The sequence below is a fragment of the Vipera berus genome, assembly GCF_964194415.1.
Source record: "Vipera berus genome assembly, chromosome: Z".
NCBI lineage: Eukaryota > Metazoa > Chordata > Lepidosauria > Squamata > Viperidae > Vipera > Vipera berus.
Window position 1 is genome coordinate 13,884,531 of NC_138205.1, and position 50,660 is coordinate 13,935,190.

At 43.0% G+C, this 50,660-nt stretch overlaps 2 protein-coding genes across 2 annotated transcripts; both read left to right on the forward strand.

Moving 5' to 3' along the window:
• The first annotated feature begins 3,412 nt into the window (after positions 1-3,412).
• Positions 3,413-9,175, forward strand: LOC308678444 (sulfotransferase 1C2-like). The gene is made up of 7 exons (XM_081345645.1): positions 3,413-3,574; positions 4,436-4,561; positions 4,725-4,822; positions 6,331-6,457; positions 7,020-7,114; positions 8,030-8,210; positions 8,813-9,175. The coding sequence occupies exons 1-7, from the start codon at positions 3,418-3,420 to the stop codon at positions 8,923-8,925; spliced, it is 897 nt and encodes a 298-aa protein (XP_081201771.1). The 5' UTR covers positions 3,413-3,417; the 3' UTR covers positions 8,926-9,175.
• A 12,066-nt stretch (positions 9,176-21,241) lies between these two features.
• On the forward strand, positions 21,242-34,850 carry LOC308677011 (uncharacterized protein). The gene is made up of 15 exons (XM_081343113.1): positions 21,242-21,322; positions 26,363-26,387; positions 27,047-27,201; positions 27,869-28,010; positions 28,179-28,363; positions 28,613-28,826; positions 30,427-30,464; positions 31,861-31,893; positions 32,306-32,415; positions 32,953-33,082; positions 33,259-33,369; positions 33,680-33,821; positions 33,924-34,012; positions 34,264-34,408; positions 34,633-34,850. Exons 1-15 carry the CDS (start codon positions 21,310-21,312, stop codon positions 34,670-34,672), a joined length of 1,572 nt encoding a protein of 523 aa, XP_081199239.1. The 5' UTR covers positions 21,242-21,309; the 3' UTR covers positions 34,673-34,850.
• Positions 34,851-50,660: the final 15,810 nt, after the last annotated feature.

Consider the following 50,660-nt stretch of genomic DNA (forward strand, 5'->3'; position numbering starts at 1 on the left):
GTAGCTATGGCCACTTCTCGATGTCTTCTACAGAGGTTGAAACTTTAGGAGAAATTATGGGAAATCCAATTGTGGGTGCTCCAACACCAGAGGTTTTTAATAAGAGAGTGGACAACCATTTGTCTGAAATGGTATGGGGTCTTCTGCTTGAGCGGAAGGTTGGACTTTGAAGTCCTCTAAGGTCCCAATTCTGTTATACTGTTCTATTGTTCCATCCTAAAAGATGGGAGAGCTATGGAAATATTTTGAGCATGCAGGAAAGGTGCAAACTTTGTGTGGAAATATAATTGATTGTTGGTTAGGCTTTTCATAAAGGGACGCGATGGCTCAGTGGGTTAGGACGCTGAGCTTGTCGATCAGAAGGTCGGCAGTTTGGTGGGTCGAATCCCGAGTGCCGCGTAACACAGTGAGCGCCTGTTACTCGTCCCAGCTTCTGCCAACCTAGCAGTTCGAAAGCACGTAAAAATGCAAGTAGAAAAATAGGGACCACTACGGTGGGAAGGTAACAGCGTTCCGTGCGCCTTTGGCATCTAGTCATGCCAGCCACATGACCACGGAGACGTCCTCGGACAAGCGCTGGCTCTTTGGCTTTGAAACGGAGATGAGCACCGGCCCCTAGAGTCGGAAAGGACTAGCACGCATGTGCGGGGGAACCTTTACCTTTACCTTTACCATAGGCTTTTCATAAGTCAGAGGTGAGCAGCCCTCTCTGCTGGTTGAAGGACTCAGTCCCTAGGGCTGTAATATTCTTTTTCTTCCGTTTTTGAGGCTATCCGGTTTTTTTTTTCCCCTTATGGTTTTTAAAAATGGCAAACTAGTTGAGCTTACATTACAGTTTCCATATACTTCCCAACTCCGAATGATGCAATAATATGTTGTTGTAATAACATGTTGCTCAGTCTGGGGAATATGACATGATTTGATCAAACAGGAGTCAAGGTTGATCCTGGATCCAAAAGTTGCCCGTTCTTGGTAGAACCTCTATTGAATGATATTTGGAAATTCCAGTAGAATAAGGGACCCATTCTGTTCACAGAAGTGCTTTTTAATAATAAAAAAAATGTTAGCTCGAAAATGTGCTACTAAGCTCTTTCTGAGTTTTTAGGGTGGTTTTTTTTGCAACCCTGGACTAACCCAGCTCTCCTAAAATGTGATGGAAAATTGGCCTATGCTGTTCAGCCAACAATTATACTAAAACATACTCAACCAAACTAAAATTGCCAATAAATTAAATGTAACCTAGGTGGGGGGGACTTTCTAGACCTCTAAAGAAATAACTATTTATTCATAAGGGAGAAAGAGTCAATAACAAGGTGTGTTTGAGATAAACCAGCAAAGGAAATAAAGGTAGAAATTTGCGTATGTACGTATGAGATTAAAAAGTACATGAGTATCTTGAAAGTTATTGACTTTGGGAGATTAAACATTCCCCACCAGGGTGGAGAAAAAATTTAGAATTAGAATTAGAATATGGGCTGAATATAATGAGACACACAAGGAATTTGTCCCCGGTACAGAAGCTCTCTGTACTTGCAACGCAACAGGGTAATAATAATTAAAATAACATCAATAAGTGAGGACAGTAAAGAAGATAAGAATAATAATAATACTACAGTCATACAACATGGGTAAATATTTGAGATTCAAACTTTTGCTCAATGTCTTGAGAGACTTTCAACATACTAAGGAGACTTTTTTCCACGTTAAACACTGGGTGAGTCACAACACATGCGAGGTAGCTGGTTTGCGTAAGGAAAGTTATTTGCAAGCAATTTACGTTCTTTGCAAATTACAGTTTCACACCTGCTGTGCCTAAAAGGCATTTAATTAATTTCAAAATCAAGTCGGTGACACTTCCACCCCCTAACGTTCCAGTCCCCTAAAACCAGGCTGAAAGTGGCACATTATCATCATTTTGCCAGTTTCACAAGGTGGAGAAAACCCAGAAGACACTATAGGCAATCCTCGCTTAAGGACTGTCCTGTTTAGCAATCATTCAAAGTTACAACACTGCTGAAAAAAGTAACTTTAGGACCAGTCCTTGCACGTATGACCATCGCTGCTGCATCACGGAGTCACGTGTTCACTGTTTGTGCACAGCTGGTTTCTTACAAGCAGAATCCATGGAGAAACGGGCAATAGATGCTAACTGTGGATGTTAAGCGAGGGTTACAGATATAAGAATCCAAAGAGAATCCAGCATCTGGCTGCAGAGATGGAGATCTTAGGCCTGGCACTCCAGACCTCCTTCCCAAACCCCTTTCCCAGGGCTTTTTTTCTCACAGAACGCTCAGAACGGAGTTCCGGCACCTTTTTGGGATGGAACCTTGTAGGGTAGGGCAAGGCGGGTTGTATGACATGTGTGAGTTCTGGCACCTTTTTCTTTTACAAAAAAAGCACTGCCCTTTCCCCTCAGTTTCCCCCTCCTTCCAAAAATCACTGGGAGGAGGAACTTGTGTACTAGGCTGTGACTGGCAGTTCTAGCAGCCAATCGTTTTATTTTAAAAGGAAATGAAAGAGTAGAAGAGATTAGGTATGATGGGTTACCACATTCATCTTAAAAATAGACCATAATACCCTGAATTTAAGACAATTTGCCCCCAAAGGGATGGTTAGTCAGAAAAAACTCTTCTAATACAAACAAAGCACCTGTAGTTTTGAAATCTTGGCTAGCATCGTAGCTCTGAATTTCATAAAGCTGGCTACCCTGTAACTTTGAAAGCATAACAAACTGGAGACAAACTGCTTTGAGTACACACAATGGGAAATACTTGAATGGGAAATAATTTTATAATTTTATGTATGATTGACTTGTGAGGCCGGTGTGTTCTGCAATTAGCTCACATGGTGTAACAAGATGGTGGGTTTGTTGTCACTGTGAGTTGTGGTGGGGGGGGGCACGAAGGGAGGCTCAGCCAATCTCAATGTATACATGGTTGTACTTTGACAATAAAGGTTCATTCATTCTTCTTCAATGTCTTCCTTTATGACTTGAGGAAAAATGTTGTAAAATTACCGAATGAAGGGGAAATGGAGTATCTATGAAATCCAAATGTATGCTGTTTTCCTAAAATTATCCATTTACATGATAACACTACATAATTAAATAAATTAAAAATAACCTAGGCTGAGTTGAATTCAGTGGGCTTTGTCCACCAAATAGGGATGATTGCTAAATGCAAAGAAAGATTTTCCCTTAAATCTGAAACCCATTAAGTCTGAAGTCTGTTAAATCAAGAATTTGACTAGTAATGTAGTTTTCCCAATAACACGAAATCTTACAGTTTGAAGGGATCTTGGAGGTGATCTCGTCCAATACCCTGCTTACAAAGGATCCATTAGGGAACGTTTGAAAGAATTTTTTGTTTTCCTCTGATTTTTTTTGCCTGTCTTGTCCATATGTTATAGCTAACATCCATGGAGCAAGGAAAAGATCCCACGTCAGAGACCCGCCCTAAACTAGGCGAGGTGGAAGGGATTCCCTTACCAAAAAGCACTTGTAATGAATGGGATCAGATCCAGCGCTTCCAAGCCAAGCCAGATGACTTACTTCTTTGTACTTACCCCAAATCAGGTAAGAATCTAGGGGTGAAGTCACGTTCAGTTTGCGAGTATATAGTATCCCAAACTACCTATAAGGTAAAGTAAAGGTAAAGGTTCCCCCGCACATGCGTGCTAGTCGTTTCCGACTCTAGGGGCCGGTGCTCATCTCCGTTTCAAAGCCGAAGAGCCAGCACTTGTCCGAGGATGTCTCCGTGGTCATGTGGCCAGCATGACTAGATGCCAAAGGTGCACGGAACGCTGTTACCTGCCCACCGTAGTGGTCCCTATTTTTCTACTTGCATTTGAACTGCTAGGTTGGCAGAAGCTGGGACGAGTAACAGGCGCTCACTCTGTTACGCGGCACTCGGGATTCGACCCGCCAAACTGCCAACCTTCTGATCGACAAGCTCAGCGTCCTAACCCACTGAGCCACCGCGTCCCTTTTAAGCTACCTATAGAGGAAAGTAAACCCCTCCTGACTTTGGACAGGTCCCATTATTGATCCAGTATAACTCTGCTGGGTTTTCCAAGAAAGTCGGTTCAGCTGCCTGGGATGGCCATTAGATTGTGTAAGAATGATCTTGTATTGTCAGAAAGAATTTAAACTAGTTTAGTGATCCGCTGCAAAATCCAATCCCCAACCTTTCTTCACTGCTGTACAAGTTGAAATAGTTCTTGCGAGGCTTTGCTAAATCTTCCTGACGATGATCAGAGAGGAGGTTTCCAGAGTTGCATAATCCCTGTCCCCATTTCGGGGCTGGCAGAAGTGACGGGAAACCTGCAGAAGGGTGAGTGATAGGAGACTTAAGCTTCTTTTGTGTGGTCCTTCAGGCCTACATCGCTGCTGCCTAGCACAGGATATATGACTGTTGGTCTCTCCCTCTCTCCTTAGGTACCACTTGGATACAAGAGATTGTGGATATGATCCAACAAGAAGGAGACCTGGAGAAATGTCAGAGGGCCTCTGTGCATCATCGACACCCATTCATTGAATGGGCAAGGCCATGCCAAACCTTGGGTAGGTCTAACTAGCCTGCCACTTCCACACAGAAGCCTGGGAGAAGTTGCTAACCAGAGATCCTCAGGCAAACCTGTACAAGTAGCCGGACGTGTCTCAACTATTAATTCAGGTCCAAATACGGATTCTCATCCTTTTTTGTCTTCGGTGTGTCTTGACGCAGGAGTGGACCAAGCTGAAATGATGCCTTCTCCAAGAACCCTCAAGACTCACCTTCCTGTCCAGCTGCTCCCCAAGTCCTTCTGGACCAAGAACTGCAAGGTATTTCTTGTTGCTGCCAAACCTTCTCCAGAAGATCTCAAGATCAAGTTAAATAGGAATGGAGTCATTGACCAACTTCTTACTTACTTCATGTTAGATTTATCTCCTACCTCAAGACAAACATATGTCCTGGTTGCTCCTACCTTAGTCCCCTGCCCAGTGGTGGGATTCAAATAGGTCAACCACCGGTTCTCTGCGTTGAGGCCGCTTCCGGAAGTCCATTGTGGGCCTGGGCAACAAAAAATTAGCTACCGATTCTGCCGAAGGGGGGCGAACCGGCTGAATCCCACCACTGCCCCCGCCCCCCCAAAAAAGTCACATGAAGTAGGTTGGGCTCCTAAGTGGAGTAATTCCTCCACATTCCCATTTGTTTGTGTGAATGGAGTGAAATCCTCCTTGCCGAGATGGTCAGTTGTATACCTTTGGGGAGGGGGAAAATACATCTCTTATCTGCTGTCCCATGGGGAGAGATTTCTTGTCAGGGCTGGATTAAGGCCCATTGATGCCCTAAGCCAGGGGTGGGGAACCTTGGCTCTTTCATGACTTGTGGACTTCAACTCCCAAAATTCCTGAGCCAGCATAGTCCACAAGCCATAAAAGAGCCAAGGTTCCCCACCCCACCCTTAGCAAAGTTCAACAGTGAGCTGCTCGACCCTTCCATTGCTTAGCTGACATTAACACTGTTGAAAACCAGAGTTGAATTTGGCAGTGAAAGAGATAATTAATAATAATAATAATAATAATAATAATAATAATAATAATAATAATAATAATGTTGGAAGGGACCTTGGAGGTCATCTAGTCCAACCCCCTGCTCAGGCAGTAAACCCTTATACCATTTCGGACAAATGGCTGTCCAGTCTCTTCTTAAAAACTTCCAGTGTTGGAGCATTCACAGCTTCTGGAGGCAGGTTGTTCCACTGGTTAATTGTTCTAACCGTCAGGAAATTTCTCCTTAGTTCTAGGTTGCTTCTCTCCTTGATTAGTTTCCATCCGTTGCTTCTTGTCCTGCCTTCGGGCTCTTTGGAGAATAGCTTGACTCCCTCCTCTTTGGGGCAGCCCCTGAGATATTGGAACACTGCTATCATGTCCCCCCTCGTCCTTCTCTTCATTAAACTAGACCAGGGGTAGGCAACCTCGGCTCTTTTATGACTCGTGGACTTCAACTCCCAGAATTCCTGAGCCAGCATGGCTCAGCATGGAAACCTCTCCATTTCTCCTCAGCATGGCCGGCTCAGGAATTCTGGGAGTTGAAGTCCACGAGTCATAAAAGAGCCAAGATTGCCTATCCCTGAACTAGACAGTTAAAGGCAATGGGGAGGAACTCTCTGTGGTGCCGTAAGACATGTAGACTTCAACTCCCAGAATTCCCCAGCCAGAATTCTGGGAGTTGAAGTCCACCTGTCTCAAAGTTGCCAAGGCCTTGAAACGCTCAAGCACGTGCTATTTTTACTTATTGCTTAATCCAGGACTGGTTTGTTTTTTCCTTCCTGCTGTTATTGCCTCAGTTCATTTATATGGCAAGAAATCCCAAGGACTGCCTGGTGTCCTATTTCCATTTCCAAAGAATGAACAAAACGTTACCCCATCCTGGAACATGGGAGGAATATTTGGAGATTTTCATGGCAGGCAAAGGTAAGTCAGCACCCCTTTCTCTCTCTCTCTCTCTCTCTTTTTTTTTTTTTTGAAAAGAACAAGTAATAAGGAGATGGGGAATGTCAGTGAGGTAAAGGGCAGATTCCATGCGGGAAACGATTATTAGGTGCATTATTAGTAAGCCTTACATTAGAAGAAAGTGAATTGCACTAAAGGGAAAATCTCCATCTGCAGCAAAGGCAGGTTGATGATGGCAGAAGCAGTTCTGGAATCCTTGGTGCTCTCTGAGCTTGGTTGTTTTCTTGGAGACATTTCATTACCCAACTAGGTAACTTCATCAGCGGTAGATGGAGTAGGATTTGCAAAATCCTTTTTATCTAGTTTGCAAGAAAACAACCAAGCTCAGAAAGCAACAAGGGCCCCACAGTTCAACCAAGAGCTACACATTTTCGCTTGTAACGGGGGCCATTTTGCAATGTTTTCAGGGTATGAATGGAAGAGCAGGAAGCCCCAAATATTTAAAAACAATGTTGTTGTGCATCTCGCTGGGATCTTGACTCTGAACTAGATGGCTTCCCTTTCTCTGTTCTGTATTTTCCAGTGGCCTGGGGCTCTTGGTACAATCACGTAAAGGATTGGTGGAAAGCAAAAGATACTTACCGTGTCCTGTATCTCTTTTATGAAGACATTAAAAAAGTGAGTTCTGGAAGGAAAGTCTGAATGGAAACAGGATTGGAAAATTACGTTTTTTTTCCTCTGTAGCTCATTCTTCTGCAAGGGGCGAGATGAGATTGTCCTCGCAATTTTATGCAATCCAATGAAAACAACGGGGATCTTAAAAATAAAAGTTCTTTTCCTCTTTATGGGATCCTAGAATTTATTACAATTTTTAAAAGGGTAACAATGATCTCCCCCTTTGGGAACAATGTCCACTTACTTGGAAAATGTTATGAAAATTAACTGGGTGTTAAGAGAGCTTAAGTTAAGATCTGTGCTGCCGTGGCATTATTACGGTCTACTTTTTAAAGTAAGTAGGGTTGTAGCTTTATTTGCTCATTGTTTTCTTCTTCTCATTTTTTTTCCAGATCAATGAGCATTATGTCTTTGGTTGGGACAGGAATTGATCAATTGGCTTGTTGCTTGAGCCTGATGTAGTGGACTGAGAGAGAATGGCTGGGCCAAAGTCACCCAATCAGCTTTCAAGCCTGAGGCGGGACTAGAACTCCATTTCCTAGTGATTGGCCCAAAGACACCCAGCTGACTTTCATGCCTAAGGCGGAACTAGAATTCACAGCCCTCTGGTTTCTAGCTTAACCACTTAACCTTAACCACTAGGTCAAAGTTTGCAATTTGCTCGTTGTGAGTGGTCTTTTTTTTTTTAGCATGAGGACCAGTTGCCAGCAGGTTGCCAACATGTGTTTCTCTTGCCCAGCCAGGAGGCAGCACTGTTGCAAAACAATGGTGGTGAGATCATCAAGGCACACCTTGAATCAGTTTGAGGATTTGGAGGCTGGCCCCCTATACCACCTTTTCTCAAGTCGTTCTCAAAAAAAAGTTCCCTTCTTTTCGGCTTCTCTTTTATCCATCTCTGCTATCCTTCATCTCACACAGGACCCAAAGCGTGAAATCCAGAAGATAATGCAGTTTATAGGGAAGCAATTAGACGTGGCAACTCTAGACAAGATTGTGCATCACACCTCATTCGAAGTCATGAAGCACAACCCCTTGGTTAACCGAGCTAATGCACCACTGTCTGTCATGGACCAGTCCATTTCTCCATTCATGAGAAAAGGTGTGGCTTTCTCCCACTTCCCGGCAAGTCACTAGAACTGAACTGTTTTTAAGTATCCTGCATTGCAAGAAACTTAGAGGAATCCTGGAGAAATACAGGTTTTCTGTGTTTCGGAACATGTGTGTTAGGAACTGGAGTATTCCTCCATGATGATTTATCGGGACCAGACATTATAGGTTATTAAACAGGCCTAGGCCATGACCCCAGGATGCTGCAACCATTGTAAATACATGCCAGATGCCAATTAACTGAATTTTGATCACATGAATGTGGGGGGGGGTGGTGCTGCTGCATCGGTTGTAAGCTGCAAGGATGGGCTATAAGTCACATGCTGTTGTAACTTTGAATGGTCACTAAGTGAATGGTTATATATTGAGGACTACCTATAATGTTCTTCGAAAGGCTGAATTTGCAAAGGCTTCCCACTAGGACATTTTTATTACAGTTATCTCTTGTTGATAACTGCCGTACAGTAAGTTCAGAGGAAATTAATGTCCAGAGTTATTGGTTGGTTGTTGTTGTTTTTTTACCATTTCTAAGGCTCTTGTAGAAAGCATCACTTAAAATTTCCAAGCAGACTATATGGTGTGATTGCCTTACAGGGACGGTCGGTGACTGGAAGTACCACTTCACAGTGGCTCAAAATGAGTGGTTTGATGAAGACTACCGGAAAAAAATATCGGATACTGACTTGACTTTCACTATGGAACTCTAAGGATCCCTCCGATTTTCATTTTGTTTGTTTTTCTGCTATCACAGTCTCCCATGGTTCTCCTCCTGCAGTCTCCACAGTGCTAAAAGTCTGGATGATGAATCTCAGACCATGTTTTCAGGGCCCTCGCTTGTTCTAGTTCTGTAGACTCTGTATTTCATTAAGTAATTAAAAAAGAAACAAACAATGGCCTTAAGCTGGAATTTCTGATCATTCTGGGACTTCAAAAAAATACTCTGATTGCTTCAACTAATTTTGATGAGTTTCATTCTAAACGAAGCCATTGTAGTGAGTCTCTGAGCCACCTCGGATCCGTCTGCAGTGATGTAAAGTTTCATATTGTCTTTTAATGAGGCTGGAAATTTCAGATTCACTCCTTCCAGTGATTTGCACCGCTAAACTGTCACGCTTCCTAGAACGCTTCATGGTTGAAAAATTTACAGAGTAGTGTTTAGGACTCCCCATTCCTTTTCTAGATTATAAGACATCACCAGGACTGCTTTTATGTTTCTTACAAAGCCATAGAAACGCATTTCCAGCCAAAGCATTCCTGCCCCACAAAAACCTTTCAAGGGGCATCAAATTTATTAAAGGCGAACCTGCAGATAGGGAGCAAAAATGAACCAGACCAATTCTGTAAAATTAGGACTACATTCCTTAATAAGAGCCAATATAATGTCATGTTCTTTAATCATCTGAGCACTGAGGTTGGGATGCCATTTCAGTGCTCTCCTGGTGGTCTCTTTTCTTAGCTTCTGGTTCTCTACTCGTAAAGGTTTGTCCTTGGCTGAAGACTAGGTTAAGGTTTTTCTCCCGGTTAGACTTCTCAGTGGCCCACCTTTGCAGCACCGCTTGTGGCCAGTTGATTTGGTAATAACACTCTTCAACCTTGGGGGCATATGGAGGCTCTATTTCTCGTTGAACATCTGTAGTTATCTGAGGTTGAAACACCAGAAGACTATGGTTACTCTTCACAGGCGGTACTTTTGGGTCATATTTTTCTGATTCTTTGGCAAGGACCTCACCTGCATCTTTTGCAGGAATTAGAGGCAACGTTTGGACATCTACACCTGTGGAGAGGTGAAAATCAAGAGAACACAACAATGTCTTAAGACTGCAAGGAAGAAGCCTCCACAATATAGCCCACAATGGAAGCAGCTACTCAACCTTGGCTGATCTTGAAAAGCTAAGCAGAGACAAATCTGGTTAGGTCTTTGACTGGAAACAACCAGGAGATATCAGGTTTGTAGATGAGGCTGGAAAGTCAAAAAAAATATTGAGGGAGACAAAGGGTTTGGGTTAGGGTTGAGTCAGCCTGGGATGAGTTGAATTCAAATGGACAATCTTTTGTCTGGAATGGTATAGGGCACAGGTAGGCAACCTCGGCTCTTTTATGACTCATGGACTTCAACTCCCAGAATTCCTATGCCGACTCAGGAATTCTGGGAGTTGAAGTCCATGAGTCATAAAAGAGCTGAGGTTGCCTACCCCTGGTATAGGGCATGGGTGTCAAACTTGCCGCATCATATGATGTGTCGTGATGTATAGGGACTTTTTTTGCATTGCCGGGTTGGGTGCAGCCTCCATATGATGCAACCGGCCCACAGGCCGGCAGTTTGACACCCCTGGTATAAGAAGACCTTAAGGTCCCTTCCAACTCTGTTGTTCTGTTCTGTTCTGTTCTGTTCTAATGACTCTTTAACCTTTTTAGTAGCGAGGGGAAATGGTTTTGATAATAAAAATGTGATTTTCAGTGGTCTTTTGAATTTGATGTTTATGGATATCAGAAAAATGCCCAATTTTTGTAATTTTCTTTAAAGAAATCAACTGAGGGAAAGATCTGGCATTAAATTTGGTAGGAAACAAAATCCTCTTTGGAAGCAAGTAAGGAAAGATACATGCCAACATTTCCACTAAGATATCGGCAGTTTTAAATTCAAAGCAGAACAATCATCATGGAATGGAAGGACAGACTTCCTTCTGTACAGGCATTTGCCAGATTGTACTGTTTACATCATGGTTTGTTTTTGGTTTTTTTTGTCAGGAAGGCAAAATTCTGTGGCAATGTAGGAAGAAAAGATCTGACCATCTCCCCAGAATGGAACTGGAGGCAATGGAACCCCTTGGGATTATTACACAGAGAAGAACTGCCAGGGTTTTTTGTGGGGGGGAAAAAAAGCAATTTAGTACAAAGTTTAGCTCAGAGTCTAATATACATTTTTCCCCCTGAAATGTTCTGACTACACAATTAGGAGGCTCGAATTAATTAATGACACCTGCATCCCACCACAAAGGTAAAAATATCCATATTCTTATAAAGCAGGCATGGAACACATAAGCCAGGACTGCATATCAACTTCTTGATATCTATATATCTGTATCTGTATCTATATTTATATCTCTATATCTATATCTCTATATCGATAGATGATAGATAGATAGATAGATAGATAGATAGATAGATAGATAGATAGATAGATAGATATAGATATATAGACATATGGGAAGTCTTTTTTTTAAAAAGGCTGATGATGGACATGTATTTATCCCAAGCATGTTTAAACTGAGTAACTGATGACTCAGTCCAAGCTTCCACTACTCTTTTTGTGAAGTCACACTTTCTAACATGACTTTTGAACTTCCCTCCTGTCAGTTTGAGGTTATGCCCCCGTGTTCTTGATTTTTGCTTAATATTGAAAATATTGCCTTCTAGAACCTTATTCATATATTTAAAGGTTTCAATCATGTCCTCCCTTTTCCATCTGTCCTCCAGGCTGTACATATTCAGTTCCTCCAGTCTCTCCTGATAAGTATACAAACAAACAAACAAACACACACACACACACACACACACACACACACACACACACACACACGAGAGAGAGAGAGAGAGAGAGAGAGAGAGAGAGAGAGAGAGAGAGAGAGAGAGAGAGAGAGAGAGAGAGAGAGAGAGAGAGAGAGAGAGGGAGGGAGGGAGGGAGGGAGGGAGGGAGGGAGGGAGGGAGGGAGGGAGGGAGGGAGGGAGAGAGAGAGAGAGAGAGAGAGAGAGAGAGAGAGAGAGAGCATCAGACACATACCAAAGAAGTTATAAGATCACATGCGGATATATGTATATAATTTTTAAAAAAGAATTTTGTCAAAGGAATCAGATTTGCTCATTCACAGTCACAAAATTATTTTAGACAGGTTTGCAAATTACGGGAAGAAACAAAACCAAAACATTCCCAGCACTTCCATTTTTAATGTTTGGCATGAAGCCTGGCCACTGTATATCTGTGTCACGGAAAGCAGCATAATTTATAAACCAGCACATCGCTCATGTCAGATCTGTGGCACATAAAAACAGTGGTTTACAATCCTCCTTTGCTATTTTCTCCTTTCCACAATAGGGGAATAACACCTAATAATTTTCTGCTAATCTCTCAAGCCGCTGGTTCACTGCTTTCATTCTTGACTGCTAACCAAAGAGACATACATACCTACGTTAAAAGATTCCCAAGAGCCATTCCGAGCACTCCAAAGGCCATCCATATGCCTCCAGAAAACAATGGAAAGGCTTTTTTTTTTAAAAAAAAAAAAGCCGTGTGGGAAGGCTAGTAGAGTAGGCAGCTGAGACTTGGCATACTTTGTTGCCAAGACAACTAGAGGTCTTCCACCTGTTGCCTAAGCAACTAGAATTCACCTGAGGATGAAAATGCCATAGTCCATTCAAAGCAGATCTCTTTATTTTAAAAAAAGGGAGCCTTTGGCTAAGCTTTTTCAGATTATGAGCCCATTTCAATATTTTATGCTGTTCCTTTTTTTTTTACTTTAAAGAAAGCTGGTTGCTGTTAAAATGGGGAAGTCACTTTTTTTTTAGCTTTAGTGAAATGGGCAAATAAGGGATACAGTGTCGGCAGGTATGTTTAAAAAAAGGGTAAGATGGTGGCCGTGACATCATGATCTTTGCTTTATTTGCATAAGAAGAGGCGGGGCTTCAATTGCAGCAGCATCTTGATTTTAATTGAATTATTTAACAAGAGGATGGATCCCTCTATTGCAGGGGTGTCAAACTCAATTTCATTGAGGGCCACATCAGCATTGCAGTTGCCCTTGGCGGGGTGGGTGGGCGTGGCCTACTGGGTGGGCGTGGCCAGCTCTACATCATTCGCGTCAAGGGTACCTATGGGGGCCTGGGCAGGAATGGGACAGATCTGAGGGTCTCTGGTTGAAGAAGATGGGACCAGGGCAAGTGCCAAGGCATGGTCCACTGGAGGAGCCTCACTTTTCCTCTCAGGCCTTGGTGGGGAGGTTGGACGGTGGCATGGTGGTCAAATGCCCAGCCCAGCTGTCAAGAACCCACGGCACTAAGCCCAGTTCCACTTCCTCAAGGTGGCGCCCAGCTGCACTTACCTCCTCCTCAAGGCTGCTGCTGCTGTGCTTGCTCTCCTTAGCCAGGTTGCTCATGATGGGTATGAGGGCAAAGTCAAGAGGGAGGCCCACTCCCTCTCCATATGAGGAGACCTGGCTTTGTATCCAAAGCTTCCTTAGCAATAGGATTGGAGACCCCCCAGGATAGGCCAGGAGGAGGGGGCAAGGGGATGGTGAAAGGGCAGCAGGGCAGGACTAAGGCAGGACTTCCCTCAGACCCTCCCTCTCCTTCCTTCCTTCCTTCCTTCCTTCCTTCCTTCCTTCCTTCCTTCCTTCGAGTGGTAGGAAAATATTTGAGATGAGGGAGGGAGAAAAACAGGCAAGAAACGCAGATGAGGAAGTGTCATCCTTCATGAGGAATGAAGAAATGGACCATTGCCTGGAAGTGGCCAGCACATGGCCCTTACCTACTTCACATATCCGGCTTGGTGGGCTCTGGGGGAGGGGATGCCATAAGCAGCGTGAGAGTCGATGTTATCTGCACAATGCTGCCCAGCCCCCAGCCTGCTGGGTTTTGGCAGGCAGTGGGGCACTTTCCTGACAGTGCCGAGAGGCTGAGCCGGGTGGCACGAATCTGGAGAGAAGCGCAATGCTGCCCAGGCCCTAGCCTGCCCAAAGTAGGCAGGATCATATGCTGGCCACTTCCAAGCGATGGTGCATTTCTTCATTCCTCACAAAGGGTGATATCTCCCCAGCGTGTGCCCAAGGGGCAGTGCAGACGCAGCAGGGGCTGGTCCCTCGCTGTTTCCAGACAGCCTCGTGGAGCTAAGACTGAATGTATTTCAGCATAGATGACCACCACAAAATTGTACATTGGCTCCCAACTGGCCTGGGCAGCGGGGGCCGTTCCCTCACTGTTTACAGGATGGCTTTGCGGGCCACATGAAACCACTTCACGGGCTGGATCTGGCCCCCGGGCCTTGTGTTTGACATGTCTGCTCTATTGCAATGTCTTTCTGTGAGATTATAGGAGACAATACAAGGACTACGGTATTGAAATCAACCCTGCTGGAATTTTTTAAAAAGCTCATTCAAAAGTGATTTTAAATATTTCCCAAATGTAGCAAACTTTTGTGTGAGCTTTGAGAGATATTAATATTAATCATAGTTAAAATTATTAGGTTTCATTGAGTTTAGTTCACAGTCTGAAAGGATAGATGCCCACTGTCTCAATATCTCCCTGGCAGCAATGTGTAAAAATTGCAAGGGCGTTCCTGAGACCAATTTATGCCATGTCTCCACCAAATCTTTTTATTTCCCTTAATCTTCACTTAACCTTGCCAAACACAGGCCTTTTTTTCCTGGTCTATCATCCACTTGCATCAAATAACCAGTGCATGTGAGTTTCTGCTTGCTGATTATGGCCTCAAGGGAACAGCCAGCTTTATTACATCCAGTGCTAACTGACTGCAATTCAAGAAACTCAATGGATGATGTCCCATGGTGTCAGTGTTGACTTAGTGTCCCATCCCCAAAACCGTAATTCGAAATTTTACCTTTTTTCTCTGATGAGAAAAAAGCTGACAAAATGTAAGATGACAGGAATTTATTGATTAAGAAAATTCATACAGCTGCCCGACTCAGTCAGTGACTGTGTGGCTTATAAAAATTAAATTGCAGTATAAACGCCAATAAACCCCCACCCACCTCTGTTGACAAAATCAATCAAACCAACCACTTAATGGGCTCCATGTTACCCTGGGGTCCCTAAGCCTATTGCCAAAACCAGGTCTTCAGGGCCTTTTGAAAGAGTCAAGGTAGGAACCAATCTTATTTCCGTGGGGATGATGTTCCACAGGGAGGGAGTCATCACAGAGAAGACCCTTCTTTTTGGTCCCACCGGTTGGAAGAAAAGTCTTCATCATAGTTCCATCCAGTGCTTTTTTTGTAAAAGAAAAAGGTGCCGGAACTCACACATGTCATACAACCTGCCTTGCCTACCCTACAAGGTTCCATCCAAAAAAGGTGCCGGAACTCCGTTCTGAGCGTTCTATGAGAAAAAAAGCCATCTATCATCTATCTATCTATGTATCTATGTATGTATGTATGTATGTATGTATGTATGTATGTATGTATGTATCTATCTATCTATCTATCTATCTATCTATCTATCTATCTATCTATCTATCATCTATCTATCTATCCAGTGCTTTTTTTGTAAAAGAAAAAGGTGCCGGAACTCACACATGTCATACAACCCGCCTTGCCTACCCTACAAGGTTCCATCCAAAAAAGGTGCCGGAACTCCGTTCTGAGCGTTCTATGACAAAAAAAAGCCCTGGTTCCATCCAAGCCGGGGATAAACAACATGGCGACTGCTTTGGGAAGAAGGTTACAGTTTATTGCAGAGGAAAGCCAGACAGGAAGATGGATCCAGAAAAAAACGACTGACCACATGTGGGTAGTGGGATTTTATACCTCCTGGACTCTATCGTTTGGAGTTATTTCCTGTTTCAGGCTTTGTATCTCCTGTGTCACGTATTCTATCTTGAGTCTAGGTGTGACTTTCTAGGAATCTTGCTAGGAATCTTGCTGGTTGTGTGTATGTCCCAGCCCCTGCCTCCCTGAGGCTGGGGGTATGTCTTTGTCTTTCCTAAGCTCCTGGCTCTAACCTTCTTGATGGCTCACATGTGCATGTCTATAGAACTGGTTTTCTGCTTGGGGGGGGGGGAGGAGACCTGAAACTATTAAGAAAACTCAGCATGCTTTCTTGGTTCTTCAATTTCTTTTTAGGAAATATATTTTTCTGCCCTTTTAATATTTCCTTCTCTGGGGAGCTGACTTCCCTCACACCAGATGGACCTTCTTAAGAGAGGGGAACCGTCACGTCCCCTGTCGCCCCGCTCTGGTGGGTTGGATAAATGTAACTGGGAAAAGAGGGACAGAATTATTAACAGAGGGATTTCTGGAACGAGATGCTGGTGGTGCAGCAGCGAGAAAGGAGGCCGATCGACTCAGCTTGCATTGTGCTGGAGTCATCTTCACAGGAGTATTCCAGTATTTGACCGGCTGCCACCAAGAAGAGGGGATCACGTTATTCACCAATGCACCAGAGGGCAGGAGAAGAAACAGTGGTTGGGAACTGATTGTGGGAAGTCAGCTCCCCAGAGAAGGAAATATTAAAAGGGCAGGAAAATATATTTCCTAAAAGGATCTTTAAAAGGCAGAAAAGCATGCCGTTTTTCTTAATAGCCCCAAGTCTTCCTCCCCCAAGCGGAAACCAACTCTATAGAAATGCAGATGTAAACCATTCAGGAAGGTTGAAGCTAAGAAGACTTCAGACTTGTAAAATCTACATACCCCTGCCCAAGGGAGGTGGGCTGGGACAGACAACCAGCAAGAATCCTAGAGTGGCACACCTAGGCTCAGGACAGAATACGTGACAAAGGAAATACAAAGCTTGAAACAGGAAATAACTCCAGACAATAGAGTCCAGGGGGTATAAAAACCCACTACCCACATGTGCTCAGGCCTTCTTTTCCTGTTGGATCCATCTTTCTGTCTGCCTTTCCTCTGCAATAAAAGTACAGCCTTCTTCCCAAAGCAGTTGCCATGTTTATTCCCCACTTGGAGGAACCATGATGGAGACTTTTCTTCCAACATGATCAAAGAGAGAAGCAACCTGGAATTAAGGAGAAACTTCCTGACAGTGAAGACAACCAACCAGTGGAACAGCTTGACTCCAGAAATCGTCACTGGAGGTTTTTAAGAAGAGGCTGGACAGTCACTTGTCTGAGATGGTATAGAGGTCCTCCTGCTTGAGCAGGCGGCTGGACTAGAAGACCTCCAAGGTCCCTTCCAGCTTCTATTCTATTCATCCCAGCAATGCATTTTGCAGTCATCGTTCATGACAAAAACTGTACGTGCCCTTAAAAGCAACCCAAAATACCGCAACGTGCAAAGGCCCAAAATTTCCTGCAACCGATCTCTCAAATTTCTGCCCTGTTGCCTTATTCTCAGGGTTACTATGCCAACGCTCCAGGCCATTCATAAATTGGCAGGGCGCGGTTCAAAACTGGCTGGAGCTGGTTTTAGGGATAGAGAAAGGGAAAGCCTTGTTCCTGGGAGAAACCATTCTGGCGAAGCAGGGAGGGAAGGCTGCAAGTTCCTAAATCTGAAATGTTGGCAAAACAAAGAGAATTGGAGAATTGAGACTGCCGTAGAAAATTATACCTACTCATTTTTGCCCGGGGAGGTTGGTTGCAATATATTAGAATATTAAGCTGCCACACACCAACGTTATTGATGCAGTGAAAACAGGCAGGTTATCATTAGGAGGATAAATCAATTCTTCGCAGTATCCAGGCAGACTAGCTGCCCAAAAGATGAAAATGTTTGTTTAGCGGCCTTTCTCCACTGCATTCCTCCCTTTTTCATCCAAAGCCCAAGCTCGCACGCTTTTGTGACGTCTTGGAAGGCTGTGCGAGTCAATGGGAAAATTTGAACAAGAGGCAGGATATGGATAGGATGCAAAATCTGTCAACCAGAGGGGCCATTTTCTTTTAGCCTATTTCACAGCAGAGTTAATGCTTGTGCAAGTGCACGCATTTCTGTTCATCGGTTCAAATGTGGGATCTAATAAAAAAATATATCAGGATCGGAATCAAGCTGAAAGGGACCTTGGAGGTCTTCTAGTCCAACCCCCTGCTTTACCATTTCAGACAAGTGGCTGTCCAGTCTCTTCTTAAAAACCTCCAGTGATGAAGCACCCACAACTTCTTGGAGGCAAGCTGTTCCACTGGTTAATTGTTCCGAGTGTTAGGAAGTTTCTCCTTAATTCCAGGTTGCTTCTCTCCTTGATTAGTTTCCACCCATTATTTCTTGTCTTGCCTTCCGATGGAAAATAAGTTGACCCCTCTTTTCTTTGTGGCAGCCCCTCAAATATTGGAATGCTGCTATGTCATCCCTAGCCCTTTTCTCTAGACTAGCCATACCTAGTGCCTGCAACTGTTCTTCATACGTTTTAAGTCTTATATTTATTGTACATTCATGTTTTATACCGATGCATCCATTTCTGAATCAGTCTCTCTGTAAAAACAGGCCACTGTGCTAATCCGCAGCATAAATGCTGCTTAAATTCCATGTCATCAATGAAATGAAATGCAAGCAACTCTTGAGGATTGTAGTGGCAGAATGAGAGAAAGGAAGACAAGCCAGATGGCGCAAACTAGCATTTCTTACACATGGGAAACATAGCAAACATAGCCTATCTCGTCATCCTTGAGGAGCTGCTTCAGGGGGTCAGCACTAAAAAGGCCCTGCCTGCTCCAAGCACTCCCCAAACCCTCCAATGTTGAACCCACGTTATGCACGTATAAGCTGATTGAGGTGGATTTGTGGCTTTCTAGGTCAAAACAGCCACTTTCAGTACCAATGAAGGAGAATATTTGTAGCTCAGGGTTGAAATGAAGGGGCCCTTGGTGCTCTCTGAGCTTTCTTCCTTTTTCTTTCTAACGTTTCATTACCCTATTTATTTATTTATTTATTTATTTATTTATTTAATTAGATTTGTATACCGCCCTTTCCCGAAGGACTCAGGGCGGTTTACAGGGTAATTAAAACAAGAAATACAAAAGTTAAAAACGATTAAAAAAATTACAACAGTCCCTGAAAAGGTAAAAGCCCCCAATTAAAATTAAAATTAAAATTGAAACTACTGTAGGTAACATCATCAGTACTGTCAGTTGATATTTTGGTGTCTTGTCTGTCTGGATGGGTGGGGGCGGTCTTAGGGATCCTTTGGTTGGGCTGTTTACTAATGGCTCTGTGGCAGTTTCTTGACTGGGGTATTGCTTGCTTGCTTGCTTGTTGATCTGAAGTTGACCTTGGAGTTAATCTATGCTGACCTGAGTGCTGATTATTGATGGGGAGGTGCCAGAATCTTTTTCTCTTTGGGGCTGGTTGATTGTCTCTTTTGCATATTCTATAAGGTAAAGGTAAAGCTTCCCCCGCACATGTGTGCTAGTTGTTTCTGGTGCTCATCTCCGTTTCAAAGCCGAAGAGCCAGCGCTTGTCCGAGGACGTCTCCGTGGTCATGTGGCCGGCGTGACTAGACACCAAAGGCGCACAGAACGCTGTTACCTTCCCACCGGAGTGGTCCCTATTTTTCTACTTGCATTTTTTTTTACGTGCTTTCGAACTGCTAGGTTGGCAGAAGCTGGGACGAGTAACAGGCGCTCACTCTGTTACGCGGCACTCGGGATTCTATAGATTCTATAGATTTTGTTAAATGTTTACGTGACGTGTCTATTGATGGCTGAATTGTCAGAGTGCCAGGCTTCTAGAAATTCCCTGGCATCTTTGGATTTGGCCTGGTCTAGGATTGTCACATTTCCCCAACTAAAACTAATCTGTCTACATGTTGTGAAATGAAAGAATTTTCGTCATGCCTTTTTGACGGCCAGTTGGTATTCATGGATGCATTCTGCCAGTCTTCTGCCTGTTTGCCCTACCTACACAGTGACTGTTGCAGTTCTTACATCGTATATTGTAGATGACTCCTGTTCCTTTCTTCTGGGGTTGCTGGGTCTTTTGATTTGTTTATAATGATCTGAAGGGCTTTTGTTGGCTTGTGTGCTATGCTGGTTAAGTGGGCTTAGCAAGATCGGGGGGGGGGCTGAGCTGCCAGATTTTTGCCCCAGCGCTGGCTACAGTTTCGGAGCCCTTTTCAGAAGCGGAGCGTGCAAAACTGCACCAGGCAAGAGGCGAAAAAGGGTGGACCGCTCAGCCAGATCTTCTCCCCCTCCTGTCCCGAAAGACGATGGGCCTGAATTGCAGCGATGCCTTTCACGGGGCCTGCCTCTGTCCTCTTAGAAGCGACCGATGCTGGATTCCCAGAACTGAGCAGGGGGTTGGACTAGATGACCTCCAAGGTCCCTTCCAACTTTATTATTATTATTATTATTATTATTATTATTATTATTATTATTATTATTATTATTAAGGAGCCTTGGTGGCGCAGTGGGCTAATGCCTCCTTAAGTAACACCAGCAGGTTCGCATCCCACCAGGCTCAAGGTTGACTCAGCCTTCCATCCTTCCGAGGTAGGTAAAATGAGGACCCAGATTGTTGGGGGCAATAAGCTGACTTTGTAATAATGCCGCTTGGGGGGGCCCAAAAGCCCTAATAAGCAGGCATATACATAGAATGAAGGCTATTGCTAAGCACATTGGTTTGTGCTTAAATTGTAAGCCGCCCTGAGTCTTCGGAGAAGGGCGGGATATAAATGGGATTAAAATAAAAAATAAAATAAATTATTATTATTATTATTATTATTATTATTATTATTATTATTATTATTATTATTATTATTATTATTATTATTATTATTATTAATTATTATTATTATTATTATTATTATTATTATTATTATTATTATTATTATTATTATTCTGCTAAGAACTAGATCCGAAGTGTGCTAACCCCTGCGGTCTATAAATCCGTTTTAAATAACGCTAGATTCCTCTGACATTTAACCCATAGGGTTGCCTTGCAAAAAAAGACGCCACCCCCGGTTCCACCACAGAGGCCCACAGGGACAGCTTCTTTCCCCGATTTCTCCTCATTTCCCCCCCTCCACTTCGTGCTTTGGTTGCGCCCAGGCTGCCGTCGTGATCTCATGCCCACCCAGCAGGTCGGGCTGGCACCATTTCGACTGTGCGGAGGGGGGGAGGAAAGAAGCTGGCTTTCTAAATCTCTTCCCGCTGATGCGGGAAGTCTTATTTCCAAATAAAGAAACTTCGGGTGGGAGCTTGCACGCTCATCAGTGAACGAGAGAGTCTCTCTCTCTCTCTCTCTTTTTTTTTAGAACGCAAGGCAATTGGCCTCATTCAAAGGACTTCCCCTGGTCACCCCTACCCTCTAAGATGGTGCTGCCCAAAAGGAAAGGGGAGGGGCGGGTATATTTGCCGCGAAGGGAGCGGCCGGGACTTGCGGCGAAGGCGACGCGGAGGGAAGGTTGATCGGGAAGCTGCGGCGATGGCGTCCAACGGTGAGAAGGGCAAGAGGAGACTCGATCGGTTTTCCGGAGAGACCGCGAAGGGGATGCCGGGCTCTTACAACCGTTGCAACGGGCGTGCGTGCGTGCGTGCGTGTGTGCGCGCGCGCAGGGTTTTAAGCTTGATTTTAGCAGGGTCAAGTCGCTAGTCCTCGTGGTCACAGGGAACGAGCGATGGGGCACTAGGGCCAATGGGCTTCCGTGGAAGAGGCTTTACCGCAGGGGTGCCAATTCCGGGGGATCCATCGCGGGAGGGAGGAATCGGGGAAAGAGGAAGAGGCGGACGTGCCTCGGATCGGAACCCGGAGCGAAAGAGCCGACGCTTCGTGCTTTCGGGCGAGACTGCCAAGAGAAATCCGCCAGTGAGATTTCAGGGCTTCCGTTGAGGCGGGGCTTTGAGAGAGCGCGCAGGGCGGCCGAGAGGCGAGGCATCGGTCGAGATGAGTCGGAGTCGCGTCTCTGCCCCGTTTATTTTGGGGAGCGGGACAAGCCGCCCCCCTTTTGACAGACGGATGGGGCGGCCAGAGCTCTTGACGGGAGGCTTTGGGCTGGTTTCTAGATCCTAGCCTGTTTTAAAAGAGACCGGGGAAGGGAGGTTGAACGAATTGACTTTCTCCCTGTCCGCGGAAGGCTTTGCCCATCGCCATCGCTCTTAAAACTGCGCCATCCGCTGCGGCCATTTTAGGAAAGCGTGAGAACCCGAGGGGAGGGAGGGAGCGGCAAAAGAGAGAGAGAGAGAGAAACGGGGTTTCCGCGGAACTCTTGAGGGACGGCGACAACCACGCATGCGCGAGACGGAACGTTTGGAGGAAAAAAAAATCGGGGCGAAGCTGGCTTTTTTGAACCACCAGGCAAATCGGGAGCACGCATGCGCTGCCTCGTCTAGCCGCGGGCCCGCGAGTCTGAGTGGGCCGACGGCGCGTGCGCGTAGAAGCCGGGTTTTTTCTTTGTCGCAGTGTTACATCCGGGTTCTTCCTCAACGGTTGCGCCTCATAGTTTAGAGTTAAGAATGCCAGCTCGCCCACGCGCGCCCAAACGGCTGCTCGGCCGCTGAGGGAAGCGCGCGCTACTCCCCGCCCGTCTTCCCTTAAGAGTGGGACTAAAAGGAGCTGCTGGGCTCGGCCCCAATTCCACACACACACACCCCTTCAGCCGAATCTAAATCTGTTCAAGCTCGTAACTGAGCCTTAACAGCTGTTTTCTGCTCTCATGGGTAGGTGAATTATCCCCTCAGTCCTTGTTAAGCTTGTCGCTCATTTTGACAGCGCGGCCTTGGCTCTTCCCCCCCCCCGCTGTTCTTATTATTTGCTTGTTATTTGCCATCGTGGGCTGTTGGATGGGTTTTGTTTTTGTTTTTTTAATGGACCTTTGCACAAGGAGAATTGGAGCACTTAGGAATTGCTTGCTGTCCCAGGCTAGAGCTGAAGGAAGACCTTAATTTAAGTTGAAGTTTATTGAATTTATATACCGCCCTTTCCCCCCCCCCCAGGACTCAGGGCGGTTTACAAGGTATTTAAAAACGTCAACAATACAAAAGTTAAAAACAATTAAAATAATTAAATTTGATCCCTGAAAAATATAAAACCCCAATTAAAAACTCTCAGCCTGGGCCGGAAAGCTCAAAGAGCCAGGTCTTCAGGTCGGGGCAGTCCTAACTTGACTGAATTTGAGAGAAAACACTGTTACGTATGCAAAGGTGGTCTTTTTCACCTACCCCAAAATCCAAAACATCGAATGCAGCGATTGAGGCAAAGCAAAAAAAAAAGCATTTATTAAGGAGGATCAGATATTTTTATATAGGGTACAGAAACAAATGATGGGATACATTAAGTACATGTGAAACATCAGTAAGCGAATGATCAAACAATAAAGACATTGATTATGTATGAGACTTAAACAATAAGAAGACATTGATTCTCATATATTCTACTGACTTGAAATTCTCCCCCCCCCCCATCTGCAATTGGATTCAAGACTTTCTTAGGGATTGGTTACAAAGAGTGAGGGTCGGGTCTGCTTTGTCCACCCCCCTGAAGCTTTGCACCTGCATGCCACAGGGCTGTGTGCTTAGCCCACGGGTCGGCAACCCGCGGCTCCAGAGCCGCATGCGGCTCTTTGAGCCGTCTCCTGCGGCTCCCAGCCGCCTGGTGCGCGCGCACCTCTTCGAACGGGCAGTGGTGCGCGCGCACCTCTCCAAATGGAGAGTGGCACCGCCCGTTTGGAGAGGTGCGCGCGTACCACCGCGCGAACGGGCCGCGGCGTCGCTCTTTGAGGACGCTGCCGCGGCCCGTCTGCAAAGCTGCCGAAAGCGGCAGCTTTGCAGATGGGCCACGGCAGCTTCCTCAAAGAGCGACGCCGCGGCCCGTTCCGAGAGGTGCGCGTGCACCTCCCCGAATGGGCGGAGCTGCGCGCGCACCTCCCCAAACCTTTGGAGAGGTGCGCGCGTACCTCCGCGCGAACGGGCCGCGGCGTCGCTCTTTGAGGACGCTGCCGCGGCCCGTCGGGCAACCGGGAACCGGTTCCATCTCACTTTTTTAAAAAAATGGCAACCGCGTGCGTCCGCGCATGTGCAAAAAACGTTTTGCGCATGCGCAAAACGGTGTTTTGCGCGTGCATGGACACACGCGCGCGGCTCCCAGTTTTTTTAATTTGTGATGGAACTGGTTCCCGGTGGCTCTTTTCCTTTTTTAGGTTGCCGACCCCTGGCTTAGCCCCTACCTGTACTCTTTATACACTTATGATTGTGTATCATCTGACCCATCCACTGCGATAATCAAGTTCGCAGATGATACAACTGTGGTGGGTCTTATTACAGGTGGGGACAGCATATAGGGCGGAGGTACAAAAACTATAACCATATGGTGTAGGAACAACAACTTGCACCTAAACATCGGCAAGACGAAAGAGATGGTGTTAGACTTCCGGAGGAAAAAGGGAGGAACCTGCCCCACTTTACATCGGGGAGGACTGTGTGGAGAGAGTTTCCTCCTTTAAATTTCTGGGAGTTTACCTCTGTGAAGATCTGACCTGGAAAGTTAATACAACCCAGCTGGCTAGAAAGGCCCAACAGAGGCTTCACTTTCTTAGGGTCTTGCGGAAGAACAGGGTAGAACAATGGCTAATGACCCTCTTTTACCGGTCTACTATAGAGAGCGTCCTCTCGTATGGTATTTTGGTTTGGTATGCTGGTCTGACAGCCGCAGATAGGAAAGTATTACAGAGGGTAGTGAGCACAGCACAAGACATTGTGGGCTGTTCCCTGACACCACTGGATGACATCGCCAGGGCTCGTTGCCTTGGAAGAGTGAGGAAGATTCTCAGAGATGACTCACACCCTGGACGGTATCTCTTTACTCTCCTACCATCCGGTAGGAGATATAGGAACATAGCCAGCCATACCAACAGGCTGAAAAATAGCTTTTATCCGTGGGCTGTTAGGCTTTTAAATGGGACATAATCTTATGCAGAATTGACTTGGGAGGCTGGTGTGTGGTGTAGTTGGTTCACATGGTGTGGTAGGATGGAGGGTTTGTTGTCACTGTGTGTTGGGGGGAGAGAGCAGGGGGGGGAGGCTCAGCTAATCTCAATGTACACATGTTGTACTTTGACAATAAAGGTTTATTATTTATTATTACAAGTGGCAGATTTATGAGTGACATACTCCCTGTCCTAGTCAAGTTTGTATCTCAACACTTGCAAGTATATTCAAGGACTTCCAGAATAGATTTGTGTAGTTGCCAAAAAAGGAAGTTCTTGACATACCAAAATGGCCTTGGCTAAGAAGAGAAAAAAACATGTTTTCTTAAAATTATGAGCAGAGGCCTAGATTGCAATTGTTAAAAAATGCTAATATTACCCTTTTAAAAGTCTTAATAATGAAGTCTAACATTCCAGGTAACAGTTTGTTCCCTCAAAGTTCTTAATTCTTACCCCCTCCCCTTCTGGACTGAAAGGATTCTTGAATTTTGCTCCCCCCCCCCAAAAAAAAAGTTCTGCAAATCTGATTAAACTGACCACCAGAATCATCCCCAGCTGTTGCCTAAAACTCAAGCATCCAGATTGGTGTAAAGATGAAAAATATGGTCTCTGAATTTGGAAAGAGACACTAACTTTGCAAAGTTGGCTTTTTCACACATGCATTCCATGAGTCATGGATACTTCAGGCAAAGCAAAAGATGTTATTGAAGATGGAGGGTGGTCAAGTTTTTGTAGGTTACCAAAATGATGCTTTCAGTATATCTGATGTATTAGAAAACAACAGTAGAAGATATGAATTGGACGAGAAATAGTAGAAAGTACTGGTTCTAGGTAACATTTCGTCAGCAACAAATTTATGGGTTACATACATCATTCCTTTTTTGAGTCAGGTTTGTATGTTTTTTAATATTGGCAAGTGTATCCCAAGGATTCCCAGAATATGCTCTCCATTTAATTGCTGAAAGATTGTTTTTTTTTACATTAAAAATATTAGCTTGGTTAAAAAGAAAAAAAACATGGTTTCTGGAACTTCAAAAGGAGGCATGGATGCCATGTTTAAATGCTAATATTGTTAAAAAAAACTAATGAAACCTGAAAATCCAGGTAACAGCTACAACAAAGTTAAATGTGATGTTACAGGGGCAAGCTCTGCTTTTTCACATTTGTGTTGTGCATAATGGGTAGCATTTGAAGTGTAACAATATATTTTATTGTCACATTCTGCAAATCTCATGCCAAGGTGGCAAACAGATTTTAGAATTTTTTTGTGCAATACTGTGAACCAGCACTGGGATACAGCTCTTGAGCATATGTATCTATTCTGAGTAGTGAATGACAGCCATGGACTGCAAAACATTTTCAGTTCTTTGTACAGATGTATGGCCAATGCTATATAACTTGTGACATCTCAGAAATTGAAATAAAACTGGGCATCTTTTGGCCCTGATTCTTGGGGATGCTGTGAAATGTAATACAAATTGGGGATTGCCTTTCACTGTGTTAGGTTCTTAAAATTTGTAAAGTGGATCTGTTTTAATTTTCCCAATTCTCTTGCAGATTATAGCCAGTCAGCAACACAGAGGTAAATAACATTGGAATTAATTTTCTATTTATGAGTAACATGTTTGTTTTATTTTGTTTATCAAAATGTACTACCTATCTCTCTGATATTTTGATATATCATGCATTCAGTAGGCAAGTTTTTTTTCTATAAAAATGTGAAGATTTTGTGGCACTGAATTGTCCAGAAATCTGATTCACAAATTCAGACTTGTATCTTGATTAGCGATTAAACTGTACTAATAACCATAATTCCTTACAAATAGTATGTCTAGCCCAGTTGCACTTAGGGAATGATGCTTAAAATTTCATTTATTTTAGAATATTCATTAAATTGCCTAATGCAATTTGATAACATGATGACCCCATAATGCTAAAGTTTCCAAGGGCTCCTGGAAAGCTATTAACTTGTTCCAACCATAGAGAATATTAAAGCTGTTTTTAAAGTAGAAGAAGTTTAATGTATTGCCTATTTCTGAGTATTTCCAGTAAGTTTTCAGAGTTACACAGCACAATTCCCTCATTTGTGGAGTTATCAGCTATCTTGGAAATGCACCTGCAACCTTTGTAATTTAAAGAGAATACACTAGATATACAGTGAAAAGCAAAAATACAGTCTGAAAGTTCATTGTGGAAATAAGTTCCTTACTTGGCTGATTTTTATCTCTTCCTTTCTACTAGTTATGGGGCCTACCCAACTCCACCCACACAAGGTTATTCTCAACAAACTAGCCAGCCATATGGACAGCAGAGTTATGGTGGCTATGGGCAATCAGCGGATACTTCTGGATATGGCCAAAGTAGTTACAGCTCGTCTTATGGTCAGACGCAGGGCTGTGAGTACAGTAGTCTTATTTTTGAACTTCATAACTGCATAGGAAAATGTGAGAGATCAGCTGAGCTGGGGAAATAAGTGATTCTGGCTTGTTTTTTCCAAGTCAGTTCTATAACACACCAACATATAGACTTGGTTTATAGAGGCAAAAGTATGGATATGACGCTATTGCATCCCATCCCATGATAAAGTTTGGTGATAATTATTGGAATTTCTTTGCTTGTTCACTAAAATTATAGAATTTGATTTGGGATTAGAAAGATGACTGTAAGGTTGTGAGACCTTTGTATTTCCCAACTTGGCAATAGTATCTGTTCATTAAAACATCCGTGTTATGGTTGTGCTGTACTTCAGAAGCAAATGCAGCACCCTTCTGAGTTATTAAAGCAACCATGTCATTTTGCAGGATGATATAGCTATTGTTGGGAGACTGATGCAGCTATGTGGTCTTGGCAACAAATATATCTCTTTAGTGGGTTGTAGGCAGGTGTTGTGTTACATCCTCCTGCATATTCCAAACAAACATACCTTTTGAACCAAATACAAACTCTTGTATTTAATTCAAAGCTGTAAGTAATGGTGGGAAATCCGGCAGCCATTGATAACGACACCAGATTTAATGCTGATTTATTGCTGAACTCCCTCCCCCCTTGTTTTAAACATAATAGCTGGATATGGCACTCAGTCCACACCACAAGCTTATGGCTCATCCACAGGATATGGCAGTAGTCAGACGTCACAGTCATCCTATGCACAGCAATCATCCTATCCCAGCTATTCTCAGCAGCCAACCAGTTCCAGCACTGGAAGGTAAATGGGCTAACTCCTGGGCTTTTTTTTTCCCCTTCCTGTTCAGAGTTGTGGGATGGGTCTGGAGCTGGGAACCTGAAGAATCCTAATAGGATAAAAACATGGGTGTACTTTGAATGAGGCTAGAACGGTATTATTTATGCTTGGTTTTTTGTGTGAAATCTGCAGTTATGGCACCAGTTCCCAAACTTCCAGTTACGGGCAACCCCAAAGCGGGGGTTATGGGCAGCAGTCAAGCTATGGCAGCCAGCAGCAAAGCTCTTACGGGCAGCAACCTTCCTACAACCCACCTCAGAGCTACGGCCAGCAGAGTCAATATGGCAGCAGCAGCACTGGAGGAGGTGGCGGCGGTTGTGAGTAGATTTTTTTTTCTTTTCCCAACTCATTGTCCTTTGATTCACACACCTGGCTTCATCTTGGTTTAAATTTTAGCAAAGGGGAAGTCTAGAGAATATAATGTCTGATTCTGGTGGGATGGAGAGTAGGACCACTGCAAGAATTTTACTCTTCCCTACTCATGTTTTCTTATTGTCGGAAGTCAAAGGTCATGTTATATAATCTTGGTGCGTGGTGTTTTGTTTTGTTTTTTTCCCATTCTCCAGCTGGTGGCTATGGCCAGGATCAGTCCTCCATGAGCGGAAGTGGTAGTGGAGGAGGCTATGGCAGCCAGGATCAAAGTGGATACGGGGGTCAACAGGACCGCAGTCGTGGCAGAGGCAGTGGAGGAGGAAGTGGCGGCGGCGGATATGGTAGAGGTGGCTTTGATCGGAGTGGTGGTAGAGGTGGCAACAGAGGTGGCCGTGGAGGTGGCATGGGGTAGGTGTCTAACAGGTTGTTGTGGTAGAGGGAGTGGGTTTTTAATTTTTTTTCTTAGTATTTGAAAAAAGCTAAGCGTTTCTGGGAGGGTACAAAATTTGAAAAATGAAAACAAGTTTTGGTGGAAAAGGCTGGGAAAACCACCTTGTACACAATTGGTGTGCTTTTTTTTGTACTGGGTGAATTCTTAATGGCTGTCAAAAAGGTATTCTATTACCTGCATGTGAAGGAGTTAAAATTTCTGACAAATCAGTCATCGCAGTAACAAGTTGGTGCATGGGGTGAAATACGGTATTTTCATCTTGTAATCCTACCTGGATTTGTTGACAACCTCAAAGGTGCACTTGATATGAGTATCAGTACCGTTCCTCAAAGGTGAATTATACTTCTCTGTGACACACGTTACAGTCATGTACAAGTACGTAGAGGATTCTCATACTACAAAATACAATACTACTACAATTTTTGCAGAAAGGAGATTGATAATAGGATTGTCCTTCAATTCCACCCCAGTGTAAACCTAATGAGGGGCATGGTTTATATGCTGATAGCAACTTGAGGTTTCTACGATTGTTTCAGCAACATGCTTCTGGGCAAATTGTAAGCCAGCTTTCCTTGGGGTGAATGCTATGGTTTAGCCATGTAATGGCTGTCAAATTGGGTTTAAATGGATGTGTTCATGTTTACTTATTTCTTGTACTTGTGGTTTACGAGTGACCATGTAGTATCCTCAAACTGTTCTTAGGTACTTGTACTGCCTCCTTTTTTTTTTTAAATCAAGGGGTGACTAAAGTTGGTATTTGAAAATAATTGCCAATGATTGCTAAGCAACATTGACCATGTGGGGGTTCTGATTTGGGGGAGACAAGATAGTAGAGAGGTGAGTATAGATATGGGTAGTTGAAGGGTTGTTTGCTTATGAAAAGTTGTTGCTCTGTTAACAATACCTGCTCTGTTAACAAATTCTGCATTTTGTGTGCCACAGGTGTGAAAGTCAATGAACTTTAATCAAATCTCCACCTTCCACATGTTAGTTAAGGGTCTGAGGAAGGGAGAGAGATCTTTAATGCAGGCAGATAATGCAGTGTTTAGAGCTGAGTGATTTAATATTACGAGTATTCTGATGAGAGAATGGGTTTTATACACGCTTTCAAAGCAGATATCTGCACGTAGGATTGTATGCAACAAAGGCTTTGCAAAAACAATAATTTGAGAAAAGTGGCCTAGAAATAACAGTGTGCACGGTATGCAATATTTTAAAAACAAAAGCTTGGTTCACCAGTCATGCCAAGACTAGGAACACCTACAAGGAAAACAACTTTGTCCCCAAAGCTGCATCAGGACGCCACATGTAACGGGTTCAAGATCGGAAGCAAGATTGACTAAACATTAGCAGTTGCAAACCTTTTCAAGGGTATCATGCTTTATTTAAAAAAAAATGCTGAGGGCAAGAAAAAGGTGGAGCAGGTTGTCTTTAGATCTTCAGGAAGAATCAAACATAAGTGTTGGCCAGCATCTTAATGGATATGGTGTAGTTTCTAGCAACAAAACCTTTTTAGCCATGGAAAAAGCATCATTATCTTCTAACTTATCTCCTCAGCGGTGGTGAGCGAGGTGGTGGCTTCAATAAATTTGGTGGTAAGTCCAAAGAGTTCAAAAACTTGAACCACAAAAGTGTATTTCTATTATATTATTTTTCGGAGACTCGTGTTTGTATGCCAAAGAAATGAAAAGCCACCGTTTATCAGATAAAAACCTATGGGAGCACTCCCTGTTGTGGCACATATGCCAAAATGGTTGGTTGTATCTGTGGCGCTGATTTCCACGTTCTGGGTTTTCTACTCAGCCAAGTCCTTCGGGCCAATTTTGGTTGTATGTTATGCAACAAGACTGGAAAAAAATAATGAAACCTAGACTTGTGTTTTGTGGGAGAACACGTGGAAAAATTCACTTCATAAATGTTGGGCTTGTGTGTTGTCCCTTGTTAGAAACACACATGCAAATGTTGGCTTAAAAAGTGTTAATGGAAGTGCATGCAGTCCTGAAGAAACATGGAAAAATGAAGGTTTATGTTACCTTGTTTAAAAAACCACTGGTACAAGAAGGAAATGCGAGGGGCCACTCCCTTCAAACCGGAATGTATAATTTTGTCTGTATGAAACTCTTAAGAGCTCTTCGACAAATAAATGTTTTCATAGGCTTCTATTCTAAAGAAAGTTTGGTTTTAATACGAAGTTACATAAAAGGTGGTTTTTGGTTTTAAGGAACGTTCCCATAGGGTTTGCTGAAAAAGGCTTGGCACAAAAATTTTAAAATGGTCGACATAGGATTGTTAATGCATTTGAGACCAGTGTTGGGCATACGCTTTCAAAAGTAATTATGATTGGATGTGCTGAAAGGTGTCAAAATGTTTCTTAAAGAAATCTGTGTATATAATATGTTAATAGAATGGTTGGTGCGAGTAAAGAACCTGATGGTTTATCAAAACTAAAGATCTAATCTTGTAAAAGGACTTACTCAAAATGCGTTCTGTGGTATAAGGTGGTGTGTCTACTTAACACATAGCTCTTGTGTTCAAGAAAATGAAGTGGAATAGGTTGCAGAATTCTGCCACAGGCCTCATGGTGCTGGAGGTTTAAAAAAATAAACTGATCAAGGGTCAATAAAAGACTCTGGGTAGCAGTGACTAATGTATGCTCTGAAAGTGGAAAAGTAGATTCCTCCGGGTGGTTGTCCCGTACCGTTTTGAGTGTGTCTCTGGAGGCCACGCTCCTCCCTTCAAAGCTGCAAAAATTAGGTTCTATATGTCCTGGCGGAAAGAATGCTTAAACTGGTTATGTAATAATCTCACAATTAAGACATGGTGTGCTTCTGACTGGGCGGGTATGTTTTCCTATATTCTAATCGTGAGGCTGCATATGTTCAACACTGGCCTGTTTCTAATGTGGTCGTGATGGTGATGATGTGAAAAAAAGTGGGGAGCCCACTCTCTGTCTAACTGAATCTTTCCTTCCTTGTTTTCATGTGACAAAAGGACCACGGGACCAAGGCTCACGTCACGATTCTGGTAAGTGGTTGTTTGACTGCTTTGATACTCATGCCACTTAATAATCGAAGCAAAGCTTTGAATTGATGACAAGCATTCTGTCTTAAAGGACTTGCGTTCCTCAAGGCCAGTGAAGCAGTCCTCAAGGATAACTTGAGACTGATGGGCATCTTCAAATTTGCCTTATGACCTCTGGGATGCTTGTGAATAACAAACCATTAAACTAGCTGATTTCAGTTGTGTTAAAAACAAACAACTTTCAACATTAATAATGCAGGATTGGTGATTTGTGGCACTTAGTCAAAGAAAATGTTCACTTCAATAAAAGGGAATCTTGAAATAGATTGAAAATTTGTACAACCCAGAATGGTTTGATACTTAAAGTGTTGTTTGGGATTTATTTTGTTTAAAAGTCTTAATTCTTTTCTTGCAGCTAATGAGCAGGATAATTCTGACAATAACACCATCTTTGTCCAAGGACTTGGTGAAAATGTAACCATTGAGTCGGTTTCAGAATACTTTAAACAGATCGGCCTCATCAAGGTAAGCAAATACTCCACACTATCACGGATCCATTTAGCAATACGCTAGTGGGAATCCAGAGGAACACCCATCTAGTTTGTGAATCACATATAAAGACAAAATTTGTATTGCTCTTGAAGCAAGAAAATAGTAGATTCCAAGATGATTTCACATGTTTCTATTCATAATGTATCTTTCACCTAAAGGCTAGTTAACATTTTTGTACTTCACAGACAAAATCTACATAACAGACAGAAAAAAAGGCCCTAAAAATTTGCTTCTGTACTTAAAACCTGGGGCTCCAATGCAAGATGGGAACGCTTCTGTTTGCTTGCTTCCTTGCTTATTTGATTAATTGCTCTTTGTTGATTATACAGTAAGCGTCAGCTGCTATGGGTTTTATGTTTTTATTTAATGTTGTAAGCTGCCCGGAATCCTATATTTTGAGATGGGGGACAGTCTCCAGAAATGAGCAGCAAAACAAATATTGTCCCTAAATAGTATGAACAGAAATGAAAACTTCATTTGACCAGAATGTCATCTCTTGTGTATTTTTAGATGAACAAGAAAACTGGGCAGCCTATGATTAACCTGTATACAGACCGTGAGACAGGAAAACTGAAAGGAGAAGCCACAGTTTCTTTTGATGATCCCCCATCTGCAAAAGCTGCCATTGATTGGTTTGATGGTAGGCCTCTGATTTGGAATTGTATATTTATTGCTGGGAATTTGTATGGCTGTGTTCAAAGTGATAGGATAGGAACTGTCTCGGTGCCATTGGAATTTAAGTGAAATAAAAAGTAGTGTTGTTGATGAACACAGTAATGGACAAAAGTGTTTCTTCCCCCCCCCCCAATTCCATAGGGAAAGAGTTCTCCGGCAACCCAATTAAAGTTTCATTTGCCACCCGGAGAGCAGACTTCAACCGAGGAGGGGGGAATGGCCGTGTTGGAAGAGGCCGTGGCGGTAGAGGAGGTGAGTAAGACTTATCTTTGGAACTGAAAAGTAATGGAGCATCTACTTATCCATCTTCCTGTCATGTTATTGTCCCTATTTTAAGAGAAGAGCAAGAATCGGTCCTTCAGCACAGCAGTGAAGGACCAAGTTCTGTTGTAGGATGTGGAGGTAAAATGGATAGGAATATCTTATAGTGCAGTACTTCTTGACCTCAGCAATTGGAAGATGTGTGAAATGGCTTGAGGTTGAGAAACAACTGTTAACAGTGAATGAGGCAGTAAATCCTGGCAAGAAAACGTTCTTAGTTGCTCCCTTGAATTTTCTTCAGGACCAATGGGCCGTGGTGGATTTGGTGGCGGCGGCAGCAGTGGCGGCGGCGGCAACAGTGGCTCCAGTGGAGGCAACCGGGGTGGGTTCCCTAGTGGCGGAGGCGGCCAGCAGCGTGCTGGAGACTGGAAGTGTCCCAATCCGTAAGTAAAATCTGTAGCAATTTGTGTGGCGGGGAAGATGGTAGTGAGTTGTGAATTTGATTTGGTTTGTAATGGCTTTCTTCCCACGATGCCTACTTGTAGGACCTGCGAGAACATGAATTTTTCGTGGCGCAATGAATGCAATCAGTGCAAAGCACCCAAACCAGATGGGCCTGGGGGACCACATATGGGTGAGTATTAGGGAGTGGATCAGCTGCACTTAACTACTAGAGTTCTTACCACAAGAGAAGCATCATCTACAGGAGTGAGATTTCTTGTTTGCTTTGAATGGGGAAGGACACAAATGTACGACGGGTCTTCGGCCAAGATAATTTTTGTTTTCATTTTGTGAAACGCAGGACATGCGTTTTCATGGAAAGGTCTGAATATAGGAAAACAACAGTTGTCCTTTTGAGATGAGCAATCTATTCTCTTTTCCCAGGGGGCGGATTTGGTGAAGAACGACGGGGACGGGGAGGCTTTGACAGAGGTGGTTTCCGGGGAGGCCGAGGGGGAGACCGAGGTGGATTCCGCGGTGGAAGAGGCGGAGACAGAGGCAGCTTTGGACCAGGAAAAATGGACTCTAGGTAAAATTTATTTCTAGGAGTGGGATGGGTGGCTAATAAATACCATATTTCTGCACCTGAATAAAAAGCCTCCCAGAGGCTATTAGGATCTGTATCAGGCTTTTCACTCCTAAGCACCAACCAGTTTCACCCATAATAGCTTTGCCTCTGGAGTACTGCTAACTATAGCTAGTAGTCACCATCTGTAATTTTAAATTTCATTTTTTTTTCTTCTCGCCCTGCAGAGGGGACCACAGACAAGACCGCCGTGAGAGACCTTATTGAGCCAAGATCCCAGACCATGTGAATTTATAAACTTTTTTTTTTATTTTGTATGATGTCTAACTTCATTGCAAATTGTGTACCCCATGTTGAGTTTGTGTACAGACTTTGTATGCCTGTCTTTATTTTTTTTTTGTTGACTGTACTTGGACTAATCCCAGATTACAAAAATATATTTTCATTGTGTGGTTGTAATTGCAAGGCAGGGGCGGACATAGAGCTGAATAATAAAGATGTTTTCAGTCAATTCTCAAAATAATTGTATTGGTTTTATGTCATACAGGAAATGCTAACGCCAAAGAGATTGCTTTAGATCCAATTTGTCCTTCAGGTCTGAACTAAGAGACTCCCGGGGCTAATTTTGTTAATTTCAGCATACATTTTTTCCTGTAAAAATTTTTTTTATAAATGTTTGAGGAAAAACCAGTGTAGAAATGTTGGTGGTTATTAGGCTCATTTGTTTTCAAAATCTCACATGCAAGAATACAAGGAACAGAGTCTTATTAAGAGTGATGTTGCTGTTCTACTACTTACTTACATCACTGAAATTCCCATGAGGTACAGGCAGTCCTTGTTTAGCAGCCACAACTGGGACAAGCAGCTTGTGACACTGCAGTTGCTTACGATGTTACTTCCGCTCTTCTTTGCTTTACAGACCTGCAGAGGTTGTAAGCGTGAGAACTGGTCACAAAGTTAACTTTTTTCCGTCAGTGTTGCAACTACGGATGGTTGCTAAAAAGGTCTGCCTTCACTGAATGCAAAAGTTGGCTTTCACTGGCCCTTTTTATGTGTTGAAGTGCAAATAATTGAGATTGTGACCTGTGCAGACATTTGTCTATGCAAATACAGAAAGGTGGGAATGTGGATGTACAAATAAATCTCCCATCTTTTTGCTGATTGTATAAAATGGATGCAGCTAAGGAATGAGGTAAACGCTTACAGAAGGATGGCCGTATTTTACAGGAAGTCTGGAAGGGATAGCAGGTTCTAAAAAGGAAGAGGGAAAAACGATCCAGATTTCTTTTTTTCTTTGACACAAGTTATCAAAGAAAACAGGATAAGCATTGTTAAGTTTCCCTGACAAGTGCCGGGGAAATCAGGAGATCCACGCAGTTCAAATGTGTATAAAAAATTATTGTAAGCTGAAGCCGAAAAGAGGGAAGAGGTATTTGAGGTGGGTTCAATAGTAGTAACTGTGAGAGGGATCTCGGAGTCCTAGTAGACAGTCACTTAAATATAAGCCAGCAGGGTGCTGCAGCTGCCAAAAAAGCCAACACAGTGCTAGGCTGCATTAACAGGGATAGAATCAAGATCACGTGAAGTACTAATACCACTTTACAATGCCTTGGTAAGGCCACACCTGGAATACTGCATCCAGTTTTGGTCGCCACGATGTAAAGATGTTGAGACTCTAGAAAGGGTACTGAGAAGCAACAAAGATGATTGGGGGACTGGAGGCTAAAACATACAAGGAACGGTTGCTGGAATTGGGTATGTGTAGTTTAACGAAGAGAAGGACGAGGGGGGACATGATAGCAGTGTTCCAATATCTCCGGGGCTGCCACAAAGAAGAGGGAGTCAAGCTATTTTCCAAAGTGCCCGAAGGCAGGACAAGAAGCAATGGATGGAAACTAACCAAAGTTAGACACAACCTAGAACTAAGGAGAAACTTCCTGACAGCCAGAACAATTAACCAGTGGAACAACCTGCCTCCAGAAGCGGTGAATGCTCCAACACTGGAAGTGTTTAAGAGGAGACTGGACAGCCATTTGCCTGAAATGGTATAGGTTTTCCTGCCTGAGCAGGGGGTTGGACTAGATGACCTCCAAGGTCCTTCCAACTTATCTACACTCCCAACTTCCAAATGTATCAATTTCAATTCCTAGATCAGCAAAAGTCAAGCTGGCTGGGATATTAACCTCAACAGGATTACAGTACAGCATAAATCAGTGGTGCCCATTGTCCAACTCTTCTTATGGAAGAAAGATTATGGCCTTAGTTGCTGGTATACAGGTGAAACTCGGAAAATTAGAATATTGTGCAAAAGTTCATTTATTTCAGTAATACAACTTAAAAGGGGAAACGAATATATGAGATAGACTCATTACATGCAAAGCAAGATAGTTCAAGCCGTGATTTGTCATAATTGTGATGATTATGGCTTACAGCTCATGAAAACCCCAAATCCACAATCTCAGTAAATTAGAATATTACATGCAATCAATAAAACGAGTGTACATAGAACAATATTGGACCTCTGGAAAATATAAACATGCATATGTACTCAGTACTTGGTTTGGGCCCCTTTTGCAGCAATTACTGCCTCAGTGCGGTGTGGCACGGAAGCTATCAGCCTGTGGCACTGCTGAGATGTTATGGAAGACCAGGATGCTTCAATAGCGGCCTTCAGCTCTTCTGCATTGTTCGGTCTCATGTCTCTCATCTTTCTCTTGGCAATGCCCCATAGATTCTCTATGGGGTTCAGGTCAGGCGAGTTTGCTGGCCAATCAAGCACAGTAATCCCACGGTCATTGAACCAGGTTTTGGTGCTTTTGGCAGTGTGGGCAGGTGCCAAGTCCTGCTGGAAAATGAAGTCAGCATCCCCATAAAGCTCGTCTGCAGAAGGAAGCATGAAGTGCTCCAAAATCTCATGGTAGACAGCTGCGTTCAACCTGGACTTAATGAAGCACAGTGGACCAATGCCAGCAGATGACATGGCTCCCCAAATCAACACAGACTGTGGAAACTTCACACTGGACTTCAAGCATCTTGCAGTGTGCGCCTCTCCATTCTTCCTCCAGACTCTGGGTCCTTGGTTTCCAAATGAGATGCAAAAGTTGCTCGCATCAGAAAAGAGGATTTTGGACCACTGAGCAACAGACCAGGTCTGTTTTTCTTTAGCCCAGGTAAGACACTTCTGACGTTTGTTGTTCAGGAGCGGCTTGACAAGAGGAATACGACATTTGAAGGCCATGTCCAGGATCCGTCTGTGTGTGGTGCTCTTGATGCACTGACTCCAGCCTCAGTCCACTCCTTGGGAAAGTCCCCAACACTTTTGAAGGGCCTTTTCCTGACAATCCTCTCCAGGCTGCGGTCATCCCTGCTACTTGTGCACCGTTTTCTTCCACACTTTTCCCTTCCACATAACTTTCTATTAATGTGCTTTGATACAGCACTTTGGGAACATCCAACTTCTTTTGCAATTACCTTTTGAGACTTTCCCTCCTTATGGAGGGTGTCAATGATGGTTTTCTGCAAAAACCGTCAGGTCAGCAGTCTTCCCCATGATTGTGATTCCTACTGAACCAGACTGAGAGACCATTTAAAGGCTCAGGAAACCTTTGCAGGTGTGATGGCTTAATTAGCTGATTAGAGTGGGACACTGCGCCTAGACTTGCACCTTTTCACAATATTCTAATTTACTGAGATTGTGGATTTGGGGTTTTCATGAGCTGTAAGCCATAATCATCACAATTATGACAAATCACGGCTTGAACTATCTTACTTTGCATGTAATGAGTCTATCTCATATATAAGTTTCCCCTTTTAAGTTGCATTACTGAAATAAATGAACTTTTGCATGATATTCTAATTTTCCGAGTTTCACCTGTAATTGTAGGTGTTGCAATTGAATATTCTAGACCCTCCACTTAGCAGTTCTTGCCTTTGCATTACCTCCATCTGTTTATTAGATTTGTATGCTGCCCATGTCGTCTGGAGGTGACTCTGGGCAGCTTACAAACATTAAAAAGGGGCAAACATTAAAATGATTCATAATGATGAGCCATACGCTATATTTCTGTACGCAGAAGTTGGCTGAAGAGAATACTTGCTTGTAATCATCTGAGAATTCGGTTTCATCCCGATTCTGACCACCTTTGGTAATCCTGTTCAGTCCTGCATCCCTGTTGAATCAATTAACCCAATATTAAAACCCTTCTCAAGGATCCATTTTTGTACAAGATCAAGATCCAGTTCTATCCTATTGGTCTAGGTCTGTTCCATTTCTCTGTTATTTAGAAAAGACTATCAGAGAGAGTAAAGCTAAAACATCCTTGATTCCAAGCATTTGGGTGTGCATCACATAAACTAGTGGGGCCCTTTCAGGCATAGTTTACCAAGGACTTCAAATTGACTCGTTTACACATTTCTTTCAGCCCTTCCTTAACTGCATAAATTTGGGAGGCAATAACACAGCTCAGAAGAAGTCGGAGATCAAACTGGGCCATACAAATGGGATAGGACATTGTAAAATTTGGTGTAGATGGCACAGCATTTTTGTCTGAGGCAACATCCTATCCTTGGGTGCACATATACACACGCGCAGGCACACACACTTGTAAGTCAGCCTGATCTCACCCTGGAGATAACTGCATTTCAATGCTGAGAACAGATCCTTTTGTAAGTACTTGTTTCCGTCCTTCAGGCTTAATAAGGTACCATATGATTGTCAATTATTCAATTACTGGAGGCCACAATGTTCTGTAATGGTGGATTTCCGGCTGTCGGAGAACTCGGAGAACTCGAGACAAGTTAGGATTATGTAACGACACAGAGGATGTCACTAATATTAACCCTGTGCATTCCATCAATTCCCTTTGTGACTAACAGCTGAGTAAGGGGGATCGTGGCAAAGCAGGTGCTCTTTTGGATTACCCAAGGGTGAGGTGGAAGATCAAGGGGTAGTGACAAGCAGAAGTGTTGACAGCAGAATAAGATCAATTTAAGCCGGGTAATCCAGTTTTAAATTCTTCAGCACGATCCCATTAAATCAGCTTGAGTTGTCCTTTATCTCTGCCTCCAATAAACTTGCTGTAGAGAAAAAGTACACTTGCCCTGAGCAGCTTAAAGGAAATTCAGGCTATCGGTGTTATAACACAGGTTTCTTAATTTTGATTTATCCATCTTTTTAAAGGAGGTTTTCTGAATATTAAAGAGTTAATCCAGGGAGAGCCAAGTTGGATCTTTCAGCTTTAGTCCGCTTTGGAAAATTATACTGCTTGGAAAAGGATGACTGACTGATTACAGGCAAAGAATTGAATGGGTGGGGAAAGAAAAAAATGGGTGAGGAAGAAACCATGCAAATAACATTAAAATTGAATTCCTTATTTGAATTCCTTATTCGATACAAATTGGCTCTCTGCAAATTCCTTTTTTTTTCTTTGCAAGCCATTGAAATATAAATTCCATTCTTTTCTATTTTCTGCTTGATTTTTCACATACCTTAAGGCAGGTATATCACATTTAGCAAGCAGAGCAGTCAGAGAAACTACCAGCTGTAGTAATTACTACCCCAGATTATTTTTGCCCCAAAGGGATATTCCCTGGACACAAAGCTCCAATCTGCTTCTGGTCTTGTAAAACCAGTTTTTGGCAACCGCCCCCCTTGGGGGAAAAAATGGTATTCTTGGTCAAGATCAAGACCTGAGATAACTTGACCTGATCTCAGGTCAAAAGAGTTTTGCACGGGGAAAACTGGATTTGCCAGTTGCCCTTTGCATATAATCCACAAAAGGTTGTAAGGCAGTGACTCCTTTATGTCAAGAATTCAAAAGCGGTGAAACAGTTTTCTGCAAGAATCAATAGACCTAGTACTAGAGTCGCCGAGAAGCAAAAGATAAATTCATTCACACCTGCTCATTTAAAACAAAAGATTCTTTGAAGCTTTAGTTGGTGAAATGGTTCAATCAAATCATATTGTCCAGCTAAGAAGATACATTATCTTGGCAATAGAAGTTTATGTTCTTTGGCCTTTTCTTCCCAGATAGGCAAGTCTGAAATATCAGCCTCACCTGAGAAAATTTAGGCAGCCCTACATAATTGTAAATATTTTTTCCCCGATTTGTAGGAAGGAAAACACATCCCGTTGTCATGTGCTTTTGTGGGGAATCCAGAAACCACATGAGAGCAGGGCCCTCGTGTGTGACTTCCAGAGAGTCTGGAGACCACACAAGAGCACGCCACATTCTTGTGTGGCCTCTGGAGCTTCTGAAAACTATGCAAGAACTCTGTGTGCTTGTGGGAAGATGCAGGTGTTACACAGTGTGGTGTGTGTGCTCTTGCGCAAACTCCAGACTCATGGAACGGGACAACTTGCCTTGGCCAACTTGGCACAGCCAACTCACCATGGGACAATTCAATAACTACAAAAGTTAAATTAATTTCAACAGAATGTGGCTAATAATAATAAAGTCAATCCAGAAATACAAGAATTACAATAATTTTGACGAAAACATGGTCCAATATCTCTGGGGCTGCCACAAAGAAGAGGGAGTCAAGCTATTCTCCAAAGCACCTGAAAGCAGAACAAGAAGCAATGGATGGAAACTAGTCAAGGAGAGAATCAACCTAGAACTAAGGAAAAACTTCCTGACAGTTGCTCCAACACTGGAGGTTTTTAAGAAGAGACTGGACAGCCATTTGTCTGAAATGGTATAGGGTTCCCTGCCTGAGCAGGGGGTTGGACTAGGTGACCTCCAAGGTCCCTTCCAACTTCTTCTTCTTCTTCTTCTTCTTCTTCTTCTTCTTCTTCTTCTTCTTATTATTATTATTATTATTATTATTATTATTATTATTATTATTATTATTATTATTATTATTATTATTATTATTATTATTATTAACAATAACAGTGAAATACAGCGTTGAATTGTCCCGTGGCGAGTTGCCCCATGATGAGTTGGCCTTGGTGGGTTGGCCACAGTGATTCGTTCTAGACCACTCTGGTAATCAGAAAAGAGGGCCCCTCTTCTTGCATGGCCTCTGTGGCCTCCAAAAATAAATCAACAAGTGCCAAAAAAAATTGTATGTTGGATTCATGCAAAAACGAGAAAGGGGTTGTCTGCTTGGTTTTAGTACGCTGTGATTTGTGAGCTCAGCTATTACGGTCTGTAAACTACAGTTTGCAGCTTAATGCACCATGTGGGCCTATCCAATTGTAGATTGTCCAATAAGCCATGGTTTCATACAGCTTAACTGATGGCAGGCAGGTTTCTGGCCTCTGCTTAAATGCCTCCAGCAAAACAAGGGTTATCTACTATAATGTGGAACAACGCTTAACTAGTAAGATGTTTGTCCATCCAGAAATAAGTGACCTCCAACATCTACTTTTTAAAAGCTAAATCTTTGCTTCCAGTAGGATGTCAACTAAACTAGTGGTTCTCACCCAGCGACTGTATGGTCCTCCAGGGGCCCTAGGATATCTCAAGGGGGCTACAGGTGAAAAAACATGTAAAGGCAGGGCACAGAAGAGCAAAGTTTATTACATTGCAAATACTGTGTCATTGACACTAAAACTGCACTAGCTTTTGCCTGATGACCATATTTAGTGATACGGCCTGGACAGGGGTGGTGATGTTGGGGATAGGAGAAAAACAAAGTTGGCAGGGATGCAGAGGGGAAAAACGCTGAGAAACATAGATCTGCATTTCCCCAATTGTATTACATTTCTATCTCTCTCTTCCTAGCAAATGCTTGCACTGGTATACAGAGAATTTCCCCTGCCTACTTTATCATCCCAAAGATGCTGTGAGAAAGATTTGGTGCAGTAGATTGGCAGTCAAAGATCACCTCGGTATTTTCACCATGAAGCAGGGAGCTGAAACCTCACTGTCGCAGAACAGAACATTAATTTAAAGATGACGAATCTGCAAACTTTCCATTACGGCTTCTCCATTACCCCAAGAGACAGAACTGACATACTCTATCCATACATGGAGAATGGATTTTAAAATAGTGGGGCAAGCCCTCTTATTTTTCTACCCTTCATAGCAACTGGTGTAGATCATAAAACAGTCTTCAAGGGGGAAGGTGTCCTTCAAATAACAGGATAAAGAGTTGGAAGGGACCTTGGAGGTCTTCTATCTAATGCAACCTCCTCCTCAAGCTGGAGACCCTTGACCATTTTAGACAAATGGCTGTCCAATCACTTCTTAAAAACTCCGGCGATTGAGCACCCATAACTTCAGAAGGCAAGTCGTTCCACTGAGTAGATAGGTAAAGGTAAAGGTTCCCCCGCACATGCGTGCTAGTCGTTTCCAACTCTAGGAGCCGGTGCTCATCTCTGTTTCAAAGCCAAAGAGCCAGCGCTTGTCCGAGGACGTCTCCGTGGTCATGTGGCCGGCATGACTAGACGCCAAAGGTGCACGGAACGCTGTTACCTTCCCACCGTAGTGGTCCCTGTTTTTCTACTTGCATTTTTACGTGCTTTCAAACTGCTAGGTTGGCAGAAGCTGGGACAAGTAACAGGCGCTCACTCTGTTACGCGGCACTCGGGATTCGACCTGCCAAACTGCTGACCTTCTGATTGACAAGCTCAGCGTCCTAACCCACTGAGCCACCGTGAGTAGATAGTAGATGATAATATGATAGTTAGATGTTGAGAAATGGCATCAGAAGCAGCGAAGTGCACCCATCATGGTGGGCATGCTCATCACAGCAACCTTGAATGCAAGTTTAGGCCGACAGTGAATTGTCCAAGACCTGTTTTCCGAACTGATTATGGACTTTCTCTACCTGAGCCACCCACATCACCCAGGTCTTAAACACAGATCTCCTCTGCGCCCGTCTAGCAACACATAACGCACGCTTTCAGAAGGCTACAGCCTCATCCAGATGTGCTGGAAAGCTTGTCTGGGAATGTTAGTAGCCAGGAATGCTTCTTTTTCCCCTGAGGCTTACCTGCTGTGGCCAACAAGCTGACTCACGTGTCACGAGACAGGAAAACTTTAATTTTCCTTTTGCTTCCTGACAGACATTGAGTCATTCCTTTGCGCATGTCATTTGACCAGAACACAAAACTTGGGAATTCCTGGAATGTTCAAGGATTGAAACAGCCTTTCTGGGATTGGAACAGGTGAAACCAGCAGATCTGTGGGCCAAGAAACAGAAGAAGAGAGAGGGTTAAAGTAAGAGAAATGGAGTCCAAAAATATCTACTTCCTTCAATTCTGTCTGGGTCTCTAGTCTCCTTTCTTGTTTGCCTCACGGTTGTTATCAATGAAAGTATAGTTCTCTTTCAACCACAGATTGAATATGGATTCGACTAATCTGGCCTTTCCATTTACCAAAGTTTTTTGCACCCTCTGTCCCGCTTCTCAAAAATGTTATCTCTGGCACCCATTTCTTCTTCAGATTCTTGATTCCCCACTCAAGTACCCCATCGTCCCATTCTTATCCCTGAATCCAACAATAATCTTTCCATCCTTATTTTTCTACTAACAATTACAACTTGCACGATTCTCCCACGGCAAGGGTGTTCAATTATGACCCCTTTACGATTTGTGGACTTAAACTCCCAGAATTCCTCAGCCAGACATGCTGGGAGTTGAAGTCCACAGGTCGTAAAGGGGCCCTAGCTACCCATTCCTGTCCCAAGAGAGTAAATTTATCGTGGTTCATTCAGTTTTCTCCATTTTCGGGGTTGGAATGAAAAACAGAGCCATAAATTAATCGCAAAGGGTGGATTGGCCCATCAAATTGCCAAAACCACCAACCAAGGTTACAGTAACCTGTACTTAGCAAATTTTGTGCAAACACCGTTTTTGTGTTTCCGTCTCCTATCCAAACATGCTATTTGTACTCTAGAGTTTATATAGAATATTTATTTCAGCCGAGTTTCCGCTTCCTGCTTGGGAACTCCCCATTTCATCACCATTTATATTGTGGACTCTTTGGTTTTATAAATCAGAAGATTTGCAAACATTTTTCTGCACTGGAACAAGAGTCATCGATAGAAGATAAATATATTCAAGATAAGAATTGCCGTACTGGACCAGACGCAAAGTCCGCCTCTTCTAGTTTCTTTGTTCCCACAGCAGGTGCTCTTGGAAACTGAAATAAAGGATTCATAAGGACAGGGTCTCCAACCTTGACAATGTTAGGACTTGTGGACTTCAACTCCCAGAATTCCTCAGCAGCCATGCTGGCTGAGGAATTCTGGGAGTTGAAGTCCACAAATTGTAAAGTTGCCAAGGCTGGAGACCATTACATAAGAACAACCATGTCTCCTATCTCTTTTTTTAAAAGGACTGGTACTCAAATGGACTCCAGAAGATGGTAGAGGACAGGAAGGCCTGGAGGAACGTTGTCCATGGGGTCCCGATGGGGTCCCGATGGAGCGGACACAACTTCACAGCTAACAACAACAATTCAGAGGTTGATATTCTTTTGTGGCAGTTGTATAAACCATCATGACTCTTAGTCATTTATTTAGCTGCCAGAGGTAATAAATTCCTTTAGATGGCATAATTAATACTCAATGTTTATCTTATTTACATGGATGTGATGTGGGCCTTAAAACATGGATAATATAATAACAAGATCTTAAGAGTTGTAGCTGGGGCATCAAAGACCACTAAACCTAGAATGGCTTCCCAGATTGAGTTAATCTCTCATGCAGAATCAGCATGTAATTTGTTTGGCATGGGGTGAAGCCAGCACTGTGATTTGTAAAGCACGATTTAGGGCTTAACTCAACAACTTAACAGCTACAGTGATTCATTTAACAACCGGGGCAAGAAAAGTCATAAAATGGGGCAAAACTCAGCAACAGAAATTTGGGGCTCAATTGTGCTTGTAGGTCAAGGACTATGCGTAATGTAATGATAATAACTCAAAATAATATAGCACTTCCTCCCAAAATATCATTTTGGAATATTCTCTCTCTTGTCAAACATGACATGTCCTTATCATCCACGGTCATAAATGTTTATATTTTCCAGAGTTTTCCTGCTCTTTAGAAGGACATCATGTCAACAATATATTGCTATTGCTAAGCACCTTGATTTGTGCTTTAGACTGTAAGCTGCCCTGAGTCTTCGGAGAAGGGCGGGATATAAATGGGATTTATATATATATATAAAAAAATGGAGTCCAAACAGTTTGAATTCAGCTCTATTCTTAAATGGAGCCATGGAAGTTCAGTATATTTTTGTTTCGGTTTCCATTTATAAGCCTGGGTCCAAAATTGATCTCAGAAGACTACTGTGTCAATTAAATTAATACTGATTATCATAATGCAACTTTGAGGTTTAAGGTAGGAAACCTGATAGCCTTCAATCAAACCTGACTTTTTGCCAGCAAGAAGAGTTTACAATCCCCATTTTCTCCAATCTGTCTGGGAATTGTTATCCATAATTTTTAATTAAAGGCATTTTTAACAAAGTAAAAACCACGAGAGAGAATACAGCTAATAAAAAATATATCATAACAAAGAAAATAGAAAAAAAAGAAAGATTATAATGGAGATACTTCTGATCTTCTTGACAGTTATAAAATTTTTACTTTGCCCCCCTTCTAAGGCTACATTATTACTTCCTTCTTTCCATAAGCTACCCTTTCTGATCTTGAAACCTATAAATCACAAATTCATTTTTCTTTTTTCCATCAAGAAGTCCATAAAGGGTTTTCAGTCACTAATAAACATAGTTGTTGATCTTTCTCTAATCCAACAGATTAATATGCTAGTGACTGATCTTCATCAATCATTGTACTGCTGTGAGTAGTTCAAAATATTTCCATTTTTGCTCATATAATAACCATGCAGCAGTAATCATTTATAAAAATAATCTTCCATGGGTGTTTTCTAATTTAATGTTCATTAATTCCAATGAGAAAAATCCTGGTTTCAGTTGAATGCTAATCTTTAAAGTTTTTTGTATCATTATATGCATCTGAACTCAGCAATTTCTCCCCTTTCCACAAGGCCTATAGACATGTCCACGTAGTCCACATTTCCCAAAGAAATTTGATTAACTTTCGTACATTCTCGACAATTTTTCCAAAATCACACACCCACCTTTTATAAATATTCTCTTTTCAGTTATAATCTACATTTCAGTCCTTTTAACTACATATTTTCGCACTGTTCCATCAGTACGTTGGGGACCATTTTATCATATAATCGTTCAGTTGTTCTTCTGTTTCAAAGTTCCATAAAAATTAATCATTATTCCAATTATATGCTCATCAGGTGCACACAGTTTGAGTTAAATTTCTGTCTTCTGCTGCTTAATTCCAAATGTCCTGTTATCTACCTTAAATCTTTCTCTTACTTAGGCATAGAAAAACTATTGAAAGTTAAATTCCTCAGCAGCCAGTTTTCTCTCGATTTCATTGTATATTCCTGTTCTAGCAACTCTTGACAAGGCACTCATTTTTCTTGTTGTGTCTTTTCTGTAAAATGCTTCCTGTGCTGAAATCCAGAGAGGCATTTTCAGGTGCAGTCTGTTTTTATATTCTCAAAATGGCACTTCCAATACAATGATTCTTAAATCTACATCAGGGGTCTTCAAACTTGGCCCTTTTATGACTTGTGGACTTCAACTCCCAGAATTCCTCAGCCAGGCATCCTGGCTGAGGAATTCTGGGAGTTAAAGTCCACAAGTCATAAAAGGGCCAAGTTTGAAGACCCCTGATCTACATTAACCTTAAATTTATTATACCACGGAAGACCTTACCTGAGAATTGTTATCCAACATATTTAGAAGTTGGACATTATAAGCCGATCCTATTTCACATTAACTTCCAAAGCATTTAGGCTGGCACATTCCAGATGTGTTGAACAATTTATGAACACAAAACAGCATGGTTGAAGCAAGTGATTGTGAGAGTTGTTGTCCCAGCCTATAGCAAGGTCCCTTCCAACTCTCTTATTCTGTTATTCTGTAATGAGTCTGATATGGAAAGATATTATAAGAACTGTGGTAGAACACTGGGCGCTATCTAACAAAATGAAATTCAATGGTGAAAAAAGTAAGGTTCTACATTTAGGCAGGAAAAATCAAATGCACAGGTATAGTATAGGTCAGGGGTAGGCAACCTCGGCTCTTTTATGACTCATGGACTTCAACTCCCAGAATTCCTGAGCCAGCATAGCTGACTCAGGAATTCTGGGAGTTGAAGTCCATGAGTCATAAAAGAGCCGAGGTTGCCTACCCCTGGTATAGGTGGTACCTTGCTCGATAGTAGCAACTGTGAGAGGGATCTCGGAGTCCTAGTGGACAATCACTTCAATATGAGGCAGCAGTGTGCTGCAGCTGCCAAAAAAGCCAACACAGTGCTAGGCTGCATTAACAGAGGGATAGAATCAAGATCACGTGAAGTACTAATACCACTTTACAATGCCTTGGTAAGGCCACACCTGGAATACTGCATCCAGTTTTGGTCACCACGATGTAAAAAAGATGTCGAGACTCTAGAAAGGGTACAGAGAAGAGCAACAAAGATGATTGGGGTGCTGGAGGCTAAAACATATAGGGAACGGTTGCTGGAATTGGGTATGTGTAGTTTAACGAAGAGAAGAGTGAGGGGTGACATGATAGCAGTGTTCCAATATCTCAGGGGCTGCCACAAAGAAGAGGGAGTCAAGCTATTCTCCAAAGCACCTGAAAGCAAGACAAGAAGCAATGGATGGAAACTAGTCAAGGAGAGAAGCAACCTAGAACTAAGGAGAAACTTCCTGACAGTTAGAACAACTAACCAGTGGAACAACCTGCCTCCAGCGGTGATGAATGCTCCAACACTGGAGGTTTTTAAGAAGAGACTGGACAGCCATTTGCCTGAAATGGTATAGGGTTTCCTGCCTGAGCAGGGGGTTGGACTAGATGACCTCCAAGGTCCCTTCCAACTTATTATTATTATTATTATAGCCTACAGTGGCAAAAATGTCTGTTATCTATCTGTCTATCTATGTGTCAATCATCTATCACAGAAATTTGATCACATTTTTTTAAACTAACAAATTATATTAGAAGGCAGCTCATGAAAACTTAGTCGTTTTAATAATAAAATGCTAGTCAGACAGGGTGCTTCTGGATTATCCTTAGATAACTGGGAGATTATGATTATCTGGTTACTTCTCTCAGAAGTCTGCCGTGGCAAAGAAAATTTGTTGTTGTTAGTTGCGAAATCGTGTCCGACCCATCGCAACCCCATGGACAATGTTCCTCCAGGCCTTTCTGTCCTCTACCATCTTCTGGAGTCCATTTAAGCTCACGCCTACTGCTTCAGTGACTCCATCCAGCCACCTCATTCTCTGTCGTCCCCTTCTTCTCTTGCCCTCAACCTTTCCCAGCATTAGGCTCTTCACCCATTTCTGTCCATTTTAATTCGCTGATTCCTAAGATGTCGATGTTCAGTCTTGTCATCTCTTGTTTGACCACGTCCAGCTTGCCTTGATTCATGGATCTTACATGCCAGGTACCTATGGAGAATAAATCTTTACAGCATTGGACTTTCCTTTCACCACCAGATACATCCACAGCTGAGCGTCCTTTCGGCTTTGGCCCAGTCACTTCATTCTTTCTGGCGCTACTAGTACTAGCCCTCTGCTCTTCCCCAGTAGCATATTGGACGCCTTCCGACCTGAGGGGCTCATCTTCCAGCGTCATATCATTTTGCCTTTTGGTACTGTCCATAGGGTTTTCATGGCAAAGATACTGGAGTGGGTTGCCATTTCCTTCTCCAGTGGATCACGTTTTGTCAGAACTCTCTGCTATGACCTGTCCATCTTGGGTGGCCCTGCATGGCATAGCTCATAGCTTCCTTGAATTACGCAAGCCCCTTCGCCATGACAAGGCAGTAATCCATGAAGGGGTAAAGAAAATTAGAGGACAGCAAATATATCTGTTCACTTAATTCCTTGGGACAAATGGATTAAGAAGGAAAATACAATCAGGACTTAATTTAATGTTAATTTAACATTTCTTACTTTAGTGAAAGGGACGCGGTGGCTCAGAGGGTTAGGACGCTGAGCTTGTCGATCAGAAGGTCGGCAGTTTGGCGGGTCGAATCCCGAGTGCCACGTAACAGAGTGAGCGCCTGTTACTCGTCCCAGCTTCTGCCAACCTAGCAGTTTGAAAGCACGTAAAAATGCAAGTAGACAAATAGGGACCACTACGGTGGGAAGGTAACAGCGTTCCGTGCGCCTTTGGCATCTAGTCATGCCGGCCACATGACCACGGAGACGTCCTCGGACAAGCGCTGGCTCTTCGGCTTTGAAACGGAGATGAGCACTGGCCCCTAGAGTTGGAAATGACTAGCACTCATGTGCAGGGGAACCTTTACCTTTACCTTTACCTACTTTAGTGAACTTAAATCGATACAAATCGATACAAATGAGATAGATGGATCTTCTATAGATTTCAGACAAGAATGGAATTAACATCAAACAATAGTTTGAAGCTGTTTCCCCTTAAACTGGCTATTTACCGTTATCAGAAAAGTAGTTTTTTTTCCTCATTCAACAGTCTGAAAAAAATCCCATTTGTTATTTAGCCGACATATGGCTCTGTACTCTTTGTTGGTTAAGCTGATAAGAAAGCATAAGCAACATCCTTATAGCATGACTCTAAGGCTGGCCCAGTTTCTGGGCTTTGCATCTGAATGATGAAATATCAGAGATCCCACATCTGAATTATATAACAAAACTTGAAAGCTTGCCCTCCTTTAAGGCGTTAAGTTTCTTTACTAGTGTAACCTTCTCAAACTGTGTTTCTCAATCTTGGCCACTTTAAGATGGGTAGACTTCAAGTCCCAGAATTCCCCAGCCAGCCATGAAGCCCACCCATCTTAAAATGGCCAAGATTTTTTTTTTAAAAAAACAAGCTATTTTAGAGCCTGTTTGCCTTTTGACAACCCATTCCCACTCCCACAAACCTTAGAGAAGACTCAAGGGGAAGAAGCTAGCAGGGTGATCCTCACTCCCTTCAGATGTCTCTTCCCAATAGCCCCGCCTGGGAAAACTCCATTTGGGGGTTCGTTGCTGAACCTCGTTGACTGCTTATATATATATATATTATTAATTATTCAAATTGCTAATAAAGAATTTGGGAGGCTGAGATGATCATTTAGAACTTCTTATGTTCTCGTCAGTCAGTCATACCCTTTATCTGAGATTCGAACCTGGGCTGATTATATATTAGGCAGTTGTTTTAACTTTCTGAGCCACAGGTTCTTTCTCTCTTTTATTATATATATACAGTACAGTGCTT

Bases quoted from the DNA above. Each gene is read 5' to 3' on its own strand.
- LOC308678444 (XM_081345645.1), top strand. From the start codon at position 3,418: ATGGAGCAAGGAAAAGATCCCACGTCAGAGACCCGCCCTAAACTAGGC. The intron at 3,575-4,435 runs GTAAGAATCTAG...CTCTCTCCTTAG, and splicing joins TTGTACTTACCCCAAATCAG to GTACCACTTGGATACAAGAG. The intron at 6,458-7,019 runs GTAAGTCAGCAC...TGTATTTTCCAG, and splicing joins GATTTTCATGGCAGGCAAAG to TGGCCTGGGGCTCTTGGTAC.
- LOC308677011 (XM_081343113.1), top strand. The intron at 28,011-28,178 runs GTAAATGGGCTA...TGAAATCTGCAG, and splicing joins ACCAGTTCCAGCACTGGAAG to TTATGGCACCAGTTCCCAAA. The intron at 30,465-31,860 runs GTAAGTCCAAAG...ATGTGACAAAAG, and splicing joins TGGCTTCAATAAATTTGGTG to GACCACGGGACCAAGGCTCA.